The 70,852-nt window shown below is 51.8% G+C and overlaps 1 protein-coding gene and 1 non-coding gene across 2 annotated transcripts; both read right to left on the bottom strand.

Moving 5' to 3' along the window:
* Positions 1 to 17,521: 17,521 nt before the first annotated feature.
* Positions 17,522 to 60,511, bottom strand: STK35 (serine/threonine kinase 35). Its single transcript, XM_045807849.2, has 4 exons — positions 59,998 to 60,511; positions 58,807 to 59,404; positions 45,521 to 46,270; positions 17,522 to 22,219 (listed from the first exon to the last, which is right to left on the bottom strand). Exons 1-3 carry the CDS (start codon positions 60,304 to 60,306, stop codon positions 45,558 to 45,560), a joined length of 1,620 nt encoding a protein of 539 aa, XP_045663805.1. The 5' UTR covers positions 60,307 to 60,511; the 3' UTR covers positions 17,522 to 22,219; positions 45,521 to 45,557.
* A 976-nt stretch (positions 60,512 to 61,487) lies between these two features.
* Positions 61,488 to 61,592, bottom strand: LOC123800910 (U6 spliceosomal RNA). Its single transcript, XR_006782055.1, has one exon. It is a non-coding gene; the product is annotated as a U6 spliceosomal RNA (small nuclear RNA).
* Positions 61,593 to 70,852: the final 9,260 nt, after the last annotated feature.

Raw genomic sequence — 70,852 nt, 5'->3', positions numbered from 1 at the left:
TCTGTGCTGTGGGGGCTGCCAGGGGCCTCCTAGATGTTTCTCCTCCATTGAGCCTGGGAGGGAGGAGGGGGCAGGCTGTGCTTCGGGGACTCTGTAAGTTGTCATGCCCCTGGGGAGGCAGACTCAGGAGGGAATGAAGATTTCCAATCTGCCATCAGCTTTGGGGACCAGTGAAAGGAGGGGGCAGGGGGCTTGCCAAAGACACAGAGCAAGGCAGTGGTGGGCACGGGCTCTAGAACCGAGTCTACCTTCCACTTTCCATCGCCGCTGTTGAGATGACACTGGTGGGTCAGAGAAGTCAGATGACCCAGCCCAGACCACGCAGCGCGTGAGGGGTGGAGTGGAGAAGTTCCATCCACCTGTCCCAAGGCATCACTTACGCAAGCTTGTAGCTCGCAGACGGGTCCCCTTGGAGCCTCAGTGTCTGCAGAGTGTCTCAGGGGCCTCGGAGGGGAGGTGACAGAGGAGCTGGGCTCACAAGTGGGACTCTGATACTCCCCCTCCCTTTCATCCATTTTATTTGGGTCTCACACGGAATAACGGAAGGTAAACCATTTTTGAAAACTTGCTGACCCCTCCAGTACCTTCATCACATCAGCATGGAAACCGAGGCTCAGAGAGGGCAAGGGGCTAGCTCGGGAAGCACAGCCTGGACTAGGAGCCAGGGTTCCCGACCCCCACCAGAGCTGCCCGGGGAAGGGAGGTAACATGGTGGGGGCAGGGACTTTGCACGCACCAAGCAGCAGCTAATAAAATGCCTGAGCACCAGGACCTTGACCTAAGCCGCACCCCATCCCCTTCTTTCCCACTCATCTTGGCACCTGGTCATCTCAGGAATCCGGTTATCTATGGACTCACTTGTCCAGAGCCAGCCTCCCCCCAGCCAGAAGGTCAGCCCTGGGGGGCAAGGACTGGGTCCACCTCTCCACTGTCGCTGTCCCCCCCCCACCCCCCCACCCCCCCCCCGTGCAGCACTGGGCTCAGTATTGGAAATGATGAAGCCAGGTCCTCACAACATCCCCCACAAGGACATTTATCGTTCTTGGTCACCCAGTACCCGTCGTCCCCTTCCTAACAGTGCTCCGATCCGATTACTTTTCCCACATGGCATGGAGTCTTTGTGATTTGACAGATCCCTCGGGCTAACTTTTCTAGATCTCCCCTCCCACAGCATAACGTAAAAATAATAATAATACCAGCTAACTTTAAAGAGTGTCTTGTGGGGCACCTGGGTGGCACAGCGGTTAAGCGTCTGCCTTCGGCTCAGGGCGTGATCCCGGCGTTATGGGATCGAGCCCCACATCAGGCTCCTCTGCTATGAGCCTGCTTCTTCCTCTCCCACTCCCCCTGCTTGTGTTCCCTCTCTCGCTGGCTGTCTCTATCTGTGTCGAATAAATAAATAAAATCTTTAAAAAAATAAATAAATAAAGAGTGTCTTCTGCATGCCAGGTGTCGGTCTCAGGGTTTTACACACATCACTTCGTTGCATCATCTCAGTACACCCAGCGTACCTCCAGAAAGCCAAAGCAAGCTCCAAGACAGACGTGCTCCTATGCAGCCGACTGGGATTTGAGCGGAGATAGGCTGGCTCCGGGGGCCTCATGCTTTATCACTGCTCGGAGGGTGTCTTTTCCTCGGGCTTCTCGCTGTGCGGATATAGCCCGGGCTGCACCCGTGACCTCATTCTGCTCTATGGAATCTTGACTCCCGAGGATGCAAGGATGGTGGGGCTGCTGCTTTCACGCTCAGAGCCCTGACAGTCTGCTAGGGACTGTTCTGGCTCCTGCCTGGTTCCAAGCCTGGTTCTCCGTCAAGTCTGTGATTCCCAGTAATCTCCCAGTACCTTCTCCTTTTACCCCAGTACCAAAGGACCTAACAGACACAGGGTGAACAGCTGATGAATTAGTTAGCAACTGCCGAGAAACAAAACACCCCCTGAAAATGAGTGGATGGGAACAACCAGCAATTCTTTCTTGCAATCCTCTAGGTTATTGGGAAGTTCGTCTGGTCTGGACCAGCTCAGCCGGGGCTCGATGGTTAGGTTGGCCTCATGCACCTGTCTGGCAGTTGATGGGCAGGTTGGTCTGGGGGCCCTCGGCGGGGATGGCCCATGTGCCTCATGTGGCCTCCCGTCCTCCAGCAGCCTGGCTCAGGTTCAATCACACGGTGGCCTCAGAGTTCCAAAGAGCGGCAAGTGCTTTGCAAACCTCTGTGGGTGTCACGTTTGCTGTTGTCCAGAGCAAGTGACAAGGCCATGCCCAGAGTCAGGTTAGGGAGGATGACAAAGGGCATGCATGTGGCCATCTCCACCGTTTACCAGCAGCCAGAAGGATTCTGAGAGGCAGGGGCCGTGATGATGGCTTTTGCACAGAGCAGCCCCTAAGGACAAGGGGAAAGTGACTCGCAGGGGCATGCTGTGGGTAGAGGCAGAACCAGGATTTTCCAGACCTTCTGGAATCTCTGGCCTCAGCCCCCCTAGTTAAGGCAGGGCCTGGTTTTTCTCTCTGATGTGAAACAAGCTGATACCATCGTCCTTCTTGCGGGAAGGAAAAGCAACAGGGAAGCATTTGTTGTGCAAAATTAGCGAGTCCCGTTTCCTGTGTGGAGTGCTGACCTGGGGTAATTGCCTTTATGCACAGAAAAATAAGAAAGGGACCTGAAAGCGCTTTCCAGAGCCCAGAAAGGTCGCCTTCTTTAAAAAATCAATTACCTGTTCCCACTTCAGAGGAAACACTTCACACACACATTTTACATTCTAAGTAGAATCGGCGCTCCCGGCTGAAATCTACCTGGAAATTCTTTCCAGGGCCCGAGCGGCCAGACAGAGGACCCCAATTACCTTGGCTCTCCGAATTTCAGGCGGCACGGCGCAGTGGCCGTCTCCATAATGAACAGCTTTTTTTCATCCAGAAGAAAACCCCAAAGTATAAAGTGAGCCTTGAATTTGGATTCTCCTCCCCCTGCCTGGGCTGCCATCGATCAGGCTTTTCTGTCCCCCTGCCCCCTCCCACGCACACTCAGTTGTCTCCTGTGAAACGTCCGGAAGACACTGCTTTCCTCTACGTCTGCACGAGCTCCGACATCACACAGACCCACGTTCAACCCTTGTTCTGCTGCTTTCTCCTTCCGTGACATCGGCTCATGCCTCAACTGCTCTGGACCTTGGTTTTGTCATCTGTAGAATGGGCATAATAACAGCACATCCCAGAGTCGGGCATGGAGCTGGGTGTCGTGAGGAGCTGTGCCAGGTGGAAGGAACTTGTATAAGGGCAAGGGGGGTGGGGAGTGGATGTTCATCAGGTACTTTCCCTGTCCCTTGAGGCTTAGCGCCTCCCCAGTCCTGGCTGGTGGATGGTGGAGGGTATGGTTAGCCTCTGGAGTAGGACCGCCCAGGTTCAAATCCCACGTCTGCCACTCACCAGCAGGCTGACTTGAGGCAAGCCTGCTCACTTCTTTGTGCTTTGGTTTTGTCATCTGTACAATGGGGCCAGCGCTGGTACCTCCCCTCGAGAGTAGACGCGAGGAGGGAGTGAGCCAACCTGCCTGAGTGCTGAGGGAAGCGCGGGGTCCTCACCCACGCCGGGATGGCAAGGGGAGTGTGGGGGTGGAGGGTGAGTGGGAGGGGAGGTCAGCTCCATTTCAACCTGTGGACTCAGAGGTGGGTGACTGGAGGTGGTTGGGTGGGTGGAGGTCTGGGAACACCGGGGTGCAGGGCCAGGCCCTGGGCGGGTGGCCGTGGCGCAGATGGACAGAAGGCATGGGCATTTCCAGAAGCCTGTAATGAGACGGAGAACCGGGGTCGGCCCACCGCGTTCTCCCAGAGCAAAGCGCTGTGTGCAGCCACATGCAGGGAGGGAGAGCATGTGGCTGCCGGTGGGCGAGCCGTGGCCTGGGCCACAGCCTCCCTGTAGAGGAAACCTCTCCAAGGAGGGCAGTGACGACTCTGTGCCACCCCGCCCCGGGGTTCACGTCCTCCCCTCTCACAGAGCCCCTGTTTCTCTATCTTGAAAATGAGGACAGCAATGCAGTCTTCCCAGTGCCGTGGCGGAAGAGGGGGGTGGCAATAGTTCTCATGTCACTGATGCATCTTGTCACCGGTCAGCTAGTCCTGGAGGCTCTGCCTTCAGAACGCCCCCAGACTCTGACCACTTCCCAGACCTCCTGGCCTGGGATGACGGGGCTTATCCCCGGGGCCCCTCCCTGCCTCTCCACTGCCCCTCACCCAAATCTATTGCCAACGTGGAAGCTGAGGGACCCTTTGAAAATGGAAGCCAGATCCTGTCCCTTGGCTCAAGACCCTCCAGAGTCTCCCCCTACCACCGGGAGGAAAAGCCAAAGACCTTGCAATGACCTCCAGGCCTGACACGGTCACCCCTGACCTCATCCCCAACCCCCGCCCCCCTCCTGCTGCAGGCACCCTAGCCCTTTGCACCTGCTGCGCCCCCTCCCCAGCCATGGCCTGGCTGGCCCCTCACTTCCGTCAGGCCTCTGCGCCATGTCCCCCCTGCAGGGAAGCTGTGCCTGCTACCCTCACGCTCTCTACCCCATTGCCCTGATTTCTCGTCTTCAAAGCACTCACAGCCCACTACACACTTTTGTTTGTTTGTATCTGTCTCACTGACTGGGTGGGCCGTAAGTGCCAAGAGAGCAGAAGCCGAACGCACGCTGGCTATGGCCCCCCAGCAGCCGGCCTGGGCTGGCCGATCGGCCCCTCTGTGACTGGGACCATACCAGCGGCTCTCGTGTGCTGCCCTCTGAGAGGGGGCTGGCCCCTGAGGGGCATTGCTGCCTGTGACATTGGGAGGTTAGGTACAGGACCTGTCCTGGGTCACTCTGTGGGAGAGAGGTGGTGCCCCCTGAGACAGCTCAGGCCTGGAGCTCCAATGCAGGAAAGGTCAGTGGGCAGACGAGCTGGGTCCCGAGTGAGCACCCGGAACCCGGGGCATGTGTCGGCAGGTGGACAGCTAGGCATGGTCTTGCAGGGTCATCAAGGCTCGGGTGGGGCTGAGGCCCCGGGCAACAGTGTTGGGGACATACCAGAGCCTCTGCTCCTCCCAGGCCCCAGGCGTCCGTGCAGGCTCCTTTCAGAGCCAGTGGGCAGGGTGAATGGGCGGTGGGCCCTGTCGGGGCGATTAGAGGGCACAAAGCTGAAGGGTTGGCAGCTTGGGATGTGGCCTGGGGAGGCTTCTCTGGGCAAACACAGAATAAAGGCCCTGCCTGCCCCTCTCACCCTTGCCCAGTGCCAGATTATGTAATGTGTTGATGCTATGAGTGGCATCGACCCAACCCTCTGAGAACTCTGCCTACACCCCAGGAAATGAGTCTCAGGAGACTGACCCAGCTGGCTCCTGGCTCACCAGCCCCCCAGGCTGCCCGACACACACACACACACACACACACACACACACACACACACACACACCACTGCTCAAAAGAAAAGTAGAAACCTGACTTTGGACTCAATCATTCCAGAAATCAGTATTGAGCACCCACGACGAGAGCAGGCGTTCTTCTAGGGGCTGGGAATACAGTAGGGCACACGACAGACAGAGATGCTGCCCTTGGGGAACTGACACTCTGGTGGGGAGACAAAGAACATGACAAGTATCTGGAGTGTGAGGTGGAGATAGGTGCTCAGGAGAAAGATAAAAATAAAGCCAGCAGAAAAGACACGAGGGAAGGGAGAGAGCTGGGGGACTATTGGGGTAGAGGATGGGAGGGGAAGAGCAAACAAGTGCAAAGGCCCTGAGGCAGGAGTGTGTGACTGTGACATGAGTCCTCAAAACGAACATGGAAGTGCGTGGGACTGGAACAGCATGAGGGAGGTGAGGAGAGTACTCGGGTCAGGATGGGGACAGTGGCCAACTAAGGGCCTGTAAGGGCCTATATGTGACGGAGAGGACTTGAGCCGTTACCCGCCATGAGATGGAAGCCATGACAGGGTTTTAGTTTTTACTCGGCCATGTTTTATTCTGAGCTCCGGGAGGGAAAAGCCCAGCAGGAGGGGATAACCGTCCTGTCCCGTGATCAGTGGCCTGATAGGACCGGGCAGGACTGTGGCTGCTGAGAGGGGAAAGAGGCCTCCGGGTGGGTGGTGGGTCAGGAGAGGCCGCCGTATTGCCTGGTGGTCAAGGGTCTGAGCCCTAAGCCGACTGTCCAACTGGAAAGACCTCCCACTTTTAACTGTAGTGTTTTCACACCCACAGAAGAGTTAAAAGAATCGTACAATGAACACATCCCCATACCCTGGACCTCAGTGGTTAGCACGGGGCCCCAGAGCTTCTCCCTTCTCCCTCTCCCTCTCTCCCTTTCTCTGTCTCTAGAGAGCAGAGGGAGCCGTATGGCTCTCCTAGTGTTTCACCTCGAAACGCTTCAGCGTGCACCCATTTACCCCCGAAACAGAAGCCCGTTCTGCTAGACAACAAAACACCAAAAGAACCCAAACACTGACCACTGTAACCACACGGCCGTCAGACGTCGGCACCGTTCACCAGCGTGCCGTCTGTCAGCATCTAGCCCAGATGTCTCCACGTATCCTCTACACCTGTCTCACTCTGACTTTCCCCAATCCCGGATCCCATCAAGGATTAGACACTTCATTTGCTGGTTACAATTCCTCCAGCGTCAGATGCAGAGTGAACGGTGCCCACTGCACCCCCATGCCTTGTTTTTTTCTTTCATGACACTGACATTTTTGCAGAGACAGCCCAGTTGTCTTGAATGACCCTCCATTTGGGCATATCTGATTGTTTCCTCGTGCTTATGTTCGGGTGGAACATTCTGGGCAACAACGCCACGGAGGTGAGGTCGCCCCTCCCCCCCCCCCCCGTTACATAAGGAGGGTATCCTGCCAGCCTGTCCTATCTTTAGTGATGTTAAATGTGATCATTCGATTCAAGAGGTTCCAACAGATCTCTCCATTGTGAAGTTAATCTTTCCCTTTGTAAATAATAATCCATCTGTGTAATGAATTATGATGTTGAGACTGTGTGAATGTCCTGTGTGAATTCCCCCACAAATTTTCACACAGTGATTTCTGCAGCCTTGCCCGAATCAATTACGGCATCAGAGGATGCAATGTGGAGATGTTCCTAATTCTATAAACCTTTCTACGGTCCTCAGTAAAGAAAAGTCTTCTCCCACCTTTTTGTATTATTACCACACACTTACAGATTGTTTTGTCGTGATTATTATTCACTGTGTTAAAAATCTATGATGATCGTTGCTCTTTTTGGTGGTCACATTGTTCCAAGTTCGGCCTACAGAAGTCCCTTGTGCCCCAACTTTTTTTTTTTTTAATAATAATTTTATTGAGGCATACTTGACATTGGATAAATTGCATAGGTTTCAAGTGTACAATTAATACGTTTTGACATATGTCTACACCCATGAAATCATGACTGTGTTCAAGACAGCGAACATCTCCGTCCCTCCAAATGTTTCCTGGTGCATTTCCATCTTCGTCTGGCCACCTTCTCCTCCAGCCCTTCACCATCCCCAGGCCACCACCGATCTGCTTGGAGTCATGCGGATGAGCTTATGTTCTAGAAATGGAAGCACCCTCTGCACCCCTTCATGTTAGTTCCTTCCACTCAGCATCGTCACCGAGATCCTTCCCTATTATCGTGGGTACCCAGACTTCCTCACTTTTTTTTTTTTTTAAGATTTTTTTATTTATTTGACAGAGAGACAGACAGCGAGAGAGGGAACACAAGCAGGGGGAGTGGGAGAGGAAGAAGCAGGCTCCTAACACAGGAGCCTGATGTGGGGCTCGATCCCATAACGCCGGGATCACGCCCTGAGCCGAAGGCAGACGTTTAACCGCTGTGCCACCCAGGCGCCCCATAGACTTCCTCACTTTTGCAGCTGAGTCGCATTCCGTTGGACGGACACATCACAATTTGTCCACCTGTCAATATGATGATGGACATTCTGGCGATTTCCAGTTCGGGGTTGTCACACACAAAGCTGTTCTGAACATTCATGTAAGTCTTTGCAAAAACGTACACTTCTTTTTCTCTCGACTAAACCCCGACGACTGGGATGGCTTGATCATATGGGAGGCGTACATTTAATTGTTAAGAAATTGTCATCGTGTTCCCAAGGTGGTCGTACCGCTTTCCATTCCTGCCAGCAGCGCCCGAGTTCCTGTCCCTGCATGTCCCCCGCCCCGGACGGTCGTGGTCAGTCTGAAGAATTGCAGCCCTTCTATTAGGTGTGTAGTGATAGCTCACCGGGGTTTTCCTTTTAAAATTTAAATTTTAAAAACTGCAGTAATTTAACTTCCCTTAGTGATAAGCGATGTTGAACATCTTTTCATGTGCCACTTGCCCTATGTTTATTTTTGCTTGTTACATGTCTATTGAAATCGTCAGACAGTTTTGCACTGCGTTGTTTTTCTTACTCTTCAGTTTTGAAAGATCTTTAAATATTCCGGATACAAGTCCTTTATTAAATATGTGCTTTGTAAAGATTTGCTCCCGATCTGTGCTTTGTCTTCGCGTTCTGGGAAGTGTCTCTCAAAGAATTTTTACACCTTGATGTAGTTCAGTGCATTCGCTTGTTCTTTTTTGGACTGTGCTTTCGGTGGCACATCTAAGAGGCATCTGCTTAACCGTAGACCACACAGATTTTCTCCTGCGTTTTCTCTCGAAGTTGTATTGTGTTAGGTTTTACCTTTAGGGTCTACGAACCGTTTTGAGTTAATTTGTGTATACAGTGTGAGGCAAAAATTAATTCTTTTTTTTCCCTCTTTCACATGAGTATCCAGTTATTCCAGCACCATGTTTTAAAAGATTTTAAGTAATCTCTACCCCAACGTGGGGTTTGAACTCACAACCCCAAGACTGAGAGTCACACGCTCCACCGACTAAGCCAGGTGCCTCCCAGCACCACTCTTAAAAAAGGCGATCCTTTCTCCACTGCATTGCCTTCATCACTGTCAAAAATATCCGAATGTGTGTGGGTCTGTTTTTGGACTCTGTTCTGTCTTACGATCTATCTATCTTTACGTCACTATCATACTGTTCTGATTACTGTAACTTCATAATAATTCTTAAAAGTAGACAGTGTTAGTCTTTCTAAGTTTGTTTTTTTCAGATCTGTTTTGACCATGGTAGGCCCTTTTTATTTCCATATGAATTTTAAGATCAGCTTGTCTATTTATTTTTTTAAAGATTTTATTTATTTATTTATCAGAGAGAGCGAGAGCGAGCACAAGCAGGGGGAGCAGCAGACAGAAGCAGCGGCAGGGAGAAGCAGGCCCCCCGCTGAGCAAGGAGCCAGACGTGGGACTGGATTCCGGGACCCTGGGATCATGACCCAAGCTTGTCAATTTTTACAGAAAGCTTGCTGGGATTTTGGTTGGGAGTGCACTGAACCTAAAGATCAGTTTGGGGAGAACTGCTATCTTAATATTGAGTTTCCTTACTCCTGAACAAAGTATAGCTGACTCTCATTATTCACAGTAGTTATGGTCTATGATGTCTCCGTGAATGCTGAATTAGCGAATACTGAACTGTTGCTTCTAGGGGAAATACAAGGTTCGATTCCTAGAGCCTCTGGTCACGTTTTTGCCAACTGATCAATAAACAACCTTGTTTTATGTGTGTTTCTGTTTAAAGGGAACTTATGTAATACCTTCGGTTGATTTATTACCATCACAGCCAACAGCGCTGTAACTCATGCCTGAATGAAGTTGAACACAAATTTACTCACTAAGGCACGTCACAGCCTTCTTGCACAAAGGAACTCCAGATAGCACTCCGGCACTATGCTTGGTGGCCATTTGAAAATCACCAACAAACAGTACAAACGTGAGAACCATAGCACTAACTAACTAGACTGCAAAGAGGACACTTGCTCGCTTGCTTATGGTATGAGAGCTGAAGCAAGAAGGCAGAGCATCGCCTGGTTTGGGAATGTGCGTTGGGCTACTCAGATTCTCTGCTGTTCTGTGCATGTCGGTGATTAACTGCAACAGCGCTGCCCTTATTGATTTGGGGGTTATGGATACATTTTGGCGAGTATGTGAATTTCCAAGTGTGGAATCCGCAAATAATGAAGACTGACTTCTATCTCTGTTTATTTAGGCTTTCCTTAATTTCTCGTAGCAATGCTTTGTACTGTTTACTGCACAAGTCTTTCGTACCTTTTGCCAGATTTATCCCTAAGTAGTTGGGAATTTTTAATGATATTGTAAATGGTTTTTCCCCCCCCTCCTGTTTCAATTCTGGATTACTCATTGCTTGCATATAAAAATACAATGGATTGCTGCATATCGATCTTGTAACCCGGAACCTTGCCAAACTCAGTTAATTCTGGAAGGTTTTTTGTAGATTCCACTGGATATTCCATATAGATGGTGATGTCATGAGCTAATTGAGACAGTTTTACCTCTTTGTAATCTCATGCCTTATCCTTAATTGTATTTCTCATCTGTTTGCCCTGGCTAGAAACTCCTAAGAGTGGATGTCCTTTCTTGTTCTGACGTAAGAGGGAGAGTATTCTGTCTTTTGCCTTTATATATGATGTTAACTGTAGTTTTTCACAAATGCCCAAGGAAGGACACTGTGCAAGGACACTGTGCAAGGAAGGACCTTGTTGGGAAAGGTGTGGTTCAGTCACTGGCAGCAGAGAAGTTTGATGCCTAGCCAGGCTGGAGCTGGCCTGGAGTTTCTAAGGGAGGCAACAGGCCACCCTCCCGAGGGTAGGTGTTGGGGGCTTCAGGCCTTCAGCCAATCATCATGGGAAGCGGTACTGGGCGCAGGTGGGCTGGTGTCTTCCGACTACCTAGGCTGCACAGGGACTTGTGGAGGGAGCATTGTTGCGTCTGTGAGACTCTCCAGACCACAGGCGACTGTAGGCAGGCCATGGAGGGGCTTGGGTTTCAGGAGGGCTGTAGGAAGGTTATCACCAGGCCGAGGCGGCAAGGTCACAGGTGGATCACGTTCTGGGCCCTTGGCAGGGGTAAAAATCCACCATGGGACACCCCCTGCCCCCGCCCCCCACCAGCCCTATGTCCCAAGCTGGAAATTGTTCCCCCGGAGCAATGTTCCCCCGGAGCCCTCTGCTGAGGTCTTAAAATTGTGCTCACTTTACAGGAGAAATGCCTAAAGGAATTCTGTTGCTCATCATAGAGTATTTATTGAAGGAGCGTTTGGAACTGAGGGGTAATGAATTAGAAACTGACACAGGTGCGCAGAACCCCGGATTTCAAAGACTCTCTGAAGCTGGCGGGGGAGGGGTAGGAGGGTTTCAAGAATAGGTAGGGGTGGGGAAGGGGTCAAAGGAACAGTCTGGGGAAGCAAGTTTGGGGCCCTGAGAGCAGAGAACTGGCTGGGCTCCGGGGTGAGGGCAACTGGCTCAGCTCTGCAGGCATCCGCCGCTAATCACCCTTTGTTACCAGATTACCGCTCATTTGATGACCCAGGAAAATAAAGGACTACTTTTCTGTGCTGAAATTGGTGGCCTCCTCTCCCAGGCCCCATCCACAGGCCTGGCTGGGCTGCCTGTCCAGAATCATGGGACACAGATGTCCATAGGCCTCATGCCACCAAGATATCTGGGGCCGGACCCCAGGTCTCCTAGCCCCACCCATCCATGTCTGAGCCTCTGTGTGTCCCACCCCAGACTCCACACCACTGCCTAGTTTCCTTCAGGACTGTCCGCTTGTGACATGGAGCTTGGCACACAGTAGGGGCTCAAAAAACATCCCTATGATGAAGGAATGCAGGTAGGTCTAGGGTGTATTTCATCTTGGAATCTCCAGTGAGCAGCGGAGAACATGCTCAGTGAATGCCCAGCATGGGCAGGAAGAAAGCAGAGTAGGTTTCGAGAAGCTTGTGGGTCCACTGGAGAGATCAGAGGGATTTTTTTTCAGTGTTCAAAGGACTTTATTTGTATTAATTCCTTTGACCCGCAGAATAATCCTGTGATGGTGTTTATCACCTTCTCCACGTTAGAGATGGAGACAACAAAGCCCAGAGAGGTTCAGTAAACTGGCCAGGATCACACAGGAAGCATGACTTTAACCCAGGCGCTGTATTTCAGACGCCACTCTTAATCACCATGAGGCACTGGCTCTTGGCGCATCTCCTCTGGACCCCTGGCCCTAGAAGGTGGCACTCAGTCTGCACTAACTGCAGAGATGACAGACTGGCAGACAAGGAACCCAAGTCGACAACTTTCTGCTGGTTGCCGCATGTGGCTATTATCCTGGCTCTGAACAAGCCCCCTTAGAGGGTTATCTCGTTTCTTTTGAACCCAGGCCTGCAGGACTCTGATAAATGACGATCTTACCTAACCTGTACGGGAGTGAGCTGGAGGCATGTTGGTGGCACAGATGGCTGCTGGCCCACCCGACACCAAGACTCCGTCAGCCTTAGTAACAGGACCGCTGCGCCCTCTGCTTCCCAGCCTCCTCGGCACCACATGTGGCCATACTAAGCTCTAGCCAGTGCGATGTAAGCGGAAGGGTGGTGTGGGACTTCAGGGAAGCTTCCATGGAAGGAGGGGGCCAGCTCTCTCCTCCCGCCCTCCTTGATGTTGTCAGGGATGGGGAGAAGGTGCCCGAAGCTCCAGCAGCTATCCGGGACTGGGAAGTGACCCTGAACCTGAGCCACTTGCTGAAGATGTCAGAACAGGAAGACAGAAGGCGATGGATCTCCAGTGATCTCCCCACGTATGAAGCCCTGGATTGACAGCATAGCCTCGCACTTCCTTTTTTCTTCTTTTAAGATTTTATTTTATTTATTTGAGAGAGAGAGAGAGAGCACAGGAGCAGGGGGAGCGGCAGAAGGAGAGGGAGAAGCAGACACCCCGCTGAGCAGGGAGCCCGATGCGGGGCTTGATCCCAGGACCCTGAGATCATGACCTGAGCAGAAGGCAGATGCTTAACCGACTGAGCCGCCCAGGAGTCCCCTCGCACTTGTTTTATGGGAGAGAGCTCCAGCGTCTCTCTTGCTTGGGCTGCTGCTACTTGGGGTCCCCCCATCAGGCAGCCGTACCAAATCCTCACTGGCACGGGTGTGATTATGATGCCCATTTTTCATTTGAGGAAACTGAGTCCTAAAGACGTAGAGCAACTTGGCCCCTGGCAGTGTCGCAGTGGGGCCTGTGTGCGTACCCATGGAACGCGGGTGTCCCCCCAGTGGAAGGCTAACTGCTCGGTGTGCTGGGTCAGCGCTCGCCGCGGAGTGGCTGGGCTCTGCCAGACGGGCACCGGGAGCGTGAGGGTTTTGGCCTGGTCTGCTGGCTGGGGGAGCTGCTCTCTCTGTTCTCACCGCATTCGAGTCTGGGCCAGGCCCCTACAGCATTTTGGCAGGGGATCCAGACCGCGGTTATTAAATTCCTCCTATTCTGATCTGCCCTCAAGGAACCAGTAGACCAAGTGGAGGCAATTATTTGAGGCTTTTGCAAGAGGGAAATCATTCCAGCCCCATGTGAAACAGGATGGGGTGGCTACAGTCCCCTGATGGGGACTTAGGATCTGACAGCAGCAAAGATGGTCTTGGTTAGAAGCGGGCCCCGAAGCGTTTCCCCAGAAACTCACTGCCAGGAGACATTAATAGGTGTTCCATGTGAAAGCATCAGTGGTCCCAGAAGCTTGAGAAACTGGGCTCATACAGGCCTTCTCAGGGCCTTTAGTGTGCACTGGGACATGGGGGGCGGGAATGAGATACACAATATTCCTTAACAGTTGGAGCCCTTTTTCTGGAAAAACATCTTAAAGGAAGGTTTCCCCCCCTTTAAAAAATATTATCCCTAGATACCATTTATGGATAATTCACTTCATGTCAGACGCTGTGCTATGGACGGCACATGCCAACTCTCTCATGAGTTCTCAGAAAAATCTAGGAAGCGGGTACTTGTATTGTAAGAAGACAGGCTCAGAGGGTAACATGCCAAGGTCATGGGACTGTTCGCGGTAAAGCAGTCATCCAAACCGTCCTGTCTGAATCCAGAATCCACCATACCGTGAGGCCCGGGGAGGAGAGATGCTGCCGCATCCCACACAGCTGGCAGGAGGCCGTGCTGGATCTGGATCCGGGTCTCTTAATCCGTGTTCCAATCAGGTTCTCGTACTTCGGGGCTTCTAGGTTCACGAACATATGTCATGAACCTAGTGAGTGACGTCCATCTCCCTACCCTGCACTTCCCTCCCACGTACTCTGAGAGGTGGCCAAGAGACTAGCTGGAGACGAGGCAGACATTCTGGGCCTGGTTCTTGCCCCGTCACCAAGATCACCTGTATGGATCTGACACATGACACAGGGACACATCCCTGAACTGGACTCATCAGTTATGGGCCATGCGGTCCACCATAGGCCCCGCTCACAGACGCTGTTTCCCCGTGGGCTCCCGAGCAAGTTCCTTCCACTGGGGCTGTGTTCCTGCTGATGTAACCTGCTCTCACCCATCTACTTACTAAATACGTATTGAATGTCTACTATGGGCCACGTCAGGCCCTGTTAAAGAAGAGGAGACATTATTTACCTGTATACGCACCTTGTCTATGCATTGCATGTATGTATGTTATACAGAAAACTTCCTGTGAGTGATTGTGCTAAAAAGGAAAACAAAGCATATTAAAGAGACAGTGATGGTGATGAGGTTTCTTTAAGGGGGCGGGGGACGATCTCTCAGGTGTGTGAGCAGAGACCTGAATGAAGCAAGAAGTCACGTGCTCTCGGGGCAGAGGGAACAGCAAGCACAAAGGCCCCGAGATGGAAATGTCCTGTGTGTGCTTCAGGGACAGCAATAGGGGCGCCTGCGTGGCTCAGTTGGAAGCCTCCGACTCTTGATTTTGGCTCAGGTCATGATCTTGGGGTCGTGGGATCGAGCCCTATGTCAGGCTCCACAGCCGAGGGGAGTCTGCTTGAGATTCTCTCCCTCTCCCTCTGCCCCTCCCTCACTCTTGCTCAAAAAAAAACCAAAAAAAAAAACACCCCAAAAAACCCCCAAATGGACAAATGAATGAATGAATGAATGAATGAATGGCAGCAATATGGCCCAGCGGGCCAGAGGGTGGAGCCTGGGGGTGCTGGGTAGCAAGCAGGTCTGAGGAGGAAGTGTGGGGAGAGGGGGACAGTGGAGAACACCTTCCACAGCCCAGGGAGAGGGTCTGCATAATAGTCTATGTGCAATGGAGATCGACAGCCGGTCTTGCCCCTCGGCCTGCTCTGTGGTGGGGGCTGGATTGAGAGCTAGGTCTCAAACGCCATCGACCCTCCTTTGGCTCCTTAGGGTGGGACGTGGTAAGGCAAGCACCTCCCAGAAAGGAAGAGTGGGGGAGAGGGAGGGTGCTGCGCCTGCTGTGGGCTGTTTGTCCGGCCGGCGCAGGCTCAGGGACCCCAGCGGGGCCGGAGAGGGCCCGGGGCCCAGGCCAGGCAGCTTGGATGGACAAGCGTGGCCTCAGGCCTCCCGCCTCCAGCAGGTCTCCCCGTCCTCGCCTCGCAGCCCCTGGAGCTTCCCTCCTGCCCGGCCCAGCCTGCCATGACGCCCCACCTGTCCTCTCTGAACCCACCTTCCCCTGGACCCGGAGCTCCTTGCTGGTAGTGCCGGGGATGGGGGGGCTGCGGAGTCTGGTCTGGAGGGAAGGTCAGCGAGGGCCCGGATGTCTACCTTCTCCTTCCACCCAAGCAGGCACTGGTCAGCTCCAGACACCTAGATCCCTCCCTCCCAGGGCCTGGGTGACACACCTGTCCGCTCGGTGTGGTGTGGCCCTCGGCAGACCCCGCGTGACGGTGACCTGTTCCTCATCACGCACGCCGAGCCCAATGCACTGGGAGCCCCGAGAGCCTTTCTGAGCCCCGCCCCAATGAGCCGCGGAGCCTAGGACACAGGGACAAGGAACTGCTCTGAGGCATGCCCAGCATGTCATCTGCACAAACCTTTAGTCCTGCCAACCACCCGATGAGTGGGTATTTCCTACTTCACAGATGAGAAAGTGAAGTCAGAGAGGTGATCAGCCTCAAGGTCAAGGGCGCCAGGACGTAGCAGTCTGCGCCTTTGGACTCTGCGAGGTACCCACTACTTGCTATTCTCCCCTCATCTGCCATTAGAAAGTAGCACAATGGTGCGATGTCCATAACCCTCCCCTCCGGAGGACAATAAAAAGAGACAGTGGCAAGTGTCAGCAAGGATGTGGAGAAAGGAGAACCCTCGCACCTTGCTGGTGGGAATGTAAAATGGTGCAGCGTCTTTGGAAAACAACTGGGCGGCCCGTCAACGATTGTACAGTCACCGTCCGCCCCAGCAATTCTGCGGGTAGGCTATGTGCCCAGGGGTGAGAAGTACAGGTCTGTGCAGAAACTCGCGCACACGTTCGCAGCAGCGTGACTTCTAAGAGCCCCCAAACAGAAAGTGTCCAGTGACCGTGAATGGACACAGGGAACGCGGAGTTTCCACGCAGTGGGACGTGACTCAGCCATCAATAGGGACAAAGCACTGACGCACGCGAGGACATGGATGGGCCCTGGAAACACTGCAGTGACAGGAGCTGGACACCAAAGGCCACATAGTGTGTGATTCCGTTCACATGGAATGTCCAGAACAGGCAGATGCATGGACAAAAGGTAGATTAGCTGTTGCCTGGGGCTGGGAGTGCGTAATGGGGAGGGGTAAGGGATGGCTAACGGGTGTGCTTTCTTCGATGAGGTGCTAAGAATGTTCTGGAATTGGACGGTGCAACGGTGGCACAACTCTGAACATATGAAAACCCACTGACTTGTACACTTCAAAAGGGTGAATTATCTCAGCCAAGTTATTAAAGCGAACTTGCGGGTCGTCCTTTCCCAAGCCCCAGGCTAAGCACAGAAAGATCCTTTACAAGCAGCTTTGTTCCCAGACACCAAAGCCTGGGCCTGGAATGCAGCGCGCTCTCACATCAGGCAGGAAGGCGCACTTATCTGTTCCTCCGGCACACATTCCAGAGGCCTGACTTGGCCTCCAGCAGTTTCAGGATTCCTGGGTCTACAAGGTACGATTCCCAAGAAGCCTGAGCGCCCGGCCCCCAGTAAAACACCGGCCCTTCCAGAGCAAGCAGCTTTCCCGAGGCTGTGCAGGGCTGGGAGTCTGGGCTGGGTGGCCTGCACACTCGGGGAACATCCCCCCAACCCTGGCTCCCTGGGAAAAGGGAATTACAGGAGCATCTGCTGAAAGCCCACTAAGTGCTGCGCCCGACACAAGGTCCCTCCCCACCCCCAGCTTTTCAAGGACGTCCCTGTCCCCTTCCCCCTGCCGCTGTGGTTCGGAGACCTCTCTTATCTCTGTTAAACATCCCGAGGGAGAACTTGCAGAAGCAGTGCTGGGCCTGGAAGGGCCTTTGAGTGCCTGGCCGCAGCCCCGGGACTCCTGGGACAGGCCGGCCAGGCTAGGTGGGGATTCCTATGCCCCAAGGGCAAGCGCCTGCTCCCAGGAGGCTTCCAACAGCCACTCACCCGCCGGGACCTGGGGGCTGCAGCACCGCTCGGCTTCCCCCTCCCCCAAAACAGGTGCCAACAAAAGCACGAAACACTCGTTTTCCAATCACGTATGGCTTCTTTGACCCCATCAAACAACTTTATTCACACAAACGTCCCTTAATTTACAAAGCCTCAGTCATTCATACACATTAGGGGATCCACAGTGTTCAAGGAACTTAAATAGAATGTATCATACCAACCCAAGTAAACCAAGTACAAAAAATATTCATATAAAGTTGTTCACACGTAGGTCCTAGATTACCAGCTTCTGTGCAAAAAAAGAAAATAAAGAAAAATAGATTTATTAACTAGTATTTGAAGCTAACTTTGTGCCTGGGTTTCTCGGTGCCTCCCTCACCACCAAGTCAGCCCCACATGAATGTTAGATCGGGGCCTCCATTCTCCCCTGCTCCCAGGCCCCCTGCGGCACAGAAGAGGTCTTTAAAGTGTTCCTGAACAAACTGCCTTCCTCCTGTGGCCCCTCATGGGAAAAGATGTGGGGGCCTCCGGGCAACCAATGGGCGTGGCTTCACCTGTCAATGGTGGCTGTGGAAGCTTCCATTTACCGACTCTCCTGTCCCACCTCCTTGCTTCCCCTCTGAGGGCATCTGTCTGGACAGGAGTCCCTGCCCTCCGAGGCTGGCAGGCAGGATCAGAGACAGGCCTGGCATCCTGGAGGCTGTGCCTCCACCCGGTGGGGGACAATCTCCCGGCCTCAGCCCCAGACTTGGCTGTTGTCCGGCTGCCAGTTTCTAGGTGACTCCAGTAGCCCTGTGCCTGTCTGAGGGCCCCCATGCAGGCCAAGGGAGTCGGAGGGGAGCAATAACCCAGGAGCCACTGGTGCCCCCAGATGTGTGTTTACGGGGTTGGGGGGGCACGAGGAGGATTGGAGGTGACAGGCGCCCTTGGTGGGCAGGGCCAGGAGCCCAGGCAGCAGGGAGCAAGGTAAGGGCAGAGAGTCAGGGGTCCCCTTCTTAGGGGGTGGAGGCCCAACTCCTGCTGTTCCAAGTTTCCAAAAGATACTGAGGCTGCAACCCAGACATCCATCCTATTAAGATCTGTCTTCTCAAAAGGTAGAGTGCAACAGCATAGAGAACATTCCTACGATGCCAGCTCTTTACCTTTTCTTAGAAAAAAAGACTCAAGCAAAAATAATCTTATTGCTCCAAACACTGGTTTTCTAGGAGACAGCTGATATGTCAAGGAGCAGAGAACCTTGGAGGAAGGGAATGGTAGAGGTGGGGAATGTCCAGGGACAAGAAGGCTGCGAGGAAGGTGGTGAGTGGTCTTAGCACCGCGGGGTCAGGGAGCAGAGGGGGTGCAGGGCATGTGCCCCTGCCGGCTCCGCCGTCATTCGCTCTGGGACCACCACTGGCAGTGCCGGAAAGGAGGCCAGGCCCCGTCAGGAGTCAGATCTCCGCCAGTGTTGGGCACGTTTTCTCCTCCAGCTGTAAACAGGGTATTTCTTAAGTAAACATTGGATACACTCCCTCAGAAAGGCAGCCATCAGGGGCAAACCACATCCGGGTGGGAGGAAAGAATTCCCACTCTCCTGTCCCAATGCCTCTGGGATGAGAGGGGGCTAAGGCCTACTATGCCCTTCGTCCCTGGTGCCCAGAGAGGGGTCAGACGGAGCCAGTCTTGAATGGACTGTGGCATCCTCCTGGCTAGAGAGGTAAGAGGCAGGGGGCCTGCTGGGTAGTGAGGGGCAGAGAGCGTCCACCTGGTGGGAACGTGGTTGTTCTGTCCTCGGCTAAAGCTGCTCTTAGTGTCCTGGTGGTGGTGGGAGCCCTGGGCCTGGCCGTGGGCCTTGGGGAAGGATGGGGCGGGGGGCAGGGGAGATGCTTCCCTCGTGGCTCTGTGTGGGTGGGAGTGAAAGGTTAAGTGACAGACAGAGACAGGGAGAAGGATGCCACGGACTTCCAGCTGAGCCAGCAGGTCTGGTCAAGGGAGGGTAGTGGAATAAGGCACTATGATCTGTCTTGCTGAGTCCTCTTGCTGGGGGGAACTGAGCTCAAGACCCACGGGTCTCAGGCCCAGAACCTCCCCGCTCCGGGCTAACCGTTTCACAGATCCAAGGAGAAGAGAATGACTGCTATTTCAAGGTTTGGAAACTCCTAGAACTTGGACAGGCCTTACAAACGTGGTGGCGCTGAGATGAGGTGGTACAGAGCTGCGGCCAGGCCCCAGGAGCAGGTGGAGAGAGCGAGAGGCAGGAAGAGGCAGGAGGCTGACCCACAGCGGCAACGGGGGGAAGGTGGCTGAGAAGCGGATGGGAGCTACCTGGGTCCAACCAAGGCTAGTCCACTGGCTGTGGGGCCGAGCTGGCGCTCATTTCGGGGTGCCGTCCACCTGGCTGGGGGGAGGGGGGGCAAGAGGGAGAGACAGGCACTTGGGGCTAATGAGCTGGCCATCATGAGCCAGGGAAGGAGGCCCTGCCACCAAGCAAGGGGAGGCTGAGTCCTGCAAGATAAGGGCTACCCCTCCCAGGCTGCCTGCCTTGCCCAAAAGGCAGAGACATCCTGTGACCTATAAGGGGCTACATTGATGCCCAGAGAAATAACGAAGGGGGATCGCTGCAGCTCCAAGACCTGGGGAGGGCAGAGGCAAAGTTGAAGCACGGGGAATACCTTGTTAGGCCTGAGCCTTCACCAAGAACTTGAGGATGGGGGCTGCAGCCAGGAAGCGCAGGGGTGAGAACTGGGGGGCTGTTTTTCCCATCTGCTGCCCCAGAGGGGAGGTGGGGGGGTGGGCAGAGAAGGGGAGTGTGCTGTGGTCAGGGACACTGTGCTCCCCACCCTCCCGGGGGCGGCTCAGGGCACAGTCCTGTGGCCTAAGAAGCCAGAGAGGAGACCGGGGGGCAGGGGGCGCCAGGCGAGCACGAAGGATTACGCAAGGAAGGGAAGGGCCTGGCTCCCACCGGCACCCCTGCTCGCCATGGCCAACTGTCCACCCAGGAGGAAGCAGGAGCCCTGGTGTTTGAGGGGCTAAGAGAAGGCGAGAGAATGCCAGCAAACGTGTGGTGAGTTCTCAAGTTTGGGTTGGTGTCGGGTTGCTCTCTCCCAAACTCTCAGGACCAAAGGACTGCCGCTCTGGGGGGAGAGCCCTCCTTGGTCACACACCAGCTGAATGCCCTCCAACTGTCTCCCCTATCAATCCTATGCTGGTTTAGAGAAAATGAAAAACAAACATAAAAGAATTCCTTTCCCCTTTCCCCCAGACCCTGCCTGCTTGGTGGTAAGGAAGGGGGGAGCCTTTGGAGCAGCCCCAGCAGCCTGCGGGTGAGAGGGACGACACGGGGCTAGCCACGTGCCCCTGAGATGGGGGGCAAACACTCAGGTTCAGAAGCCTGAGGGGAGGGAGCCGTGCACGTGCTGGCAGAGCATGGGATGGCCACACAGACCGCGGCTGCACAGATGCTGGTGCTGAGGTCGACAGGGTCACGTAGGGGAAGCTTTAAGGTGGCAGGCCACAAATGGGCACCCGACAGCTGGGGGGGTCCTACCCCGTCCTCTCCCTGCTCTTGGTGGGTCCATTCTTTCCCCAGCAGACATGTGTATGTGGAGGGAGGGCACCTAATAGGAAGTTCCTGGGGGTGAGGGAGATGGCGCTTGACGCTGTTGCCAGCTGTGACACCATGGGCCCGCATGCAGGGCACACCCTTCACTGTGAGCAGAGGACAGTGGCAGCCAGTTCAGGACACCCTGTTCTTATGGCCAGGTCACAACCGGATCTCAGGGACTTAGGCAGTCTCTGTGACGACCGGGATGTGTGGCGGGCACATGTGGGAAGGAGACGATCCAGGAGGCAGGAGGTGACGGGCGCTGACCTCACAGGAGTGACAGATGCCCACCGAAGACCCAGCTGTGTCCCAGGCAGAGGTTTGGCACAACAGTTTTTTTTTTTTTTTCCTGGGGGTCTTCCTCTGGGAGGGAGACCACTAACAGAAAGGTAGGCTTATAGAGCTGGGCTGGGCTGGCGCTCGGCCGCCGGAAAGTGGGGGATAGTCACCTCTGTCCCCCCCAGCGCTCCCTGTTATAAAGGGCAGAAGAGGGAACGGACTCCCACCACTGTGAGTCCTGGAGAGGCCCAGGGCTTCCAGCAGCTGAAAGAGAACAAACCCGCAGTTTAGACTTTCTTTCTTGAGTTCTCCTGGCCAAACCCTGTCTTCCTCTTCCAGGTGGTTCTTCGCCTCGGACCATTTCTAAGGCCTGAGGGCGGGCCGGGAGCAGCCCGCCAGAGTCCGGCATGCCTGTGTCTGCGGGGGTGGGTGGCCCGCAGGCCGCCTTCTGTCTTCATGCCACCCCGGGGCCGGGACCCACCCTGGCCCTCCACGGAGGAGGCAGGCCTTCTCTGGGGAAGTGAGGTCTTCCAAGCAGAACTGAGGGATGGGGAAAACAAAGACGACAGAGGGAAAACAAAGGAACAAAACAGAGGAGCTCCCTAACCCCTTAAAAAAATTAAAAATGACATTTACACATATGCTTTTTGTCCATGTTGTTTCTCCACAGCATAGTTTCCTGCTCTTCGGAAGTCTTAATCGTTTAAATTAAAAAAGGAAAAAAAAAAGACAAAAAATAAAATAAGATGTTAAAAAATTAAGCGAAACTAAAAGGAGGGGGGAAAACCCAAACAAAAGCTTCACATTGCCGGAGATCCAGCTGTCGGGAGATCACCAACGACCAAGCCGCCACCTGTACCCTCTGCCGTCCTCGGTGGGAGACACGATGAGACTGCGGGTCCCGAGGATCAACCTGGAAGACACAAGACAGAAGGCCGGGGATGAGCGGACACTGGGCCGGTGGGCTCGGGGCACCTCCAGGCTCCGGATGCCCCACTCAGCGCCAGCACCCAACCCCAAGGACCTCAGGAACTGTGCCCTGCTGGGGGCCGGAGAGGCTTCTAAATACCTTTGGTCTCGTCACCTGCACCGAGTATCAGGTTATTACGAGGACCAAATGAACTAATGCATCTAACTTGAGACGGCGCCTGGCTCTATCATGATGAGCTATTGTTCGGGAACTGTCTTGGCGCCAGGCCCCAGGAACAGGACCAGCTACCAGCCTTTCCAGGACCCATTTTCGTGGAGGCCTAGAACACAAGAGCCTGCGGCGAGCAGCCTTGGGCCAGCACCTGCCTCCAGCCCGCTGTCCCAGTCCGAGCCGCCCCTGCAGGACTGAGCAGGGCCCCATCCTAGGCAGCACGGCTCCATCGGCACGGCACAGGGACGCACCCCGGGGTTCTGGAGTGCCTGCTCTCCCCCTGAACGACAGCAGCAGGTAAGTCCTTCACAGCACGCTTGAGATCCCTCCAAATCCGCTCCCCCCGCCCCCCCTTCACTGTGTAAGGTCCATGCAGCCTGAGCAGCTGTGCCCTCCGTACCCTCACTTGCTGCCTTGTCGTCCTCAGGTCCCAGGGAGACGCCTGGCTGTCGTCACGAGAGGCAGCGGGCTCCAGCAACGTGAGACAGCCTGTTTCCTACTGTGGGAAATGGTGGGCTCTCCTTTGAGGTCTGACTCGAGTAACGACTATGAAGTACCCCAGCTGGAAGTGACCGACTCCATGAGCCCAGCCTGTCCCCGTCCCCAACCAGAAGTGATGAATGTGTTCGCTCTGGACAGGATATAGTCCGCAGCCACTGGACCACCCAAACGGCTTGCTCCTAGCTGGGTGAGGGGGCACGGAAGGCCCCCGCTGGAGACGTGTACCAGCACCTTCCGGAAAGCAAATGGGCCCTGTGTTTTCAGAGCCTTGGGTGTGTAGACCTCTAGACCCTGAAGTTCACTTCCGGAAACCCAGCTTGACTGGTCATCTTACATATGAGAAGGACTTCACGAATAAAGACGCTCACTGAAGTATGATACATGACGAGGCAGCAACCCGCAAATCCAGAAAGAAAAGATTGAAGCAAATGATCCGTCTACTCTGTGATGTATTACAGAGGAAATGAGAAGGCAGGTGGCATTCTGAGTATTATGGCAGAAGCACTTCTCGGGGTTAAGGAGAAACAAGCGGGCTACGATGTCCCACGGCACAGAGTACGAGCAGAACCATGTAACAACAAACAGAAACCACGTATAGGAAAATCTGTCAAGAAATACATCAAAACGTTGCACCTGTCGTGGGTGTATTTTCTCCTTCCCCTGCTTAATACAGAGGACACGTCACGTTGTTGTGTTTTACTTTGTAATGGGAAAACCAGCGTACTCTAAGGGACAAGAAAAGCTGGCAGCCCCAAAGAAAGGGCCCTGGAGCAGCAGTCCAAGAGACCAGACCCAGGCTCTTTTCTGGGCTCCTCCACACAGTGGAAAGCGGAGAATTTTCCAGAGCTGTCAGGTGAGGGTAGACTGCAGTTCCCTCCTCCAGCGCAAGGCGAGGGTGGGGGCGCCCAGTGTCTGCGTATGGGGAGCAGGGTGGGGGGTGAATTATAACGGTGCTGGAAAAGTATTTGATCTGGAAGAAAATACTGGTTTTCTCAGCCTCAACCTTTCCCTCTGCTGCTTCTGTTTCCCTGCCTGTGAAGTCCCCTCGATCAACAAAAAAAGTCCACTGGTGGGTCTTGGATCCTGGAACGACCCAGAAGCCATCTCATACTCTGGCTGTATTCAGCACGCCTATGACCTCCTCCCTGTGCTTTCCAGACAAAGCAGAGCCATGAGCAACCGGGGGGAGGGTGGGCTTGGGGGGACCCTCACCATCCGAGACACTCCAAGTCCTTGTGAAACAGGGCAAGAAAAGCCCAGGAAACTGTATGCTAATGTCTGATCTGCTGAGGTCATCTCTGGGACCAGTTATGACCTTTTCAACACTGCTTTCCTCCCTCCCTCCCCTGGCAGGACTCAAGCCGAGGACACCCTGCTCAAAGGGATGCCCACCAGCAGGAAGGTGGCCCCTGGCGGCAGAAAAGCAGCGGTCAAGGAGGCAGAGAGATTCAGAAGCCAGAAGTTCCTTTTTACATAATAAACTATCAGAACAGAGTGTGCCCGCAGAAGGTCAAACCAACAGCATGGCTCTCTGCAAGAGCTCCCGAGACACCAGCGTGTAATGACCGCTGTAATCACTGGGGCCCTTGCCAGGAAGCCAGGCTGACATTTCCCACAGGCTCCTCCACCCTCCCCCGGCTTTGGCACTGGGGCCCCTCCTCCTGGGAGGACGCCTCAGGATGGCCTACAGGTCTGGGTCTGCTTCTCTCTTGGGGGCAAGGGACAAGGAAAGTAAGAGGGCCTCTTTCAGAGAGAGGACCTTGGCTTCGGGTTCCTCTCCCATCTCCCATTCCAGAAGGTCCACCTGCCCTAGGGAGCCAATGGCAGCAGGTGCACCTGGAGACGGGCTCTGCAGCCATGAGCAGGAGGGGCTCAGACCACCCAGGTCTGGGTTAGGGCAGCAGCAGACCCTCCCAGGCACGTGCTGGGACAGTAAATGGTGTAAGCGCCCAGTCCCAGGGTGGGGGTGGGGGCCTCCGACTTCATCCTCGCAGATGTCACACCCCGGCTCCCTGACTGCCCAGTGACCAGCGTGGACCAGGGCCTGCCTTGTTGCTTCCAGTGGCACGTGGACCTCTGACCACAGAGCCCTGTGCGGAGGCTGCCACGCTGCTGAGCGGAATGCAAGGTGCTGTGTGAACCTCTGCATGAGGTCAGCAGCACGCCCCATCTTTCGCCTTCATCTCATTTTTCGAGGCTGACTGCCCCATTTTAACAAGGGGACAGGCCCAGAGAGACGGAGTGGCTCGGCCCACATCACAGTGCTGCGGAGCACTGCACACGGTGCCCTCAGAGCCGCCAGCCGGGGGTTCCCCCCACCCGCACCTGCCACGGTCCTGAGGGGGGACAGTGGCCAGAGATCCAGAAAGGCGTGCTGGCAAATCCTTCCCCTTCTCTTTCAACTCTTGGACGAGACTCCCTCAGCACGTCCGACCTTATTTCTCTGTAATTATCGTCACAGCAATCGCTCACCCAGCATTGAACGTTCTAAGGGCTTTGTGGGGAACCCATTAAGGCAACTTTCAGCTCTTCCATGCTGCTTCCCACTCACTGGGTCCCCACGCACAGTCCTCATGTTACAGCGACAGCCTCATCTCACCCCACAACCCCAGGGGCAGAGAAGCTCAGAGACTAAGGCTGCACGGCTAATGGGTTGGAGAGAAAAGTGTCTGGGCCTGGGTCAGTCTCAGCCCACAGCTCCTGCTTCTAGCATCTAACTGTCCTGGGAAATCCCTTCCTCGAGAGACAAGAGCTTAAGTGGCGTTTAAAACCCACTTAATCCCTTCATTTATAAACACACTCGCTCAGAAAAGGGTTCGTGAAGGGCTTGGCTTGGGCACCTCTGTACAAGGCTGGTGTCTAGAAGAGCACATCGGAAGATATGGAGTCACTAGGCAGTGAGCAGCCTTCTAGAAAGTTCCTCGGTCAGCTAAGTAGCTGTCTGGTCTGATCAAGGAGATGGGGGAACCAAGGTGCTCACGTGGGTGCCACTAGCCGTATGGAAAAGGGAAGTGGGGGATGGGGCGGGGAGTGAGGACGAAGGGGCGGGATGGACGAGCTCCCCATTCTACCTCCTTCCCGGCCCCCCAGCCCACAGAGACAGAATATCTGGGGGGGAAGAGGAGGTTCGCCTTCTCTGGAAGTGCGGCCCTCCTACTTTGTTGATGTCAAAATGTCATTTTTAGATGAAGCTAAACGGGAACGGTTTGCGGTCCCTCGTCTCCTACTCGGTCTCCTACTTCTAAACGGTACCATCCTTCCAACTGTGTAAGTCTGGCAGCCGCAGGATGAGAGAATCTCCGGGAGCCACGACTACGTTCCCAGCGAGCGACTTCGCTCAAGCGCTCTTTCGGGGAAACAGCACGGGCTGTGGCGGACAGTCCTGAGTTCAAATCCGGCCTCGGCCACTTCCTGGCCGCTTCTATCACCTGAGCCTCCTTTTCCTTGCTAGCAAGTGAGATGCTGCTCTTTACCCTTTTAGGGGCTGCTGTGAGGAGTCAAGGAAGCTGCCTATCCCAGCACCTGGTACAGAGGCGACGCTTCGGATGATCTATCATGTTGTCCATCGTGTTAATGGTCCCTTCGGTTCTCAGTCGGAACCGTACAACTTTAGATCTAGACTTGAGGCGTAATTCAGGAACTTTCCATCCTGTATCTGTGGTCCGGACACTTAGGACGAAGGCAGTGGAGGCGGTAGTGGCACGGAGGGGAGTTCTCCCAGTCTGCCCCCTGGAAGGGAGCCTCCGCGACACCACTGCGGTAAGGCCTCATGGACAGCCAGATGGTGGCCAAGGTATCCTCAGCACCTTTCAACCTGCTCAGGCCTAAGGACGGATTTTTAAAGCCCACAAGCCTCGAAATCTGAAATACGACCCGGCTGTCTGCGAGGATCCATCTTCTGTGATATGGTACAAAATGGGCCAGTACCCCAGGTGACCACTGGCACGTGTCAGGAGGGCTCCCATACCAGGTTTCGGGGTGGCACAGCGGACCCCAGCTCATGTCACCTGCTGTGAGGGTAAACCGCAACCGGAAGCGTGTGTGACGTGTATACTGTGGACACTCAGCAAAATGCAAAAAGGTTCAATGACTCGTAAATGCTGGACAGGGATTCAAACCTCAAGCCCAGTTTTTCTCTACCCCTCTCATCTATACAACAGAAAAGGAAGTCACTGGCATGCTCTCAGACTAAAGCACAGTATAAACTCAAACTGTGGTATTCCTGGGTGGGGAGCCAAGAACTCACTCTTAAAGTCAGTCCTCCCTGCACTCCTGCATGGAAGGATTATCAAAAATACCTTTGATATGTCAGGCACCATGCAAGGCTTCATAAGCAATGCTTGCTTTGCCCAAACAAAGGAGCATGTGCAATTCTGTCCATTTTCCAGATGGGCAAACCAAGGCTCAGGTATCCATTTCCTATCATGCCGTGGAGGCACAGAGGCCTCTCCTAAGTAGGATTAGCTCCAAAAAGAGTCATTCCTCGCTTGCTTAATACACCAAAGCAGCTGGCTTTTCATACTCAGATACTGACCTGCCAGCCCTGGGGGGTTCAGCGGCCCGGCACTACTGACTACTGTCTGTCAGACGGACAGAGGCCGGGGGGCCAAGCTTTCTGATACACCACTGATCGAAGGCTCTGCTAGCCACAGGGCCTCAGAGAGGGGCAAAACTAGGGACCGCCGTGCCAAAGCGGCCCACAGCACAGCACATGGGGGTCGTGGTGTCGGGAAAAAAACTGGAGGTGCATGTGATGAATGGGGTGGCCATGCTGTCCGTTCTCGGGTCTACAGAAGGGAAAAGGGAACGAGTCTGAGCAAAGCACCCCAATAGGGGCTCCACAGCAGCCACGATGCTCTCAAAGGCCAAGGACGCCATCGTGACGGCCTCGGGGCCCTGACCGGGAGGCCAAGAGAAGGCAGAAGTTTGGGTGCAGGTCCTGAACGTGGGGAGCACGTCATCCACAGAGCATCGGGTTACAGAGCGGCAACGAGCTGCTGCTCCGTAAGGGCCTGGGCCAGCAGGCAGGAAATCTAAAACTGATACCCCAGCTCTCCCCGTTACCAGTCGAGGTCCCCGAGCCTCAGCTTTCTCAGCTTACAAGGTGGCCCTGTCTGCCGTGCAGGGTGTGACATCCAGTGACGGTATCCAGGATCCTGGGCACAGTGAGGTATACAGCAGGCAATTCACACGTGGTGATGGCAGGCTTCGATCACACCCCAACCCTAAACTTCACCACTTCACCGGCTGGGCCAGGCAAAAATTCCAGACGAGATGACTTGGCGTCAAGCCAGCCTCCTTTCTGCTTTGGGCCTCGGCAAGTGCTGGCCTGGTTGTAAGGCCCCCTGCCCCCTCACTGTCAGCGGAGACTGCACTCACCCTTTCAGGCCCCCTCCACATGCTTCCTCCTGGGGACCCCAGTCCCGGAGCCCCAGCGAGCAGACACAAAGTGACCGCAGACCCCCACGAGCCAGGCCATGTGCTCCCCTCGCTCCACTCCTAACCCCAAGCTGCCTGAAGGGCAGGATAGTCCTGGGCTTCTCTTGAGCCTCTCAGGTCGCCAAGCCCACGAGTCAAATACTGGCTGATTGACAGGACCGGGGCACTAGGACGTGGCAATAAATGAATTAATTTACGAACTTTACGGAATCAGTCAGCATGACAGGATCTCAACACAAAAACCTGGTTATAAAATCCCTGCCTATAGCTGAGTCCCACTGAACAACGCGACGCCAGGTGAAGAGAGAGAGAGCTGCTCACCCTCACCGAGAGAACCAGGCCGCTTGTCCAGGCTCCAGCAGGTGGCAGGGGAGGAGCCGCCATGTCGCCTGTGCTCATTTCTACCATGCTGCCCCCCAGCACACCTGCAGAGCCGGGTAGGGGAAATGAGGCACCTGGGGACAAAGGGTTTCCCTGACATGACACTGCTGCCCCACTACAGAATCCGGAGGCCCAACCCCAGCTCTCTCTGCCATTCCTTCCCTTGCCACCTTTCTGCAGGAGGCCGGTTCTTGAAGGGGAAGAAAGTAAGGCCTTCTGTTCAAGCTGGAGAGGGAAGCTTGAAATCCAGGGGTGGCCGGCGGGGGGTCAGCCTGGCTTTGGTGTGTCCCCCCAGGCAAAGCCAGCCACAGGAAGAGGCAAATGAGAACTGTGGCCTTGTGACCTGAAGCCTTGGCTCTGGCCTCAAGTCTGTGGTCTTCCCCAGATCTTCAAGACCCACGCGGCCTCCCTCTAGGACCTACCCCCTGTAACACGCACCAATGCCCAACACTGCTCCACAGCGGGCTAGAGAGGTGGCGGTGGCCTTCCGGCTAGGGTGCTGCACATGGGGCAGACCCCGCACTCCACGCTTGAAGCCCACAGCCACGGAAATAGGTGGTGGTGGTAGGGGGCAGTGGCAGGGCAGTCCCCCGAGAAACCGAACACCAGCTCCTGAGCAGCCAGGGGCCCACCCCTGTCCCAGAGGCCACTTCTCCCGTCTTCCACATCCTCTTGGCCCACGTCTGCATGTCGGGAGGAGGCAGCCTGTGAATTCTGAGAGGCAGACCGTCGCCCAGGCTGTAACAGCACAGACGCAACCAGAGGAATCCACCCCTGCGTGGTGACCTACTAAGAGACACTGAAGGAAACTGCAGAAAAATGATGAAGGACCCCACCTGGTGGTGGGAACCCCGGTTTTCAGTCTCATCTAGCTCTCTCCCTGCTCTTGGCTGGGGACCTCGTTTCTTCCTGTGCCACCGAGGAGCTTGGGACCCTCCATCTGGGGTCCTTTGAACTCCAAGAATGACAGATCCGCAAACGCCCAGAAGGCATATGAAGTATCAAGGTGCATGTCAGTCACGTGTCAATCCTTTTTTCTGGAGGGACAGCCCTGACACTCAGCTTCTGAGGACTCTAAGAACCATGAGCATCTCGGCAGGCTCTCGTCTATCAAGGCAAAGGCTCTAACCAGAAAGCGACACGGGAGTGCTACACGGGGTTCCCCAGGGCACAGTGGAGCAGGACAAGCTGGGTGGGTGGGGGGCAGGTGGCAGCCGATGGCACCACAGCCCTGCCTGGGGAAGGGGGGTTATCCCCTCTCCTTATGGATTTTCAAGGCAAACCTGAGACTCTTAAAGCAGACAAAGGCCATGGAGAGGAGACAGGCTCTATGCCGAGTCAGCTGAGCTCGGTCGGTGGCCCACTTACCACAGTGAGGACACACGCTCTCTTGCAGCAACAGCTGGCAGGCCGGCTGGTCGGCGGGGCCTGGCTTACTGAGAGAAGGGGAGCGAGGGGAGCTCAAAGCCAAGATGGTGTGCGTGCTGCAAACAGATGCCCGCCTCATCCCCACTATGCCGAGAGCGGGGCCAGGGCGGTGAACGCGCCTACAGACAACGCGGCTGCCAGTTACCATGGAAGCTTGCCGACTCTGAGACTCGGTCATATTACAGCAGCGCTCCTGTCGTCTCCACTGCGGACTTGCTTCATACAGTTTTAAACCTTTTGATTTCCCAAAGCGAGCTGCCCCAAATGCTGGTATTCAGAAGCTTGCCAAGTGCACAAAAGGAAGGATTGCTGGGGCGCCTGGCTGGCTCGGTCGGTGGAGCGTGTGACTCCTGTTCTCTGGGTTGTGAACTCGAGCCCCGTGGTGGGTGTAGGGATGACCTAAAAATAAAATCTTTAAAAAACAACCCCCCAAACAAAGGAAGAATTGCTGGCAGGACCTAAGAGTCTGAGATCTGGAGGGCTCCCCTGTGACCAGCAATCCACAGGACCGCATCCCCAAGTCATCCCACCGGGGTCTGAGGACGCAGACCCATTGAAAGCCAGTCTCTCTGGCCTTGGGAGGTCACGTCTGGGGGCCCTCAGGGAGCTGGGAAGCACCTGAGCTGATAAATCACTGGCCGGCACTCCAGACAGAAGCACGGAGAACTTTCTGTCTGCAGACACAGCCCTGGTAATTGGCAGTCGGCTGCAGGGACACCCTAACTAATTCCCTTCCTCAACTTATTAAGTGTGGGGTTGAAATGAAAGCTGCCGACTGCCTCAACTGGTCCCCAAAGGGGCTGAGGTTCAGCTGTGGCTGCTGTGATTAGCAGACAAAGGGCTCCAGGGAAGAGGCTGGGCTCCTGGGAGAACCCTCCCCCCTGGCCCTTTGCCAGGAGCATGCCTAAGGTGCTGTCACAGCTAAAGGGGAGAGGTAGCTCTTCCATATGGTGACAGGACAGTCTGTGGTTAGAAAAGGCCAGCCTCAAACAAGGTCATGCCCAGAGAGGTCTGGGCAAAAGGGGACCATATGGACTTCTGGTTACAGCAACCAGACCGAAGCCCAGTGTGCCAGGGAAACTCACGGGGGGCACTTGTGAAGGGGCTTGGAGCTCCCTTAGGGAAAAGAGCAGTGCAGATTACTAGTGAAAACAAATGATGAGCCTGTAAGGATTTGGCAAAAACAGGCCACACGAAGGCAACGCACAGAGCTGCCGGTTACCGAGCTCTCACGGGGTGCGTGGAGTTGCACTGGGTATTTCCTATTTCTTGTGCATTTGGTCTTTGCACCAGCAGACAGCGAACGTCAGTGTTAAACGAGCGTCATTTAGCAGACAGGAAATGGGGACCCAGAGAAGTCAGGAGACTTGCCCAAACTGCCCTGGCTGGGCAGTGGGAGAGCTGCAATTTAAACCTAGATTTATCAACATCCCAGGTTCCAAGCGCAGTCTCTTAGGGACACCCATGATGGCCGTTATCAGCCGCTGCCCTGTCTCCCTTCGCGTACTCACTCGCGTGCTTCTGCCAGTCTCGCACCTTCTGAAGGCTGGCCCTGTCGGGTGTCACATCTCCCCCCGCCGCCAGGGAGCTGACAGTTCTCTCCTCACCGTGACCTACTCATCTGCCATAAAAAAACAGCCTTGTACACCACTGCCCGCCTCCACTTATTTTCCCAAGGTGAAGGTCACCCTCCTTAGGCTGACATTCAAGGCTCTGGGCAACTTAGCGCTATTTCTCTCTCCCACTTCACCTCTGTGTAAGCCAACCCAAAGATCTGCTCTTGACACAAATTCTCAATGTTCTCATGCTGCGTCCCTTGCTTACAACACCCTTGCCTGCCCTCCTTTCTTCAAGGTCTATCTTAAGGCACAGGTCCTACTTGTTGCCATTACTGACTTCTTCAACCAAAACCCAACGTTCCCTCCACTGAGCTCCTGGGAGCACCGAGCATGGTACCACTACAGACGTGAGCATGGCACCTACCCTCAGAAGCCGATGGCAGAGAGCCCCGGAGCTGGCCCAAGCTGGCCCCGTGGCCGGTGGGCACATCACTTACTGTCTTCGGAGTGGGAAGGACATCCTACCCAGGACCCACGGACGTGACAAGATAAGAAACGGGGAGAGTATGAAGTCCGGCACGTGGCATGTGCTCAGTCAGTCAGAAGCTAACTGAGAGACAGGAAGTGCCCCCCACCCCCTGCCCTCAGGCCTCAGGATGATGAAGACTCCAGGCTGCCCCAGGCCTGTTCTACACAGAAGCCACACGACGGTAAGCCGGCCAGCGAAATGCAGAAGCTCCCAGTCACCACTCATCAATGAGTATAAAACGCGGACCTACTCCCCGGGTAAGGAGACGGGAGGACCAGCTTCTACCCCACACGTAGTTCAAACCGAGGTGTCTGAGGACGGCTGAAGGACTGACTGGGAAGCCCCCTTCCACTAGCCTGATGTCAAGTTCAGGCCGTGGGGTCGCCCCTCAGCTCTTGCACTTGAAGTCCCTGAAGGCAACTGAACACCGAGCTCCCTGCACCTCTCCCCCTGCTCTCCTCTCCTTAACCCAAAATAGAAAGTACTTCCCAATTCACAAATTAAAGTGGCCTTCAAAGTCGATTTTACAGCCAGCAATCACGGTCCCGGTATTATATAACCATGCAAAAAAAACCCGGAGCGCGAGATGTGGCGCTAGAAAGCCGCTCTTCGGCAGAACTGCCAGCCTGCCCATGTGACAGGACGCTGCCCAGGTTTTCAGCTCGGAAAAGTAAACACAAAAACAACAAAACGCTATGTTCTTGGGACATAATTATAGCAGAGTGCATATGCAAATACGGACAGAGAAGAGCCAGACACATCAGTCACCTAATGAGACGCTGATTACAAAGGAAAGAACAAAACACAGCAAGGCACAGCCAGCGGGTGAAGGCTGTGAAGGCAGCCCTGGGTCTAAGGGGGGCACGCGGGGCTCACGAAGGTGTCATAGGCTTAGTCCCAAATTTGGGATCCAGCGGCACCCCAAGAAGACCCAGATAATCACTTACCAAATCCCCGTCTAGAGGAGAGAGGATGGGCTGATGGCCATACATCTGTGTACAAAACACATCTGTGTAGTGGCCACCCCCACAAAGCCCTTCTCCTGCAGTGTTCACGGTCTTCTAAATGGCTCTGCCCCCCGGCCCAGTGATTCGTGGAGCCACCCTTCTTCCTTCATCTCCCTCATTCCATCCATCTGCAAGCCTCCAGTGATGTCTAAATGCACCTTCAATTCACTCTGCCCTGTCCTGTGTACCACTTGCCCTAACCCGGGGAACTCGACTTCCTAGCTGGGCCCCCAGGTCCATGCTGACCCCCTCCAATCCCAGCCACCGAGCCCCAGTGCTCCTGTAAACATGGAACCTGATGGGGGAAGCTGATCCGTGACTTACCACCACCCCCGACGCCGGGCACGTCCGGCTCCTGTCTCCTCCCAGCCTCTCCCACCTTGCCCCTACCAGTTCACCACCCCACTGCCTCGAAGATGCCTCATTCTTCAGGTCTCAGGTTCAATGGTACCTCCTCCTCTGGCCTTGGGGAGGGTTCCCTATTTTGTGCTGTTTCCTCCATCCATACAGGCATGACATTTACCTGTAGCTTTCCCTTAGGACCGGTCTCTCAAACTGAGGTCTAAGGGCCCGGAGGGTGGGGACGAGGTCTGAGTTGTCCCCGACATACCGGAAGTACCTACCAGTGTCTGCACCATACACAGGCTACAAAAAAACTAACGGGCCCCTCTGAGGTGTGTGTTTTCTTTACTGATCGGGGTGGGTGACTACTTCGAGCTGTCACCACTGTGGCCAAGAACTAGTATGAAAAGACAACAGAAGCCAAGAGCTATGGGGAGCCTACTGCACGCCTAGCATCCCCCAGCTAGCTTTACATCCTTTTTCCATTGCATCCACATGAAAATCCTATGGGGTGAATGTTATTAGCAACCCATTTTATAAAGGAGGGCTCCGAGGCTCAGAGAGATGCTAAGGTTTAGCTGGACTGAGGTCAGGGATTACCTTCGTCTCCATGGCCCAAGCTGGGCACAGGGCAGGTGCTCAATACGGGTTGGGGGAATGAGCAAGTGACGACTTCTAGCCAGGATTCAAAGCCTTATCTAGGACTCCACTTAAGAGACCTAAGCCGGACCCGCACATCTTGTTGCTTCCCCATTCCCTACGCCCAGCTGCCTCTCAAGTCCCCCTTCCTTGAAGCGTGATCTCCCGTCCTACCACAAAGCCCTCACAGGGCCCCGTCCTCCCCTGAGGGATCATCCCAAGATGCTCACTGTTATTACTGGCTCACACGTCTACTCTCCCGGGGCCAGGGAAGCCCGTGGAGAAATTCAATTATTTTCTTTCTCCTCCCAGGAGCAGGTGGCTGTAGGCCCTCACCTCGTCCTAAGGACACATGCACCGAGGCAGAAACCAAGCAAGGATCAGGAGTCCCGACTCCCAGAAACTCACCCACGGTGGAACCCACGAACATGACCAGGCTGATGGAGCAGGGAGAGAGGGGCTGAGAGTGGTCCTTTAGGTGTCCTGGTTTTCTGGACAAGGAAACCACAGCCCACAGAGAAGTGACTTGCCCGAAGTCCCAATGCTAGGTAATTATGGAAGGCAGACACAGATCAGGACCTGGCAGGTCGCTCTTCCTAGCTCCTATGCCTACACCTAAGCTTTCTGAGCGTAAAAGGCTAAGAGGTAAGGTATGTGGCTGTGTGTTTAACAGACGGTAACGTGGCAGATTGTGCCTTTACCTTCTTTTGCCAGGGCAGCCCTCAACCCTGAGCGGGCATCAGCGTCGCCCAGATGCCGTGCTCAATACCCCTCCTGGTTTCCGACTCCACAGGACTAAAGTGGGGCCAGAAATACGCATTCTGACAAGTTCCCAGGTGATGCTGCCTGTCTGGGGACCACACTCTGAGAAGGTCTGTCACTGCCCACTGTGTGTGTGTGTGTGTGTGTGTGTGTGCGCGCTGGGGGATGGGAGCTAGTGAGGAAGAGCAGGGAGGAGTGTGGCAACGGCTTGTCAACATCTTCAAGTTCACAGGACAGGCTCTTGATCTGTTAAGTAGGAAACTTCTTACTTGTGACTTCCTCCGCTCCTCCCACCGATAGAAAGGAAGCAATCTTTTGAACTCTGGTTCAACTTGACCCAGGCCACATAATCTGGCTGCAGATGCTGACAACTCACATCTGGGTCTGCCTACAGCACCACGAACTTATGTCCGACTCAGGGGCACTCTATGAGTAGGTGGGAAACCCGAGTTCCCGAAAAGCTGTCCCGCGGCAATTGGACTTCCGAAACACTGCTCTCCACACCTGTTTAGTGCCTCTGCCCTGAGCATCTGAGGGCAGGGAAGGGAGGGCGATCTCTGGATCACATCAGCGGTGACATCTGGATTTCAGTTTAGGCAATTGGCCTAAACTCCCAAAGAACTTTTTCTAGAAGGTTAAGAGTCACTGTGTTGTTTGTCTGGGGTGTGGTATACTCACACTCATTTCTGCTGCCCCATGCAAACTGAGGGTTCCTTCCAAACATTCATCAAATCCAAGGATGCAATCTGGTTACTAACAACAAATGAGTCTTTACTTGTGACTTCCAGTTCTCCTTATGTCTGTACAAGGCTGGGCTGGGCCGGTAAGGCCCATGCACTCTGCCAAGATCTGACTGCCCTGTACTTCCAGCCCATGCCTCAGACGTGCCCCAGACCGGAGCCTTCTGGAAGGAAGGACATGTCTTAGACATGTCTGAAAAGAGCAGAAAGGCAAAAAACAAAAGGGTGCTGTCCATGACATGTAAGGGTTTCCTTCTTCCAAATGGATGGAAGTAAATGCAGACTGAGTCAACTGGCTCACACCGTGTCTGCGACTATCCCACTGGGACAGCTGGCCAACACTGAAATCCAACACCATGTACCCAAGTCGACCTGCCGTCCATCACTGCTATGGTACCAGGCCCCGGAATGATGAAGAGCCAAGGTTCCCCTCCGCGAGATTACTGCCCAGGCCTCATCCCCAGCTTTTTGCAGGCTGGAAAAACAGAAGCATTTTCATCTTCCTCACTCGGCCCTGTGGTGTGCCTGGGTGGCTCTAATCCATTCCCCCCCCCCCAAGTCCCTAGATATCATTTTCTTTTACAAAGAAACAAAACATAGAAATCCGACCTGCGTATGATGCAGGCTGAGTTATGGCTTTCCCCCGGCACCTCTAACTGAAAGTGAAATTCCTTTAGAGTTGGGAAATTCATTGCAGTATTTTACGGTATTGATTTATTTTAAACTTGGCTGGCAGTTTTAAGGCCTGCCATCCTTCTGAATCCTAGAGAAGCTGGAGGAGGTCTCCATTTCCTTTGATTCTGTAATACCACAGAGGACTCACTAGTGGCAATGAAAGGAGGGGCTGGGAGCTTGTATGCCGCTGCCCTAGTTTATCAAGATGGAACCCCAGGCTTTCTCCCCAGGTCCTGGGTCGAGAAGGCATCTCTGGTGGGGATTTCACGACTAGAACAGTACCCTCTCCCCTGGCCAGCTGGGTCCTGTACCCAACAAAACCTCAGGGCGCTCAAGGCGAGCCCTGAGCTGTGTTCTGCTCACTTATCACCTGGTTTACAAGTGCCTCTAAACCGACCTTCAAGGACGAGCCCAAGGTGCTGCCTCCTCCAAGAAGCCTTCCCTCTGCTCCCTGCAGGCTTCCTGTCTCTCTCCTGAGCCACAGCTTTACCACAACTGAGTATCCGTGTCGTCTCCCCATTGCTACACAGTGAACTCCTAGAGGCCAACACTGGGGGTCTACGCTGTCAACACCACGGCCAGGCCAGTGCCTGCCATGTATCAGGAGGGCTCTTGCTCACCAAATGCGACTTGGCCCCAGCATCTTTCAACACAGGGCTGTGGGTGGCCACATCAGGGGTGGGCACCAATGACGAACCCCCCTGCTTTCATCATGATTTCATAAACGAACTGGGAGACTTGTCAGGGAGAAACCCAGCCACTGGGGCTATTTTGCTTTGGTTCTCAGCCTCAAATGCCCAGGCTACGTTCACCTGGAAGGGGCTTCTGCCAGGATCCCTGGCAGAGGGAAGAGACACAGCAGGCTGCCTCCGGGTCCCATCAGAGCCCCTTCCTCAGCCTGGGGCCACAGACTGCTCTGTCGGCACCCCATCTGTGCCTGCGCTTTCCTGGCCACCGTCACACGTTGCCGGCTTCTGGTCTCCTGCCTTCCAACCTTCGGGTGTTTTTGACTTCTGCCTGCTGTGGCCCACGCCCCCTGGTTATGTGGGTGCCTCACCTGCCCACGTGTGAGGCTGTATCAGGGTGACCCAAGGGGAATCCGCACACAGGTGACCTCACCTGGAGGTGTGGACGGTGGCCCCCCTCCAGCGTGCCTGTGCTCAGGTCAGCCGTCCGACCCGGAGACGCCCACGGGCAGCACCATACACGAATAGCTAAGGGGCCACCTGTGCGGTGCTGGGGGGGGGGGGGGTCCACCATCCGCCTGAAAATATAAACCCATCCAAAGCTGCTTTTAAAGAGGCTGCAGGAAGCAAAGGGAACAGTGACATTTCCAGTCAGATACCTTGTTTTGAATCCTGGCTCTCAAACTTAGTAAAGGGACCCTCCGCTGCCTCACGTGCGGCCAGCCGGCCACGATGCAGGTGCTTTGTGTAATCACACCTGTGGGCTCTGCTATTAGAAAGTGTGGGAAGTATTTCATCCAGAGCTGAAGAGAAAGGACAAGGCCTCTGCTCGGCACAAGTCAGGGGCCCCTCAAAGCAGGTTTTTATACCCAGGAGCTGTTATTGTTGGTAGGAGTGTCTGTGTCCCGGGGGGAAGAGGAAATGGGACTTGGAAGGACCCCAACCATCAGGCAGCTTTGCTTACAGCTGGACGATTACAAAAGCGATTTTGCTTTGCCCAGAGGGCCGCCGTCTGGGCTAGGAGGAGCCCAGGATGCCAGGGAGGAGGAGAATGTGAGCAAAAACAGCCCTGGGGCAGGCCTGTCCCCTCCCGGGTGCTTTGATGTCCTGCAGAGCTTCAAGGGACAGACTATCCCTGGGGGCCACCAGCCCCATTACATAACCGACAGCTCAGCTTCCTCCCCTGGATACAGCTGGAGCTGTCAGGGGATGGCAACAGCAAGGGTGAAAGCTGGACCCTGCGGAGCCGCCTAGCCTTACAAATGCCAGCCTTCTTGACCTGGGGGAACCCCGAGAAAACACGAGGAGACAGACCAGGCCCCACAGTCTCCCGGGACTCCACCGGTACCTCGGGCCTCCAGGTCCTCAGAGGGAGGGCAGAGCTTTCATTTCCCAAGTGGGAGAGAAGCAAACCTTTGAACCCTCACGCACAAGCCCTCTGCTCTTAGCCCTGTGCAGTGCTAGCGGCAGGGCAGAAGGCGGGGCTGAGACGTCCATTTTATAGACAAGAACTCAAAAGAGGCTCAGAGACTGCAGATCTGCTCGGGTCTAAGGACTGGTCATCACCGGCTAAAAACATTCCCCTCCCAATGATCTCTCAACTTGAAATAAAACCCCTATTCTGCAGGGCTCTAATCGGGGTGCCTCCTTCTATCCTCTTTGGAAAGTTCAAGGCTCCACCAGAGACTAAGTGGGATGAGCCTCTGGGATGTAGGAATCAAACCAACTCTGGGCCCTTTGGCGGTTAAGGCTTCACGGAGGTGTCCTTGCTCCTCCCTCCCACTGGACTACCTAGCTGTTCAGCAGCACGCTGCATTTTGGGGTACAAGGGACTCCCTCCCAACTAGAAGGCCACTGACTGCCACACGCCTTCTGCCCACATTACTCATTTCAGACTCCACTCGGTGCGCAACTGTTTGTTGAATTCAGTTAAAAAGACACGGGATTTCTACAGATGTTTCAATGAGGCATTACCTCGTATCGGTGGACACCAGGGACTCAGACCTGGGTTCAAATCTAGCCTCTGCTCCTTATTAGCTGTGACCTTCGGGAAGTTGAAATAATGGTCAAAAGGCACTTGGCCCCAGGGAGGACCAGTGATGATCAACATCTTCCGCCATCTTCAGCACTGTCGCTCTCCCTCAAAACCTAACCCTTCAGCCTCCCCCCAACATACAAGGCGAGGCTCCAGGTGTGGGGGGGGTCTCCCGCCCCAGCTCAGTTTCGTGTGGCCACCTCCCACAGGGTCCGGAGTGAAGGACATGTCTTCTGTGCTCCTGGATTTGTTCACATCTGTCCTCACGGCTGGGCAAGGAAGTCACACTCAACGGAGAGGGGACCTGAATACCCACCTATTTGTCCCAGGTTCCCAGCCTCTCACCGAAAACCCGTTTTTAATTTACCCTCCGGGGACTGTTTTGAAAACTTTGCTGTTTAAAATGAACCACATTAAGAATTTCTTTTCCATTTTTTTGTTTCCAGTATCACTCTTGATTAACTAGACACCTACAGTGTGACACAACTGAGGCAGAACTCTGCCGAAGATAAAGAAGTGATCTGAATTGGTTTCTACAGCTTCAGTGTGAGCCACTGTGCTGCTGTTAGATGAGCTGGTTTCTGAATCCCCAGAAGACCATCAGGGGCCCAGCTAGTGGGCTGGGGACCTCCACCTCAAATCTCGTAAAACAAGACGAATCTGAAGCCCAGGTCAAGGGGTCAACTCAGGTCCTTCAGCATGTGAGCCCAGAGCCACACGTTTGGGCCTCACACCAAGAATAAAGATATCCTATATTACTTCAACAATAAATTAGGCTGGATTTGTTTCTCTGATATTAGGCAGCTATCAAGATCACATATGGAACGAAGAATATTTTCTACGACCTTCCAGGCCACACCAACAACCGATTTCCTTCAGCAGGCCTGAGCTGCCCGCTCCAAATAAACGTCACTCAAGGGCCCTGACTTCCGAAGGCCCTGGTAACCAAGGCTCGTCTGTGAGACAGCAAACTTGGCCATGAATGCGCACTCCCTCATCTCACAGCACCCTCCCTGGTAACGTGGGCGGTGGCACCTAGAACAGCAGGGTAGCTTACCCACTTTGGGTAAGGTCTGTGCCTGGCTGGGAGGAAACGTTAGGAATTATTAAACATCTTTAAAAAATGACAAATAAGGGAGAGATAGAATCCACCACTGAGTAATCTTTAAAAATAGATAAGTTTTCTGGAACAAGCAATCGGCCAGAGTTGCCTCGAGTCCAGCTTTGTTTAAAAAAAAAAAAAAAAAAGGCTATTTGGTAATTCTCTGAGGCAAGGCTACAGTACTTTCACCTCAAGCCAAAGTATGTATCTAAAATTGAGCATTTCATTTAGGTAGGTTATACAGGGCACTTTCACAACCTCCTGGGATTCCAACCACCTCAATAAGATAAGTATGACCTACCTCCATTTAATGGATGATAAAACCCAGAGACGTAAGATAACTTGCCTGAGGTCACAGAGCCCATAAGCTGCCAAAATGCAACCACTCAGTCCTGGAGAGTCCACGAGGCAACTCTCCTTTCAGAGGAATCCCGTGTTTCCCACCCAACGTTGCAGAAAACGAAAACGAGTGAGCCCTGATTTGAACAGTACTCTGAAATTGACAATCCCAGGTTGCTGAGGCCTTCCTTCATCATGCCATGCTGGGGACAAGACAACAGGTCTGATGGGAAAGTTGACAAGGAAGAAGGACACCCAAGTTCTGTCCCTTCATTTGGGACCTTGAATAACTCCTTTCTAGGTCTCCAGCTGCCCCCTACTTCTCAGCAGCTCCCCTTCACAGAAAATTCCTCAGCAAGAGTCATCTATACCACTGGTTCTCAGAAGTGTGGTCTGGAGTGTGGGGCTCCATGAAGCCAGCCCTGTTCGTAGTAACACTAAGACAGGTTTGGCTTTTCCACACCCTCTCTTGAGTGTACAGTGGATTTTCCAGAGGTTACATGTTGAGTGACAAGGCACCAAGTTAAAATCAGAAGCAAACAGGAGAACCCAGCTGACTATTAAGGCAGATAGTAAAAAGATCTGCAAGAATATAAAACAATGCCACTCGACTCACTAAATTTTTGTTTGAAAATATTTTTCATAAATTATGATACTGTTAATCATATTCATTTGAAAAGAACATTTAAAACATTTCTCAGCTTTAATTTTTAATACTACCAGGATCCATAGACATAACCCAAAACAAAAGCTTTTCAGAGTCCTCGATTTTGCAAGTATAACTGGGCTTTTAAACCAAAAACCTGGAGAATCACTGGTCAATTCTGTCTCCAGTTTTCTTCCTTTCATTCCCTCTCAAACCTGCTCTTGCTGTGAGGGGTTCCCTTTATTATGTGCCACCAAAATTGCTCATGAGCACCAATGACTTCCCAATCGCTAAAGCCAAAGGTCAATCCTCAGTCCCCATCTTCCTCAACCCACCGGCACATGGGCCACAGCCAATTACTTTCTCCTCCTCACATCTTCACCTGCTTCCAGGACATCATATCCCTGGCCTATCTCGCTGGCTCCTTTCCTTCTCCCTGACCTCACGGTGGGATGGCCCAGAGTGCAGTCATTCTTTGAAATCTTTATGTCTACTCTGGTACCTTGGCCATCTCTGAATTTCTATCTGTAGACCAGATCTCTCCCCTGAACTCCAGACTCATCCAACCACCCACTCCATCTCTGTACTTGGATTCTAAACAGACATTCCAAATTTTCGCATGGCAGCAAAGCCTAACCTTCTCCAGCCCAACCTGTTCCTCTCCATGTCCCTCCCATCTCACTTGGTGGCAACTTGTATCCTTCCAAAGGCTTCCAAGGCCAAAACCTCCAAGTCATCTATGATTCCCTTATCTCATACCCTACATTCAATCCAGCAGGCAATGGTTGGCTGACTTCAAAATTCACCCAAAATCTAATATCACTTCCTGGGCTCCATTGTTCAAAGCCACCATTCTCTCTCACCTGGCTTGCTACAGTAGCCTCCCATCTTATCCCCTTGCTTGTTCCCCTAAAGTTTACTTTTATCACAGCAGTCACAAGGATCCTTTCAAAAAATCAGTTATCCCACAGCTGAACGAACACGCATTCGGTACTTTCCATCTTACCCAGGCACAAAACCCAAAATCCTTACAATGGCCTATAGGCCTACTCTAGTTGACTTCTAGTTAACTTTCTTACTTCTTTCTTTTCTTACTACACTCCCTCCCTGCTCTCTCCCCAGCTTTCAAGCCTTTATACTGGCTGTTCCCTCTGTCTGGGATGCTCTTTTTCCAGAAATCCTCATGACTCACTCTCTCAACTCCTAGCCTTTACTCAAATGTCACTGTCTCAAGAGACCCACCCTGATCTCTTCCATTTAAAAGTACATCTCCACCCTCCACTTCCCAGCGTTCTGATCTCCCTTGTCCTCTCTAAGCCCCCCAGGGCACTGAGCATCTCCAAACATATTACTTATGTTGACTGTCTATCTCCCCACCAGAATGGAAGTATCACAACTGCAAGAATTTCTGTCTCTTTTATCCATTCATGTGTCTTCTGTGACTAAAATAATCCCTGGCAAATAGTTTGTCAATAAATATGTTGAATATATGAAATTAGCTTCTCTACCTATAAAACTTAAGTGGGGGAGCAGGGATAGTCTGGACAATAGCTCTTTCCAACTCCAGCCTCTGATTCCTTAATCAATTAGCCAGATACAGCTCATTGACACTGCAAATGATTTGAAGCTTTTGGCACCATGAGAGTCAGCTCCTGGTTACACAGACCTGGGCCCAAGCCTACAAGTCTAAGGGCCCCGCGGGGACAGGCTAGGCAAGGCTATGATCAAATAGGCACCAACTGACCAAGTATTATTGTCACTAGCGGTCCGAGCCTGGGACACTCAGCAGAGCTATGTGCCTCATCTTTGCTTATGTCAAGGTCACCTATTTCTCCTACCTGAAGGAATCACCCTTTGAGCTAAAACTTTGCCCTGCAAAACAGCACAATTCCCAACTGCGGCTGTCCAAATGGAGACTTGATCTCAGTTGTGACAACCCCACAATCCCAACCCAAATTCAGGTCTCTCTTCCAATGACAACCTTCATCCTATCCCAAGGCAAACTTGAATTCTAACAGGTTTTTTTTTTGTTTTGTTTTAAGATTTACTTATTGAGAGAGAAAGAGACTGCACATTGTGGGGTGGGGGTGGGGGTGGAAAGGGAGGGGCAGAGGGAATCTCAAGCAGACTCCACACTGAGCAGGGCTCCATCTCATGACCCCGAGATTACAACCTGAGCCGAAACCAAGTGTCAGGCGCTTAACCAACTCGGACACCCACGTGTCCCTGTAAGAGGTTTTTTAAAGGGGAAGGGATGAGATGGAAATGAGAAGTGGTGGCATGAAACACGATGACAACAGGGTCTAGCCAACCCTCTCTGGGCTCTAACACAGCACTGGCCCCAAACCCAGCTGGAGAACACGCCTCCTCAGGGGGCAGCAGGACGAACTGGCCTGGTGTCTACAAAAGTGCTCCGTGTTTGTGGGAAGGAAGAATTAAACCTAGCGACTCCCTCCCGAAGTTCACCGAGAACACTACGGATGTGACCAGGCTCCGCTCAGCACTCACCAACAGCAGCCAGCAACTGAGGGCGATGGAGGGAAAGGGGGGGACTGAGAACCCACCCAGGTGACGGCCGGCTCTGTGCCCAGGGTGACCCTGGGGACTAGCAGCACCCCTCATCACTTCATCCCAAGGCTTCAGCAAATGTAAGAGTAGCTTCCCCGCAGGGGAAGGGGGCGAGGGTCATAAGCAAGATTCGCCATAAGTAAGCTTAGAAGGACAGTGGATAAATGGCTTAACCCCTCACAGGGTGGCGAAGGTGAACTGCCCACCTGGCCTAGACGGGAGTCAATGCTTTCCCTTCCCACAAAGCTAGGCCGCGTTATTTGGAAACCGGTCGAATCTGACCCACACACCAGCCAGCAATGGTACCTACTGCCGTCAGTCTCTCCCAGTGTCTCGCTCTCTCCTGCTTCCACATCCGGCTGCCTGTCCTGCCAACTGCCTGCCCTGACGACGACCCAGGCACTCCCCCATCCTCAGCGCTACTCACTTTCAGGTTCGACAGCATCTCACTAGTCGTGGGAGTAAAATCATTGATCCAACTGGTCTCTCAGGCTCCAGTTCAACTCAGCTCACATGTACTGAAGGCCTTCACACCGCACGGTTTTGCTCTGGTCCTCATGCGGCTCCCCGATGCCTCCTGAGGTCAATTCCAGGGTCCCTGTTTCACCTTACTTCTGATCTTACTTCTCTTGCTCAGCTCAGACTCTGGTCCAACCAAACGACCAGTGCCCTCCCCAGTACACACTTTCAGATTTTCCGCCTCAGCTCGGCCTCCTCTCGGGGCAGGTCATGGTCTCTCCGATCACTCCAGATCTGCTTTCCTCACTACCCCAGAGTGGTGGAGACACTCAGCTGTGCCAGGCTCCCTCTGGCTTCAGCTCCTTTGCGGAAGTTAGTCCTTTCACCTGGAAGGCTCCCCCCAATTCCCTACTCCTGCCTCTGAGCCCCATCCCCTAAAAGGCCAGTTTCCCTTAACACCCTTTCTCCTTTGTCGTAAAGCCCCTATGGCAACAACTGATCAAGGTTTCTCTCCCCGACTACTTCAACTAAGCTGCGGAATTCATGAGGATGGGGCCACTGTCTGAATTTGCTTACTGCTGTCACCCGAGCCTAGCACAGCACTTGACAAATGAGAGCCCACAATCAATCCCTTAAATAAGAATTCCCTATCAAGAATAGTCACTCACACATCATTTACACTATCTAAAATGGAGGAAACCCATCAGATTATAAAGTAGAATGGTTACGTTATGGTACATATAATGGAATGTCAATTACTGGAAAGCGTACTTCCAAAGCAGCACATGGGGAGATGCTCAGATGAGTGCTGAAAGAGCGGGAAACAAAACTGTACCTAAATAGTGTACGATCTCAGCTGTGCAGAACTGGACATGTGAACAGGAGGGATTCAATTAGGGACAGTGTTCGTTCTCTGAAAAAAAATTGTCTGTACCTCTTTTGCACATTTTCTCCAGTAAGCATTTATTAATTGACGAGAAAAAGTATTTCTAAAACACTTGAGACTCCGCTCAAACGCGACGTCCGCTCACAGAACTTCTCTAGACTTTCCAGCTCTTACTCCACCCCATAGCTCTCCTCCTCAAGACTTGGGCGGGTGCGCTGGTAACGAACACTTGGCTATCTTCAACCCTCCGTCTCCCCCCCCCCCCCCAGCTCCATGGGGCCCATTGTGGGGCCTGAGATGGAGAATCCAGTCCAGGAAGTGTGCATGCAGAACAGAAAGAGGACACTCACCTAGTTTAAAAACACACAAGATGCTTTGCCCTGAATTTTAAGCAGCACATGTGACCTGGTCCATTCTGGTTTCAAGTTCAAAGGCATCAGGCCGGTCCTGTGGGTTAGCAGCTAACATATCTTTCAAGAGCTGCTTGATCCCCTCAGACATGGAAGTCCTGCGTTTCTGGGGGATGTGCAACTCCATCTTTGGGTTTTCTAGCAGCGCCTCACCAACAGGGACGATTTCGGTCCCCTGTTTGATATAGGTCCCCAGGAGCTCCTTCTTGGTCTCAGAGTCAATAAAAGTGATTCTTTCTATCATTGCCCAGATGATAATGCCCAGGGCGAAGATGTCGGCCTTGGCTGTGTAGTGTCCCTCCCAGACCTCGGGGGCCATGTAGAAGTCGGAGCCGCAGGCCGAGGACAGCCAGTACTTATTCACATTCACATTTTTGTTGTCTTGGTGGCCCTCTTTTCCTCGGGGGGCTAACCCAGCACAGACCTTGCTTAGTCCAAAGTCCGCCACCTTGAGGATGGGGGTGCCAGACCGCTCGGTGATGAGGATGTTGTCTGGCTTTAGGTCCCTGTGCACGATGTGGTTTTTGTGCAGGAAGGCAATGGCACTCGTGAGCTGTAGCATGAAGCTTTTGTTGGTGGCTGGGTCCGGCCTCCGGGACAGGACGTACTGATTCAGGTCTCCACCTTCACAGAACTCCATGACAAACCAGAGATAGCAGGGCTCCTCGGCATAACCCAGGATCCTTTCTCCTAAATCGAAGGAAGACCGGAAAGAGCTTGAGTGCCACGGACACATCCACACCACTTTCAGACCACACGCACGCAGCACAGCGGGCTGACCACGGACAGTGGCGACGAGGCTCCCATGGAGCCACCGCTGCACCAAGCAGGACCATCTCTACTCACACAGGAGGAATGACAGGCTGCGGACCCTGGGGTCAAGCACCTGGCTTTGGAATTACCCGGTGCCTGGCTACGTAACTGGGTGCCTGCTGACTGGTTCAACGAATAACCAGGAGGCAACTGCACTAGGTTCACCTTTCCGAGTCTCGGCTTCTGCTGCCTCACCTGTATGCGGCCACATGTCCTGTACGCGGCACACGTCCTCACTCACAGAATCCCGACACTGGCCCCTGACCTTCAAGCTAATATTTACTATCCGCCCCCCCCCCCCCGGGGCAAGGTAGGACGAAAGAGCCCCATCCTACAAGATGCAGAACCTGGGGCTCCCAAAGACTTAAAAGTCCAGGGACTCCAATCCCTGTGACTGGGGAGCCACTGGGTTTCATTCTAGCGCTTCCGGCCTGGCAGCATGGCACCCCCATGGCTCACAGGGCTGCTGATGAGACAAGGTCAAGGGTGCAAGAAGGCCTAAAAAGGTCTGTCAATCCGTACCAGCCAAAGGACCCCTCCTCCCCGTCTCCTAACTTGTAGGACTCCTACTGTTGACGCGCCTAGAACCTGTTGATGCGCCTAGAACGGCACTGCGGCTTTGTTTTAGAGGCAGACTCCAAGCAGTGGTTCCTGCTCGCCCAGCACAGGTTAGGTCTGGTAGCAGGCCCCTCTAGAAAGCTTCCTTTCAAGGAGATAAAGGTAAGTATCTAAGACAGCAAGCATCACAAGTATCTGCATCAGGGTCAACTTTTACTACGAACAGTGAAGGGTGGGAGGAAGTTGCCAGATCTGGGAGTCAGAAGGTGCAGGGCCCGAGTCCCACCTAAAGGACAGGCAGGTGATCAGTGGGCAGAAGCAAGAGAGAATTCTAAGCTGAGAGATGGGATGGATCACGGAACATGGGAGAGGTGTACACAGGAAGGAAGTCTGATGGGAACAGGAGTCCAAAGTAGACAGAGAAGTTAGAATCAAGTTGTGTTGCCTCGAAACTCCAGCTCTGCCTTTCCAGAAGTCTTTCCTTTTACTGAACCACAGAAACTCCAGGAAAGCTGGTGACTGGCATCTCCAAACAAACCCCAATGTTCTTTATAAAGCAATTAACGACACACTGAGTCCTTCTGTGGAAGTTACTGGAGGACTATAGCTGCCCCCAAAGTCTAAACAGGCAGACGTCTTATACTGCTGATGAAAAGGCGGGGCCTGCCGTGGGTGGTCATATGGATCATTCATAACTGGGGGTGAAGACCAGGCCTCTGACCCCTAGTACGGGGTCTCCATTCCACCGGAAAACAAGAGCTACGTCTCTTTATACAGCCTCTGCCAAAGCTGAGTCTACGGAAGCCACTGCTCTGGGAGTTCCAGGGCGAGGCAGGATGAAGAGACGGACAAGGCAGAAGCTTGGGGTTTTCGACCACGATCTGACGGACCTCACTTCCCCTGTAATTATGTAATTTGTTTGTTTCTATTACTCACAACCAAAGCAATACAGGTGGAACCAGCTTAGGGCAGACAGGGTGTTTTCTTTTTAAAATTCGCTCTTTCCCATCTCATAATCCTCTTTCTAGGTCACTGGCTCTGGTGGGCTGAGGCTCTTTATCTAAAAACACTGCGAAATGATGCGGGGATCTGAAGCCCAAATCCATCCCAACGCCACAGTCAAGACCCATAAAAAGGAGGGCAAGAAAGGTCTGCTGGCGGTACAGCCAGAAAGGAAGCGATTAAAAAGCCATCCGATTCCTTCTGCGAGGGCTACCGTCAGAAAACAGTGCAACGTTTTCACTGAAACAGTGGGGAAATAAAGGGTGGGGAATGGTGATTACTTTATATACAAAGTTGGTAACCAGGGCAACTCAAGTAAAAAGAAAACAAGCCTGCAAAACAGACATTGTAAGTTCAGGTTATGAGAACCCAGGGAAAGAAAAGAAGGGTAAACAAGTGCGGGGGTGGGGGGGGTTATGGGCCGGGGACCCAAGAGCTTGCTCCGGGGGGAAGGAGCTGAGCTCAGGAGATGCTACGGGAGGGGCTGTTTGTTGAGAGGAAAGCTGGACAGGACGAAACGGGCTCCCCGGCATCAGGGATCATGACAGAATGGAAAACCAGGGAAGGCGGCCACTTGTCCCAGAGGCAAGCAGCACTTCTCTGCACAGGCCAGGGCCATGGGCTCCTTTTGTCAGAAACCATAGCTTATGTTTTCATGCGGGGATCCCCTGCTGCCCACTCACAAACAGGAGAGGCATGCGAGAATTCCAGTCCTTTCCTTCTGGCAGACTGCCCACCCGGGCCCCTGCCTCCCTCATGGTAGGATGGAGGGCGCGTGGCACCTGACGGGTTTCTGCTGAGAGGCGAGCCAGAGGGAAGTCACAGGAAGGGCCCAGGCTTGAAGGTGACGAGTCTGGGGGTTAGATGACAGCTCTGCCCACTGGTTAATTGGGTGGTCTCCTAGCTCGAAGGAAAACATGGGAGAGACGGATACCATGGGAAGAACCTTGGGCAAAGGCTGGGAAGATGGCTGAAGCTCTGTGAGCCTCTGCAGCCTCCGCCACACTGAGAAGGACACAGACACCATATATTCCTGGGAGTTAAGTCACTGACAAGAAATAGATTTTGCAGGGCCTCAGATACTTTGGGGAAATGACATTCTGACCATCAATAACATCCCCACTGGGCCTCGGCCAAGTCCAAAGAAGCCACGGATCCCAATAACCCCAGCGCTGTAGGCCACAGAATGAAGTTCTCACATGCTAGGAAACAGAGGACGTTGAAATCAGAAAATGAAAGTGGATGACTGTATCGTATCGCTCGGGCTGTAAATAGCTAAGCCCATGTTCTAGCCAGACCAGGCTGTTTTGAGGTGCTCTCTCCCTAGAAAGCCCTCCCTCTCCCCAAATCTCCGCCGGAGCATCTGAACGTGTCCCTTTACACCTTGCCTGAAGGCCGACCTACTCCATGTTTGCCTGATTGCCCAGGTAACTTCCCTCTTCCGACCAGCCACAACCCTCATCTTCTAATTCACCAAGGTGACTACACGCTGGGGAAGGGAAAAGTGCTCGAACTTTCAGGGATCACCAAACCACGGTCCTGCAAGGACACGGATTCCTGGAGACACACCCCTGGGGTCCACCAGCCAGCAGGGACTCGTGAAGGTCAGGGGATCTCAGGCAGCTTCAGTGCCCATCCATCTTGCAGCCGGCCCCGCGGTCGCCACGCCAGCCTGTGGCTTCCCCCAGTTTCGGGACAGAGGACTGGAATACACATGTACCAACTAGAGCAGAATCCCCACAGGAAGCTTACAGTGTTTTGAGGGGATAGAAACAAAATTAAACTTTATAATTCCCTTGTTTGGGACAGCCTGGCGGTTCTATAAGGTGAGGATGAGTCAAAAATTAGCTTCCCGCAGCGAAAGAAAAGACGGAGTGTTCCCTGGAAGTGTTAAGGATTTGAGATAAATTCATTTGAGAGGCCACTGGGTTCCAGGCACTATGTAAAGGCCGTCTCAGCTCTCTGGACTCGCTTCTACAGGTGGGCAAACTGAGAAGAAGGTTAGGTAACTTGCCGAAGATCACGGCCACGGCTGGTTGGGTAAGACATGAGCCTCCGCGGCCAAGTCCTGCCACCACACAGTGCTGTGCCCCGCGTCCCAGGGGGCTGAGAGATGCACTGTGATTAAAGAGAGACAGGCCCGCCTTCAGGACAGTTGCTTACCTTCCCCTCAAGCCCAACAGCCAGAAGGCCACAGAATAAACTCTACTTCAAAACATTCTATGCCACAGTTCCCAGGGAGACAGAGAAAATAGAGGGAAAAAACAAGTCAAGCAGGTGTCTCCCAAAAAAATGTGGCCTGCTTTGTTCAGAACTTGAGGCCCGCAGGCTCGGAATAAGGAGGAGTCGGAGCTTTGGGTGCCTAGGAGCAGGAAACTCCTAGAAAGGGATACAACATACCCAGGGCTTTATGAGCCTATTCCCAAGCTGCCTCCAGGAGCTGCAGTTTCCCTATTCTAGTCGATTCCACTTACACACTTCCTGGCCATGCACTAAACATTTCCTGGGCACGCACTGCTTTGGAGATGCCGGAGAGGAGATCAGCAGTCGTCTCTGCCCTCATTAAGGTTTCTGGTCCTTAGAAGCAGAATGACGGCCCACAGCGATGAGAACAAGGACTAGGGTGCAATTTCGCCCAAGGACTGGGCAAGGGGGTTAGGAGAGAGGCAGGCTGAGGATCAGTCGGGGTGGCCCTTGAGCAGTGTTCTCGCAGGATGGAAAGTAAGCAGTGAGCACATCACCCACGGAGTGTGAGCTCGCAGCGCGGGACCCAAGTGATCCGGGCTCAGCACAGAAGAGACGCACAGAAAGGAGGCTGGAGGTGAAGCCGCCACGGTCGGGTCCTAACAAACGGGGTCTGGCAGACTGAAGGATTTGAACTTAGGTTCTAAGATACGGGAACTAAAATTCTTGACACGTTTTAGAAAGATATCCTGCTTACTGAGTCTTAAGTCACCAATTCTAAGACCTACCATTTAAGTAAGACCTACAGGCTGCTAACAACAGTACCGCACACCACTGCTTCCACGGGGTTCTGACTGCCAAGATGCTGCGAGTGCAAGAGGTCTCAGGATCCCTGCCGCAAGTTCCCCTGCCGGCATGACGAGTTAGAGACGGAAGACAGCTCGGCAGCTGAGAGAGTCATCGGGAGTTTCGGAAACCCCAAGAAGTGAGGACTGGCAAGGGAGAAGATGAGAAGGGGTGGTGGTGGGGGGAGGTCTTGGGAGGTTTCGAATCAATACAACTTAGTAACATCACATGTCCTCTGTGACAGGAAGGAAGCACTGAGAGAGTACTCTAGCCAATCCTTTCTTCTTACTCCAAACCCCTATCTACCGAGACCATAATTATACCCCCTTTTACAGGGGGAGGAAATAAAGGCTCAAGATTGAATTACTAGCCTGTGGTCTCACAGCTAGAAAGGGACGGGGCCCAGGCTCTACAGCCTGGATCCCTAACCATGATCCTACAGCCCAGACGTTCTACTGCCCACCGCTGACACAGGTTCTGTGTTAAGTTCACGGGCGTCTGACCCCAAGGAGTTTCACGTTCACCAAGTCCCTCGTGTTGACAGTCCAACCACACGACCTGCAGATGCATTTCTCAGCAGAGCACTAATCAGCTTTTGACTTGAATGTGCTAAATTCAGCAGTATGTATCACAAGTCTTAAAAACGCTTAATCCATTGGACATCAAAAAAATCTCACCGAGGAATTTATTCTAAGAAGAGTACCAAAAAAACACAAAAACAGAAACAAACGGACCCCCATCACCGACAGCAACAAAAAGGACACAACGAGCCCCCAAAGCACCCAGAACGGGTATTCCACACAACAAAGTAAAAGTGAAGGACCGAAAAGAACAGTACTGCCATTTGGTTGAATGCTTTAAAGGGCCACGTTATACTTCTAATTTACTTAGACAAAAAGTCAAGAGAAGGTCACATAACAGGGCAGAAGTAAGTTTAATGTGAAGTGAAAAAAAGAGAATATAAAATTATAATTTTAAGAAAAAGGGTTAGAAAAAAAAACCTAAAAAAAAAAAAAAGAATTCAATTTTCATTATGACTATACCATCCCTGTTTTTGATTAGTTAAAAGCTATATATATATATATATATATATTTAGATTTTATTTATTTATTTGACAAAGAGAGAGAGACAGCCAGCGAGAGAGGGAACACAAGCAGGGGGAGTGGGAGGAAGAACCAGGCTCCCAGCAGAACAGGGAGCCCGATGTGGGGGTCAATCCCAGGACCCTGGGATCATGACCTGGGCCGAAGGCAGATGCTTAACCACTGAGCCACCCGGGCGCGCCTAATTTATATTTTTTAAAGAAATGGCTCAGCCAAAAATCAGTCCTGAGAAGCTGAAGACAATGACCCTTCCCAAGATCAGCTCTTCTTCCAAAGAAAGATGAGCACACAGACCATGCCCTGGTCCTGCTCTCAATGACCTTGGGCTGTGTCCTGTCACTAGAAAGAGGCTGGGTCCAGTATCAACATGCAGTGTGTTCAAAGCCCTTCACAAGATCAGTCAAATGTCATTGTGCACTAGACAATCAACCCCGTAGGGTGGCCGCCAAGACAAGATCCAGTGTCCTACAGAGGCCAAGAGGCCAGGAACCTGCAGGCCTAACAGCAAAGACAGGACAAGGGCCGCAGAGCCTACCAGGCCCAGGGTCGGCACCCTCACTCTTCACTTCCAAGACTATGTGACCCCAGGCAAAGGTCTTAAGACCCTATGAATCTGTCTCATTATCCATAAATTGGGAGACATCTACCTCGCTGGGCTACGGTAAGGCTTAACTATGATACAGGAAACATTTTGCATGGTACTACTGGGTGTATTAATTCTGTTGATGTGTCTGGACACCAGGCGCAGCCCCAGGTCAAGCACACGGAAACTGGAAAGAGCTTCTGGATGTCGATCTAGAGCCTGACCCTTCACTGGTGGTACTGGACAAGTTACTTGACCTTGACGGATCTGGATTTTCTCCCGTATAAGACCAGGTTACAAAAACACCAACTTCAAGTGGGGGTATTCAGTGAGAACAAGCATGCAAATACTAAGCCTAGCTATTAGTACCGGAACATTACAGGGGTCTTGTTAAAATACAGACCCTGCCAGCCAAGCGGAGAGTAGGAAGTAACCCCTGGGGACCGCGGCCCATTTTTCTCTCCACATTTGAGGGCCTTCCCACTTACCTAGGCCTCACCTCTTGCCAGGATTGCTTCTGTTTACCCTTTTACAACTCATCCTTCCCTCCCCTAAACTTAGTCCACATTCTTGGCAACTGTTCCCCTAGAGCGCCTCTCAGAGGCTGCAGTGAGGTAACATCTGCTGTGCTCCATCCGGCTCCTCCAAGAGCCTGCGCACCGTGGTGGAAGGAAACCAGGTCTCTGCACTCCTCACGGTCCACCTCCCACATAGCAGGGGCTCAATAATTGGGTGAAATGAAACAAGAGGAGAACTGTGAGACAGAGGCTAAAAAAACCAAAACCAAACGAAACAAAACACAGTGAAACTTCTAGTGGTAGGTGTGTAGAATGTGTACGTTAAAAACAACCAGGTAAGGATCCAGAATTTTTGAGTCACTAATGACCCCACCGAAGGCCAAGCTGGAGTTGAGCGAGAACTGATGTTTTATAGGAAGCGAAACAATTCTTAGAAATTTGCACTATAAAAACCTATCCAGTGCAACACAATTAGCCAAAACTCTCCATTAAGCAAGGGTTGTTCCTGTCTCCTGAGGCCGATATCTAGAATTCCCAGTGCACACAGAAGGCGGGCAGGCAGCGGGGAGAGAGAAGTCTGCGTGGTTGTCTCGAGACATTCAAGGGCGGACCAGAAAGCAGGAACAGGGTCCCTGGCAGCTGACACACAGGGGAGGCACCCGTGGAGACTAGCAGTGCCAAGTGCTGATTAGCACCTAATTAAAAAATAAACAGTAGCCATTAGTTTCTGAGTAAAATGTGATTATGGCCATTTAACAACCAAGAAAAAGAGAAGAACCCAGAATTTAAGCCACCTGTCCCAAGAGTGCCGCACAGCTGTCAGGAAGAGTGGACTCAAGTTCGAGTGCCCGTGCTTGGACCTCAGCTCGGTTATCTGCTTAGCTGTTTTACACCTGGCAATTTCGCTAAACTGGGTCTCCTCACCTGTAAAACAGGGGTAATTATAGCACCGACTTCAAAAGGGGGTTGTGAGGATTGAATCAGTTAATGGGTATAAAGTCTAGAACAGCACCTGGCCCACAGTAATTAGTAAGCTGTAGCTCTCATTAACAGGGTGGAAGTGGAACCCAAACCTTCGGACTCCCAGTCAATGCTAGTGCCGTTGCATCCCGTTAATTTCCAAGGCCCCTAATGACACCTTTGATCTATGTCCAAGTAGCTGAACATCACCGCCCAGCTCTCTGCCCTTCTGAGGCCCAAGCCATAGTAGAGAATTCAGAGTTGCTTTCTAGGGGTCCGGGAAGGGGTGAGCCAGCTCTGAGCCTCCGGTTTTCCTTGGGACTCAATAGGCTGGGGGGTGAGGGCAGTGTGCAGGCTGACAGCCAATCCACTGCTAAGACCCAGGTTTCCCTCCCCACACTAACTCCCGCCTCGGCTTACTCAAGTCTACCTTCTCTGGTTCCCCATGCCTCTATACTCCCCAGAACCTCTGCTGTTCGCTTTCTAGGCCACCCACCACTCGGGACCTTGAATTGTGGTCACCTGGGCCTGTGTCTTCCGCATGCCTCATGGAAGAAACTTTGCATAGCCTCTCCCGCAGTGTCTGGCTTACACTCAACACTGGGCACAAATGCACTGACCCGACTTCCCAAGGGCCTAGCTTCCCACCCACGTGAAGCCGCCTAAAGATCTCTCGAGCGCAGTAAACATGAAATAGGTGGTAAAGTAGAACTACTGTCTCAACAAGATGGGATAAGCTAGACCCCCAGCTTTTCCAAACTTCTTATTTGGTCTTATGAGCCTTGGGTTTGTCCTGGAGATGATATACCATAAGATATAAACTCCTTATTCGTCGCGGTTTGTCAAAAGATCAGTGAGTGCGTGAGGGAGCACACAGGAATTTGAGTTTAGTTTGACACTGAGTTCAGGCTTGCCTGCTGTTTTCTAAGTGGCAGCAATCTTGAATTTAGTTTTAGGTGCATTCAGGACAGGGTCCTTTGGTAATGGAAACGGGGGGATAAAAGCAAACTGGTGATGCTTTAACTCCTGTTTTTTTGTGACAAGTACGTAAAAGTTAAACAAAGACATCAAGGCATCAACCGAATAATTTACAGGATTGTTAATCTGGTTTTAAAAAGTCTGGGAGCCTGGTCGGAATGCTACCACTAATTCAGGTGAGGCAAGTCCTGTCTCTTTCCTACGCTTGTTTCCTTCCTTGTGAAACAGAAGGCCAGATCAGGCTTCTAAGACCACCCCTGACTGAAACTTCTGTTCACTACGTAATGCTCTGTGTTTGGTCTATGTTCAGAGAGGAAGGACAGGAGACCTAGACGCCTATCAAACAAAGTTGGGTAGGGGCGCCTGGGTGGCGCAGTGGTTAAGCGTCTGCCTTTGGCTCGGGGCGTGATCCCGGCGTTATGGGATCGAGCCCCACATCGGGCTCCTCCACTATGAGCCTGCTTCTTCCTCTCCCACTCCCCCTGCTTGTGTTCCCTCTCTCGCTGGCTGTCTCTGTCTCTGTCGAATAGATGAATGGGGTCTTTAAAAAAAGGAAAAAAAAAAAAAAGTTGGGTAAGACCAAGAACTGCATTAATAAGTTTCTCTCTTCTTTCTGATACTGGATTTACAGGTCAAATAATTTCTTAGGACTACAGAGATGCCTTCTGCATATCAGCACTAGAGTGCTGATACTGAAGAGGGAAAAAAAACCCCCAACTATTCCCTTTTTGGCCCATTGTAAAACAAATCCCACTTCTCTACCTATCCACATGGTCCCAGACACCTTTCTTCCAAGCCTATCTTCTCTGCCAACGCCTAGCTAAACTCTAGATTATCATTCCTGTGAAGCCATGCAAAACTCTGTAGAAAGCCCTTGTTAACCACACAACTTGCCTTTTCCTCCTGGGACTTTAATTAGCACTTGTAACTTCTACAGGTCCTCAAACTTTCCAATTAAGTTCCTTTGGGGCAAAGGCTGCCGCGCTGCGGCCCCCGCCCGAAGTGCTACTATGAGGACTCAGTAACACGATGTAGATTTAGTTCAAAAGTGACTTTGAGGCTGATTAACACTTTTTTGGGCTATTTCAAAAGTATTCTAAATTGCAGGAGACTGGGCAAAAGCTGACTGCACAGCAGTTTGTTTAATGACAGGGCTGAACCAGATTATCTCTAAGATTCCTTCCAGCTCTGACATTTCTGAGTGGTATCAGCACACTGTAAAGCCAGTGCCCCAGGGCTGATTAAGACTGCTCAATCCTGGAAGCTGAAGGCAGGAAAACTTAACCTAAGTGCAATGTGGGTCTTTTTTGTTCTTCACTTTAATACAAACAGCAGAAAACAATGCCTATTTACTGCTTGTTAACATTTGACATGTAAATTTCCATGTCAGTTTCATCAGCGAGATTGTGCACCATTTCCTTTATTGCTCTGTCTCTGAGCCTTGAATATTACCTGACCCATAGCAGAGGCTCAAATATTTTGAAGACTCCCAACAACAGAAAGGGACAATTGAAGTGTATGGCATAAAGCAAAAGTATTTCGTTTCTCTAGACCTGTTTTAATTCACAAAGGGAGGCAAAAAATACCAGTGTTTCTTTCGACCTGGTGTTACTAACAACCCAGACAACAGCATGAGTTCCACTGTCAAACTTGATCAAGAACATAGTGAATCTCGAAGGGGACGAGGAAAGAGGACTCAAAATGTGGACTGAATTTGCTGAGTTCCTCTTATCAGACAACTTAAGGACATTCCCAGGCTGCAGAGCAGCTCGAGGACACTGGCATCCTTATCTTATGGATAGAGGAATGCTCCCCAGAGGTTTTAAACAACTTGTCCCATGCCTCATGTAGTCAGTTCAGACAAGCCATGACTTTAGGTGAGCCTAACCACAGTCTATGGTATTAACCATGAGGCTATACAGCCACCGTTTACTGCGGAGTTCTGACAAACTCTACAGGTGAGAGAATCTGGACAGTATTTATATGTAAGGAGGGGAAGTCAAGACTTCACACCTGGTAGGAAGTTTCAAGATCAGCCTCAATGAACTGAGGGTAGAAGGGGATCATTGGCAAAGTGAATTCCCACATCCCAAGGCAGTCATGTACTATGAAGTCCAGACTATTCATTAATCACAGTGGAGAAGACAATCTGAGAATGGAAGTGAAGAGCTTGTAGGACACAGGTAAGCTTCAAAGAATCTCCTGAAAAGTCTTTTCAAAACAAATGTATTCTCCCTGGGGAGAGAGGATGGGCGTTTCAGAATGGATGAGGCAGGGCTGGGCATAAAAAGTGAAAACCTATTTTGAAAAAGGACCTCAGGTGATACTGATCACACTCCCCAATCCACTGTGAAACAACTGACTTATTTTGATACGGGACGGAATTCTCCTGGGATGGGTTGCAGGAGCTTAAAACTGGGCAAAAACTCCAAACAAAATGCCCTGTCCAACCCCACCCCAAATCCTACCCATTCTTAAAGGTCAGTTCCACTTTATTCTTGGGGAAGTGAGGACACCATTACCCATTTGAAAGGATCTAGGCCTTGAATCAAGACAGATCTGGGTTTATGTCACTTTTTTTTTTTTTAAGTTATGAAAAACTAAGGAAATCCAACGTCCCTTACAAGCTGATTAACTTCATCAACTTATATTTGTTTACCTCTAACCTTTAGTTTCTCCATTTATAGAAAGAGGAGAGGATCTACTCTTAAAATTATTACCGAAAGTCACTCTGTAAGACATCTAGGACATAACTGGGACCAAGATTAGTAACCTCTTCCCTGAGGAAGTCTCCTAAGACCTTTCTAGGCCACTGGCCCTCTCCTCTCTTTAGAGATCCCTGGCTACTTTTAAGTCTGAACAAGACATGTGAGTACTGGGCACTCAAGATGAACTCACTTCCTAACTGCAGCTAAAACCCAGAAATTAGGCTTAGCCCTCCCACGACTGCAAAGCCCCCCTGCTTCACTGAGGTCCATCTTCCCTATAAACACCCAAGCCAGCCAGCCTTAGGGGGTTTATAAAAAGATTTAGTATGTAAAACTGAGGAAAGGAAGAAAAAAGATGTTCCACTGTGTGACAGCTCTAGGCCCACTTGGGGGGTTAATTATGCAGCACGCCCCAGAGGACTTAGGAAACCCGCCAGTTTGCTTGACTGCCTTGGGATGGGCTGGGGGTCTCAGAGGAAAACGGAAGACTAGGAAGCAAGAGTTTGGGGGTCGAGCTGAAGGGTGTCAGGACTTTTGGAACCAAACAGGGAGGGGGAGTGGGTGGGTCCAGTAAAGTTCTTTTAGTTTGCTTCGGGAGGGAAAGAAGAGGGCCTAGAGGGGGCTCTGAAGTTCTCCTACCAACGCAGCCCAATCCCCCTCACTCCCCTTGTGGAAACTCAGAGTGCCAGAAGTTTAATAACAGTCCACCTTTACTGAGCACTTAACTAAGAAAATGGTGAGCACTTAATGAGTCCCCTTTTATGAAAATACCAGCTCCCGTTTGTACCAGGGACTGATCCGGGGTCCTGAGATGAGAGGAGGGCCTAGACGTCTGGGATCCGGCAAGGAGGGCGTGTCTGGGCCCAGGCTGACAGGACCAGGACCTACAGGTCTGGGGGTCCGCTAGGGCCGAGCCATCCAGAGCAGTGGGTGCAGGCCCTGTGTGGGCGGGACGGCCGGCGGCGCTCCTACCTTTGAGCGAGGTCTCCACCAGGCGCAGGTAAAGCTGCGAGCTCTTGTTGCCATGGCTCATGCGCTGGGCTAGCCCGTTGCGCTGCAGGACGCACTCTTCAAACTGCACGACGTTCTGGTGGCGCCGCTTGAGGCTGGTCAGGGCCCAGAATTCGGCCAGCGCCAGCTCCACGTTCTCGGGGGCGTCGCAGCGGATCTTCTTGACCGCCACCCGGGCCCCGCTGCGCCCGGCCACTGCCTCGTAAACCACGCCGTAGCTGCCGCGCCCGATCTCCGCCAACAGGCTGTACCGCGGCCGCGCCGACCCGCCGCCGCCCTCTGGCCTCCGCCGCGCCAGGTAGGCCTCGCCCGGGGCCTCGGCCGCCACCGGATCCATGGCCTGGGCCGCCGCCGGCCTCAGCTTCGCGCTGGGCGCCCGCGGCACTGGGCTTCGCCTTTTCCGCTCGGGGCTTTGTGTACCTCTGCGGGCGCCGTCCTCCTCCCCCGTTTCCATGGCTGCGGGCGGCGGGGGGAGCAGCAACGGCGCTGCCCGGGTCCCCCCTGCCTCATCCCTCCGTCCGGCCCCGGGACGCGGAGGAGTGGGACCTTGGATTGTGACCTGCGGGCGAAAGAATCGGTTAACCAACTAGGCCGAAGCGGGGAAGAAACGAGCGCAGGCCACAGGGCGACCCACCTCCACCTCCTCCGGCCGCCGCGGCCCCTTTAAGACGGAAGCCGCCGCAGCTGACTGAACGGGGGAGGGGAGGGGAAAGCGGGAAGGACGAAACCACTACGCTGTAACTCAGAGGGGGACCCGGAAAGAAAAGCAAAACACCCCCGCCTTCCCAGTTAATTTATCGCCTAAGAATAGGAAAAACAAGGACCTGCACTCCTTACGACTTAAGAAAATTACCTTAAGAGGCAAGTCTGACTGTGGAAATCTTTCTCCCTGCCTGGCCCCTTTTGGGATCCCCCTCCCCGCATCCCGGCTTGGGTTCTCCCGGGTGTAAACAGTCCATTGAATTAAGCCTGAGCGGAGCTCGGCGGACCGACCCAAGTCCCTGAGGGCAACGGGTGGAGGAGGTTGGCTTAAAAGTTCCGCGTCCCTGAGCCCGCCTAACTGGGGGCCCGAGTGCCCTCCCCAAGCGCCCGAGGGGACGGAGATGGCTCCAGCCTCGGCGCTTGCTTTGACTCCGCAGACTGCGCCCTTACCTGGCTAGCGCCCCGCCACTTCCGGGCGGCCCGTTTCCCCCCTGGCGCCCCGGGCTGGGGATGGTCCGCTCCGGGCCAGGGCTGCCTCCGGTACGGAGCGGCGCGAGAGGCGGCGGCCCGGGCCGTGTGTGCTCCAGAGTCTGCTGCTGCACGGGTGGTAGTGGCGGCGGCGCCCGTGGGGGAGAACCGGGTGTCCGGGCTCCCGCGGCTCTCCACGTGTTCGCGCCAGCTGAGCCCTTTACATAACCTGTTTATATAAGCCGCACCTCCCGCCCGCACTCGGGCCAGCGGGGGCTCCTGGTGGCCCATCCCCCGGGAGGCCGATCGCGTCCCGCGCCGCCTGGGTCTTGCCAAGGTCGACAGAGCAGCCGCAGCCAGGCGTACCGGGCACGCCGCGCCGGGGCCCAATCACAGGCGAGAACACCCAGCCAACAAAAAATAGGCGCCAAATTCCCGCGATCCGCTGCGTCCTCCGAGTCTCCGCGGCTGCCTGCCCACCACAGCCTCCTCCCTCCTCGCCTTCGCTGCGTGAAGAAGGGCTGCGCGCAGCAGGCGCCTAATAAATACTGATTGGTTGATTGGATTGGTCGGTTTGATTGATTCATAGGCAGTGCCTGGGAACCTTCGGGACTGGGTTGGAATCCACACCCTGCCTCCCAATAGCCCCTTGATTCTGGGCAAATCACTGTCCGATTCCATGCCTCAGTTTTCTGATCTGCAAAATGGGTGATTGGACCTTAACATCCCAGTGTTGATAGCGCCAAATGAAATATATATATCCATATATATATTTCATATAAATATATATTTCATATATAAAATGTATATTTCATATAAAGAAATATATTTCATATATAGATATATATTTCATATATATAAAATTTATATGTAAAACATTTTTAAGAGTGGCTAAGTATATATGAATATATATAATAAGTGGCTAATTGGGTGCAAGGCTGAAAGTGCTATTTTGTTCACTGCTTTGTACTCCAATGCCTAGTAGGTACCCGTTATTTTTAAACTGAATCTGTATTAATTCCTATAATGTGCTAGGCACTGTTCTAAGCCTCTGAGGAAAGGGCAGTGAACAAGGCAATTTCTACCTTTGTTGAGGATCTATGCCCCTGGAGGAGACAAATGCTATGGGTGATCTTGTGCAAGTTAATTAACTTTCTTGTGTTTTATAGTTCTCATCTGTAAGATGGGAAGAACAGTAGTTGGAGGAGTCACTGTGATTGTACAGTTAAAACACTTAAAACAGGACAGGGCCCTGCACACAGTAAATGTTCGATGCTATTAACTAAACAAATAGAATAATTTTTGACATGGATAGGTATGATGGAGAAAAAGAATGAGTGAAAGTGCTTTGGGTTTGGGAGCAGGCCACTCCCGATAGTGTGGTCATTGAAAGGCTGTAATTTTGGAGGGGGGGGTAAATTTTCAAATTTACATGTAAGTTACAAGAATAGTAAGGAATTCTCGTTTTTTTTTTAAATGTGGAACTCTTCATGAATTTGTGTGTCATCCTTGCACGGGGGCCATGCTAGTCTCTGTATTGTTCCAATTTTTAGTATATGTGCTGCTGAAGTGAACACAAGAATTCTGATATACTTTTAACCAAAATAACAAATTGTTATATTTTGTTACGTTTGCACTATCACAGTCTCTCTTGTGTATGTGTATGTGTGTATAATATGGACATATACTTTTTTCCCCTAAATCATTTTGGAGTGGATTTCCCGACATTATGCCCCTTTATCCAATGTACTTTTGTGTATAATGCCCTAAGAACGTGGACATTCTCTTGCAGAATCTCAGGGTAATGATCAAAATCAGGAATTTTAACAATGATATGATTCTTTTAAAACACCTTTAATATTTAAATTTTGCTAATTGTCCCAATAATGTAGCCATTCCCGAGGACCCAGTTCAGGATCACAGGTTTCATTTAGCTGTCCTGTCTTTTTAGTTTGCTTTAATCTGGAGAAGCAGTGAGTTCCTCAGCCTTTGTCTTTCATGACCTTGACGTTTTTGAAAAGTACTGGTGAGTTATTTTGTAGATGTCCTTAATTTGAATCTGTCCGTTATTTTCTCATGATTAGATTCAGGTTATGCATTTTTGGCAGGAATGCCATGGAAAGAGAAGTATGTCCTGAGGGTATCACATCAGAAGACACATGGCTTGGTTTGTCCCATAATTAGTGATATTACCTTTCGTCATTGGGTTAAGATGATGTCAGCCAACTTACTACACTGAAAAGTTGCTGTTTTCCCCTTTGTAATTAATAAGTACCTTGTGGGAAGGTATTTTGAGACTATCCTGTTTTTCCTCTCACTCTCTGCCCACTGGTTTTAGCATTCATTGATGATTCTTGCCTGAATCAATTATTATTATAATGGTTGCAAAATGGCGATGGGAAGTCCTCTGTATTGGTTTACTAGGGCCACCATAACAAAATATTAGAGTGGGTGGCTTGACAGAAATTCATTTTCTCACAGTTCTGGAGGCTAGAAGCCTAAGATCAAAGTGTCGGCAGACTGTCCTTCAGTCTTCCAGCCGCAGGGGGACCTGGGGCAACATCGCCATGTACCACCCCCTCCCCACCTGTGATACAAGAGCTGCCCCCTGTCCTGACGATAAAATTAGGAAAACAAATATCAAAGTGGAGGCTTTGCTTCATTACTACTTGAGCTGCCGTAATGAGTGTTTACTCCTGGCACCCGTGCTCTGGACAATTAAAAAAACATAAATGAGATGAAATGAACTACAGATGAAAGAGTCTGTTTAGTTTCTCCCTTGAGACCTCTCTTCTTGGCGTGAAGGTGGTTACCTTCTGACTGTGTCCCCACAAGATCTTTCCTCTGTGTGGGTATCTTTTCCTCTTATTGTAAGGATACAAGTCATATAGGATTAGGGCCCTACCCTAATGGGCTGGTGTTAATTGTCTCTTTACTATTATTTTTTTTAGGATTTATTTATTAGAGAGAGTGAGCAAGGACACAGAAGGAGAGGGAGAAGCAGACTCCTCGCTGATCAGGCAGCCCGACACAGGGCTCCATCCCAGGACCCTGGGATCACGACCCCAGCCGAAGGCAGACAGACGCTTAACCAACTTAGCCACCCAGTCGCCCCTCAATCATCTCTTTAAAGACCTATCTCCAAATATTTACATTCTAAGGTACTGGGGCTTAAGAATTCAACATATGAATTTGGGGAGGGGAGGACCTGAAGCCAGCCATGCTAAAACTAGTGGTAAGGCATTAAGGAAGCAGGAAGAAGTATAGAAGCCTCGAGACAGGAATAAACTGGATGTTCATCTTCAGCCAGCTGGTGAGTGTGTAAAGTGGAACAACCACTTTCGGAAAAAAAAAAAAAAAGTTTGGCAGTTTCTTACGAAGTTAAATAAACGTCTATTCTATGGCCCAGCACCTCCGTGCCTCGGTATTTACCCAAGATACATGAAAATTTTTCTTCACAAATACACTTTCATAAGAATGCTTATGGTGGCTTTTTCCAGAAGAGTCCCAAACTGGAAAACACTCTCATGTTCATCAGTAAGCGCATGGATAACCAAACTGTGGTCTTCCTTGACCCATAGATGCTGCTGGGGTGGGGGCTTGAGGGGGACGGGGAGGAATACAGCAACATGGTTGAATTAAAATAATCATGCTGGGGCGCCTGGGTGGCACAGCGGTTAAGCATCTGCCTTTGGCTCAGGGCGTGATCCCGGCATTGTGGGATCGAGCCCCACATCAGGCTCCTCCGCTATGAGCCTGCTTCTTCCTCTCCCACTCCCCCTGCTTGTGTTCCCTCTCTCGCTGGCTGTCTCTCTCTCTGTCAAATAAATAAATAAAATCTTTAAAAAAATAAAATAAAATAAAATAAAATAAAATAATCATGCTGAATGACAGAAACCAGGCACGGAAGAGCACAGACTACATAATCCTGTTTACAGTGCTTGAAAACGCAAACGAATTTACAGTGACAGAAAGCAGATTAGTGGTTGGGGTGGGGAGGCAGGTACGTGAAGAAAACTTTTTGGGCTGATGGGTATGTTTTTATTATCTCGAAATTATCCCGTGATCGTTTCCGGGGGTGGGGAATATGTTAAAGTCACTTCAAATTGTACACTTCCAATAGGTACAGTTTATGTACATCAGTTTTACGGCTTTACCTCATGAAAGCTGTAAAAAAATGGATTAAGAAGAGTCCATGCTGTATGATTGCATTAATATAAAGTCAAGCAGCACTGATCCGTGGCGGCGGAAAACGTATCAGTGGTTATCTTTGGGGTGGGAGTTGACTGCCGAGGGGCACAAGAGCGGTTTCTGGGTGATGGAATTTTATTGTATGGAGATTATACTGCCATAAAGTCGATTTAAAAGGTGCAAAAACAGACCAAAATCCTGCCATGCCTTGAACACCTTTATCTTTACTCAGAGCTTCCAAGGCCGAAAGGCGGCGTGGTGCTGAGCAGGGCTGACCCGCTTCCCGCCATGACTGGCCCCAGAGGTTGAGCAAGGCCAGGGGACGCTCTCTCCCAGCTAGTTATCCCACCTGAGTCTTAGAAGAGAGATTGGATCTGAAGTTGTGGGAGAACCACGAGGAGCGTAAATCTTTCTGTGTGTGTGAGAAGGGCCAGGCTGCTTGAAACATTGTTGATGGCTTGACTGATTTTTTTTTTTCCCTTTATTCTGGCTTTTCTTAAGTTATAGAAGGAACCCTCTTATTATTATTATTACCAGTTGCCAATAGCTATTAAAGTTGTCTGTCAGCCACAGGATTTGACAAAGTATTCTCGTGCCAATCCCGTGAGGTGGTTACTGTCATTAGCCCTATTTTACGGACGAGGAGACTGAGGAGGGACGAGGTTGCCCAGCTAGGATTGGAACTGAGACCCCAGACGCTTCACTCCACCTTTCCTGCTCAGCCTTCCTCAAGGTAAGCATTTATGTGAAAATTGTGGCAAGCCTTCCATGCCTTTCTCTGTTGGCACACGTGCCTGCCTCCGTATTCCCGGAGCCTCAAACGGTGCCAGATCATGACTGGAGCCCAACATTCAGTGACTGAAGAAATTAAGGAAACGGGAGGGGCAGCCCCGAGGTCTGCGCCCTTCCAGCTGGTCCCTGCCTTTGAGGACCTGACAGAACACAAGCCGTAACGGAGGGCGCCTGGGTGGCTCAGTGGGATAAGCGGCTGCCTTTGGCTCAGGTCACAATCCCAGTGTCCTGGGATCGAGCCCTGCATCGGGCTCTCTGCTCAGCGAAGAGCGTGCTTCTCCCTCTCCTGCTGCTTCTCCATGCACTCGCTCTCTCTCTCGTCAAATAAATAAATGAAATCTTAGAAAGGTTATTTAAAGACATAATGGAATTATGTGGTTCTAAATAACATTAGACCTACACAGGACACTAAAGCAGTTTGTAAAGGGATAGCAAGGGACAGAGCAGGTGCCATTTTAGAATGGTGGTTTAGGAAAACCTCTCTAAGGAAGTGACCGTTGGCAGACACCTGATAGAAGTAGAAAAGTCAGCCAAATGCCGCGGACAAAGGAGGCCAGAGTGGCTGCAGCCCAGGGAATGGGGGAAGAGAAGCAGGAGCCGGCGAGGGAGATGTGGTAGGCCGGTGCTGAGGCGGGAACTCGGGGGCCACGGTGAAGACTTGGCATTTATGGTGCCCTTGTGGGATCCTGAGCACCACAGAAAGCAGCAAAGGAGCAGGAGAGCTGAGGCTCGCAGAGGTGGTTCCTCTGAGAACTGCCCCAAGGGAGAAGGCAGAGCTGGTGATGCTCCCGGCCCATCCCTGTATTTCAGGGGGAGGAGAACGCCCCAGGGGCAGCCGTGCGGGTGGTTCTGTGGGGAAATGGGGAGCTGTGGCCCAGGAGGGGAAGGTTGTGTGGAGTGGAGGAGTGTGGAAGGAAGGAAGCTGGGAGGGGCATGAGCTGGCTGTAGTGGGCTAGGAGAGGGTGAGTGGGGGATGAGGAGGGAGGGTGGGGCTGGGTGGCGGGCTCTGGCAGAAAATGCTGTGAACTGGTATTTGTAGCAGGGGGAGGTGAGGCTCCTACAGGGGGCTTCACTTCGGAGGGCTGTGGACATGCTGAAAGACAGAGGCTCGAGGTGGGTGACTCAAAGGAGGGCATATTCGGAGCAGGGGACCCAGGAAGGCCAGGGGCAAGCTCTACAGCCAGCTTGCACTTGCCTCCCATCCTGGAATGGGTTTCACTGGGCTCCAGGAGGGGCATCCCCAAGGAAAACTGGAGCTCGCAACAACTATGTGGGAGAGACGGTTTGTGTCCATTTAGCGAACGGGAAGATTGGGCCCTGGAAGCTGTTCCATCCCAAATGAGTGAGATGGCCGGGATCCGAACCCCAGCAGCCTTGGGTTTGGGTATCCAAGCTCTTAACCCTTATACAGGTGTTCAAGCTTGACTGCACACTGGCATCCCCTGGAGGGCTGGTTAAAAAACCGGATGGCTGGACTCCAGCCCCAGAGAGGGGGCTCATGAATAAGTCTTGGGTAGGGCTCCATCATTTGCATCTCTAGCTGCGTCCCAGGCCATGCCGTTACTGTTGCTGGTCCAGGGACTGAGCACGCTTTGAGAACCACAACATTACACTATGCTGCCCCTAGACTGAGCACAAAGCTGAGGCCATTATAAAGGATTGGCGTTCTGGCAAAGAATTCACAGATGGATTGAAGCTATTACCGAGAAAACTAAGCAAATAAGACACACAGTGATTATTAAAGCCAAGAAAACAAAAACGATTTATAAGAAAAACATTGTAATCATCATAAACTACAACATTTAGCTGGAAATAATATTACATTGTCATTATAATGTAAAAACAGCACATTGATTTAACCAAAAATTATGCTGTAATTATTTGGGGAAAATTGGAGAGGGTGTGTGTGTGTGTGTGTGTGTGTGTGTAGAGAAAGAGAGGAGAGAGAGAGGAAAACTAAATTCTTATTCTCCATAGCTGTAAGTTGATAGAAAAGCCTAAAATTAAAAAATCTTGGAAGTGCCACCATAATTGGGTTTGAAGAGACAACGACAGAATGAGTTACTGCTTCATGGATGAGCCTTGGAGGTGGCATTCTTATAAGCCTTGTCCTAGGATCTAGTTTGCAGTAGTAACTAACTCTTAACCATTATGAATACTTATTACTTGGATTAAAATCGAAATTAAAAATAAAAGTGGGCATGGGATTTAGCCACCACTGAGGCCGCCTGTCCTCTTGGTGGCGCTGTTCAGCTTCTGGCTCTGACGCCCACCTGTTGTCCCACCCATATTATCTTAAGGCATCAGAAGAGCTGCAAAGTAGTTAAGTGCTCAAATTACCTCCTGGGGACCCTGCACTAGAGACATCCCATCCCCGGCAAGACTCAGCAAAGGCGGCCTCTTGTCTCTTTACCGAGGGTCCAAGTCACAGAAAACAAAGATGGAAGCCGACACCAGCATCCTGTTTCCCAAACTTAATGGATTGTTCTAATTTCACATGTTCCTCCTGTTGGCCACTGAAAAGGCTCAGAAATGCCAGCCTTTCTTCCTCTCCCATCTGGGAATAGTATAAAAATTCTCTTGTCAGGCTATGTACCTGAACCTTTGCTGCAGAAAATTGGTTGCTAGGTTCTTAGGCGTTGTTTATGATTTTTTGGAAAGATAAAGGAATATAATGGAGAAGTAGCAGGGCAAAGTCCCTGATTCTGTTAACGACTGGGACATTCAAAATCAATGGTTGGGGAATCTGAAGTGTATACAGCCGCAAGGCGACAGACAAAGTACACTCGCTGATCAAAGTGTAAGGGATACAGCCTTACAGGAAGGCAATTCGATCACTCATTGTTTATCAATAGAGTGAAAAAGTCATATACTTGGACCCAGCGATTCCATTTGTAGCACTTAGCCTATAGAAATACTTCCTCAAGGGTGGGACAATATGTGTGCAATGAGGATGTTTATTGTGGTTATTTGTAATAGTAAAATATTAGACATACTCAGGTAGCAGACACAGGGGATTAGTTACATATGCATTTGAACATAATGTAACCCTCAAAAAGAAGGAATTAGCTCTGTATGTACTAGCAGGAACTAGTCACAACATACTGTCACGTAAAAAAAGGCAACAGTAAACCAGGATCTATAGTGTCACTTCATATTTCGTTTTAATATATATTTGTAAGTTCATAAATGCTAATCTTCTCTGAGTTGTTTTCTCTGTATCTGTCGCTATCCTCAGTGCTCTCTTTAGACTTATTATTCCAATAAGCCTGGAGGGTGGGCTCCATCATCCCCATTTTCCGTAGAAACGGAGGCACGGAGTCGCCTGGGTGGCTCCGTGGGGGTTAAGCGTCTGCCTTCCATTTGGCTGGGGTCGTGACCAGGGTCCTGGGATCAAGCCTCACGTAGGGCTCCCTGGTCAGTGGGGAGCCTGCTTCTCCCTCTCCCTCTCTCATAAATAAATAAATAAATAAATAAATAAATAAATAAATAAAAAATGTAAAGAAACTGAGGCATGGAGAGGTTATGTGATTTTCTCAAAGCCGTGACACTAAACAGGTGGAGCCTGATTTTAAACCCGGGCATATCTGATTTGTGGTCTTAAACTATCACGTGATACAGCCTGTGTACTTACATGCAAATTTCATGCATATATAAAGGAACATTTAGCTAAATAATACTCTAGATGCCAAGAATTCCCTTCAGGTGATTCTTTTACTTTCAACATTTTTGTACAATTTGAACTTCTAATGTTTGTCTTTCGGTTATTTTATTTTTTATTTTTATTTTTTAAAGATTTTATTTATTCATTTGACAGAGAGAGAGACAGCCAGTGAGAGAGAGAACAGAAGCAGGGGGAGTGGGAGAGGAAGAAGCAGGCTCCCAGTGGAGGAGCCTGATGTGGGACTCGATCCCAGGACTCCGGGATCACGCCCTGAGCCGAAGGCAGACGCTTAACAACTGAGCCACCCAGGCACCCCTGTCTTTCAGTTATTAATTATCTTAAAGATTTTATGTATTTATTTGTCAGAGAGAGAGCACAAGCAGGGGAGCGGCAGGCAGAGGGAGAAGCAGGCTCCCCGCTGAGCAAGAGGCCCAACGATGCAGGACTTGATCCCAGGACCCCGGGATCATGACCTGAGCCAAAGGCAGACGCTTAACCGACTGAGCCACCTGGGAGTCTTTGGTTATTAATTTTTAGGTACTTTTTTATAGAGAGGAAAAAACAGTAAAATTCAGTTAAAAATTAATGTGCAGTAATGTAGGCTGCATCTCATTGCTCATTTGCTCAATGAGTACTGATGAGCTCCTACTGTTCGCAAGCTCGGGGACTGAGACAAGTAACAGCCAGTTCCTATTATGAAGGAACTCATTGTGGAGACAGAAAGAAAGATGCAGTCTATGGTCTTTTTTTAAAATTGAGGTATAATTGACATGTAATATAATATTAGCTTCAGGTGTACAACATAAAGATTCCTTATTTGTATAAGGAAATGATCACCACCACAAGTCAAGTTAACATTATCATCATACATAGTTACAGAATTATTCTTCTTGTGATGAGAACTTTCAAGATTTACTAACTTTCAGATATGTAATACAGTATTATTTTTAAAATTTTTTTAAATTTTATTTATTTTTTTAAAGATTTTATTTATTTGGAGAGAGAGAGCGAGCACAAGCAGGGCGAGCAGCAGGCTGAGGGAGAAGCACGCTCCCTGCTGAGCAAGGAGCCTGATGTAGGACTCAATCCCAGTACCCTGAGCCGAAGGCAGACGCTTAACCAACTGAGCCACCCAGGTGTCCCATCAGATATGTAATATAGTATTATTAACTATAATCACCGTGCTGTACATTCTCTCCCCGTCACTTATTTATTTTATACCTGAGAATTTGTACCTTTGACCCCTTCACTCATGTCACCTGCCTGCCGGATTCTGGCAACCACGAATTTGTTCTCTGTATCTGTGAGCTTGGGTTATTGGGGTGTTTTGTTTTGTTCTGTTTTGTTTTTTTCTTTTTGTAGGTTCCACATGTAAGCGAGATCATACAGTATTTGTGTTTCTCTTTCTGGCTTATTTCACTTAGCATAATGCCTTCAAATTCCATGTTGTCACAAATGGGAAGACCTCATTCTTTTTATGGCTGAGTAATATTCCCATCTATCTCCCTATCTGTCTATCTACCTATCTATAAAATATATGTATTCCTCTATGTAATATATATATTCCTCTCTCTCTCTATATATATATATATATTCATATATATGTGTATCACATTTTCTTTATCCATTCATCCACGGATGGACATGACACTAAAGTTGTTTCCATATCTTGGCTGTTGTAAATAACACTGCCATAAACATGGGGGTGCACATATCTTTTCGAGTTAGCGTGTTAGTTTTCTTTGGATAAACGCACAGAAGTGGAATCGCTGGATCCTATGGTAGGTGTACATTGAATTTACTGAGAAACCTTTGTACTGTTTTCCACAGTGGTTATACCAATTCCAGTCTATAATTTTGCCCATCTCTATTGCACTGTAATTTTACTTTTGATTTTAGTTGGCCAGTGAGGAATGAGGCTGCCGCCTAGGTATCAAGCTCTAAGTGTCATCCATCCCAGCCACAGCTGGGAGCCAGGTGCTGTGCTGGGCCCAAACCCTACACATTGCCTTCCTCTCTTACAGAACTCATTATTAGTTCAGCCAACATTTACTGGGCACTTGGCCCTCTGTGTGATCTGGGGATCTGAAAGAGCAAGACAAGTTCCCTGCTGATAAAATCTCACTGCATTGGAGGAACACTGCCTCGTTTATAAATACAGTTCTCCATTGGTGAATGTAATGGTGATAA

The sequence above is a fragment of the Ursus americanus genome, chromosome 22 (genome assembly GCF_024610735.1).
Source record: "Ursus americanus isolate L20-20 chromosome 22, mUrsAme1.1.p, whole genome shotgun sequence".
NCBI lineage: Eukaryota > Metazoa > Chordata > Mammalia > Carnivora > Ursidae > Ursus > Ursus americanus.
Note: the sequence above shows the minus strand (reverse complement) of the source record. Positions and strands in the feature narration are given on the sequence as shown.

Coding starts and splice junctions, on each gene's coding strand:
- STK35 (XM_045807849.2), bottom strand. CDS start 60,306: ATGGGCCACCAGGAGCCCCCGCTGGCCCGAGTGCGGGCGGGAGGTGCG. Junction 59,405..59,997: donor AGTGGCGGGGCGCTAGCCAG/GTAAGGGCGCAG, acceptor TTTCGCCCGCAG/GTCACAATCCAAGGTCCCAC. Junction 46,271..58,806: donor GGTGGAGACCTCGCTCAAAG/GTAGGAGCGCCG, acceptor CCTTCGATTTAG/GAGAAAGGATCCTGGGTTAT.